General features: G+C 33.8%; 6 protein-coding genes across 6 annotated transcripts in view; 5 read left to right on the forward strand and 1 right to left on the reverse strand.

Annotated features, from left to right (window-relative positions):
* The window catches only part of LOC122603335 (cytochrome c6, chloroplastic), a 2,294-nt gene extending 950 nt beyond the window's left edge, over positions 1-1,344 (forward strand). Inside the window, exons 3-6 of the mRNA XM_043776010.1 lie at positions 304-401; positions 519-550; positions 692-755; positions 1,062-1,344. Of these exons, the coding sequence (XP_043631945.1) occupies positions 304-401; positions 519-550; positions 692-755; positions 1,062-1,202 (335 nt within the window). The 3' untranslated portion in view covers positions 1,203-1,344. The remainder of the gene's footprint in view (positions 1-303; positions 402-518; positions 551-691; positions 756-1,061) is intronic.
* A 21,939-nt stretch (positions 1,345-23,283) lies between these two features.
* On the forward strand, positions 23,284-25,872 carry LOC122602535 (wall-associated receptor kinase-like 1). Its single transcript, XM_043775138.1, has 3 exons — positions 23,284-24,184; positions 24,285-24,437; positions 24,552-25,872. The coding sequence occupies exons 1-3, from the start codon at positions 23,347-23,349 to the stop codon at positions 25,715-25,717; spliced, it is 2,157 nt and encodes a 718-aa protein (XP_043631073.1). The 5' UTR covers positions 23,284-23,346; the 3' UTR covers positions 25,718-25,872.
* Positions 25,873-33,901: 8,029 nt separating this feature from the next.
* LOC122602534 (wall-associated receptor kinase-like 1) lies at positions 33,902-36,706 on the reverse strand. The gene is made up of 3 exons (XM_043775137.1): positions 35,742-36,706; positions 35,500-35,652; positions 33,902-35,312 (listed from the first exon to the last, which is right to left on the reverse strand). Exons 1-3 carry the CDS (start codon positions 36,658-36,660, stop codon positions 34,063-34,065), a joined length of 2,322 nt encoding a protein of 773 aa, XP_043631072.1. The 5' UTR covers positions 36,661-36,706; the 3' UTR covers positions 33,902-34,062.
* Positions 36,707-40,843: 4,137 nt separating this feature from the next.
* Positions 40,844-43,392, forward strand: LOC122602537 (wall-associated receptor kinase-like 1). The gene is made up of 3 exons (XM_043775141.1): positions 40,844-41,696; positions 41,777-41,887; positions 42,116-43,392. Exons 1-3 carry the CDS (start codon positions 40,844-40,846, stop codon positions 43,279-43,281), a joined length of 2,130 nt encoding a protein of 709 aa, XP_043631076.1. The 3' UTR covers positions 43,282-43,392.
* A 2,595-nt stretch (positions 43,393-45,987) lies between these two features.
* Positions 45,988-47,944, forward strand: LOC122602540 (wall-associated receptor kinase-like 2). The gene is made up of 3 exons (XM_043775146.1): positions 45,988-46,168; positions 46,255-46,395; positions 46,707-47,944. Exons 1-3 carry the CDS (start codon positions 46,000-46,002, stop codon positions 47,873-47,875), a joined length of 1,479 nt encoding a protein of 492 aa, XP_043631081.1. The 5' UTR covers positions 45,988-45,999; the 3' UTR covers positions 47,876-47,944.
* Positions 47,945-55,381: 7,437 nt separating this feature from the next.
* LOC122602539 (protein GAMETE EXPRESSED 1-like) lies at positions 55,382-58,076 on the forward strand. Its single transcript, XM_043775145.1, has 6 exons — positions 55,382-55,866; positions 56,056-56,643; positions 56,998-57,124; positions 57,211-57,397; positions 57,475-57,619; positions 57,720-58,076. Exons 1-6 carry the CDS (start codon positions 55,382-55,384, stop codon positions 57,976-57,978), a joined length of 1,791 nt encoding a protein of 596 aa, XP_043631080.1. The 3' UTR covers positions 57,979-58,076.
* The last annotated feature ends 14,013 nt before the right edge of the window (positions 58,077-72,089 follow it).

Below are 72,089 nucleotides of genomic sequence, written 5' to 3' on the forward strand. Positions count from 1 at the left end.
TACATAGGCAATTGAACATTTTGTGTCTTGATGAATAATAGGGGTTTAAATTATGAAAACTAATTTCTGCGTGTACATTCATTTCATTGGTTCTAATATTCATGGAGAGGTTGCTAATTATGTGCCTTATATTTTACAGAGGAAAATTTAGTAGGGTTAGAAACTTAGAATAATCTTGAGGGTAAATCTGTTTCGTTTGGAAAAATTGTAAGGAAGAATCTACCATGGAGGAAAGTTCTTTAAACTGCTAATATATGTTGTGATAATCTTCTTTCATGACACTTATATTTCCATACTTCATAGTGTCGTATGGTCAAGCAATAGATGTACAACGAGGAGCTTCTTTGTTCGGCCGTGCTTGTATTGGATGTCATGATGCAGGTGGAAACATATTACAACCAGTGAGTTTCTGCAAACAATAGATAACATTTTGCCATCACTTCCAAATTAGCATGTTATCCATAAAAAGTTCCTCGACAATACCAATTCTCATACTCCCATTTTACGTTTTCTATCAGGGTGCAACTCTCTTTCTAAAAGATCTACAAAGGTAACAAAAGTCAACCAAAAATAGTTTTCTTTTTCTTTATCCTGTAACCAGTTAAGACTATATATTAGCAATTGATTCGTCTGTCCATAGGATATCCATGTTGGGAATTGTTCTATCTTGTAAATGGTTGTCCTTGTGCAGGAATGGGATTGACACTGAAGAGGAAATATACCGTATAACATATTATGGGAAAGGAAGAATGCCAGTAAGTTTCATATAAGGGGAATTGCCAAGAAAAGTAACATATATTACATTATTACCATTTTTGACTGCATGGGGTATGTAAGATTGCAATTTCTGGTTAATGTTCCCCTCAATATGAGAAATTTGATTTAGCGTGTTACGTTCCTCAAGGTGCCAATATTAGTTAAACGAACTATGTTACCATTTTTGCAATCTTTTCTTTTCATATATCTCAAAAAGAGGACATTGTTGTTTACCCTGCATAGAAGTGGACATTGGGGAACATACTTACTTACACATTGTGCTCATGATCACATGGGGTGTGCAGGGGTTTGGAGAGATGTGTACACCGAGGGGTCAATGTACATTTGGTGCTCGTCTACAAGAAGATGAAATAAAACTGCTGGCTGATTTTGTGAAGGCACAAGCAGATCAAGGATGGCCAAACATAGGAATAAGTGGAGATTAGTCTATCCTGTAGTTAGATGTCACTATGTCAGGATAGTGTTTTAAATCAGAAGTCTCAAAATCTTGTCAGGTAATGTAGTAATTTGTACAATATAACAATATATAGTTATATACTATCTAGTTCCAACTATCCTTTAAGATTCTGCTATTTGTTTTTTTCTTTTATGGATAGTCGGATAGAGCTTGACTGTAATCAAACATAAATTGTTCCTGCCAATGGGGTTGGTGGCCCATTGGTAAGGTCTTTGACCTTGGGGGGATCCACTTGGGTTCGAGTCCCACTTCTCACATTTGTGGGGGTGGATTAGTAGGGATTTTTCAAGGGGGTTTCATCCCAGGCATGTGTAATTTAGGAGTAGGAGTAGATTAGAATGCCATTCTAAAAAAAAACATAAATTGTTCCTAAAAAGTTGTTCTCTACTTCTCTGTTCTTATTAATATTATAAGTTAGATGAAAGAAAGGAAAAGGCGAGTAGAAACAAATATAGCAAAGGGACATAATCTTACCTCTTTTACAATATTCAAGCCGTTACCTTTTAAGTTGGTAGCTACTTACGGAAGATTTTAAATTTTACTTTTAGGTGCAAATGGGATAGTCATAGTAGGTCAAAGAGTTATACGATTGGTGGCCCATATCCTGTTTTGCAAATCTTAGTGTGCTCCAGAACTAATCAATCGTTTGCAAATACTTGGTGTATCTGAGTATGTCCAGGAGTAAGACTGGAAGAGGTTATTTTGTTAGTCAAAACAGAATAACCTAAGCACTTTAACATGTTCTCCTCCATTAAGACGAGGATATGTGACAACGGCTCTGTGAATGCTTCTAAAGGGTATACATTATCAAATGCTTTTGATCCTGTATCAAATGCTTATCCCTTTCAGAAGGTACTCGGTAAAGGCATTGATTGTTTGTTCCATATTGTAGTCAACCTTGAGAATAAAGCAAGGCTAACTGGATGGGGCAAAGATTAATCGAGTTAATTAATTGGGAAACCCACATTAAGAGAACAGTTCACAATGTTAATTGTAGTATGCCCAAAATAGGCGGGTTTGAAATAAACTGAACGGTAATATATTTGTTGGTTTTCTAGGCGCTATTGTCTGTACATAACAGACTCTTCCTATATCCAATATCAGAAATTAGGTGATAATAGAGAGAACAAATTCTCCACATTCTTGTAATATGCTGAGCTGGCAACTCTTCAGAAGGAGACCTGTATTGTTTGTTCTCTTTTAGTGCAACATATATGATTTTAATGCATATGCAAAGTGTCACACCCCGTTGTAGCGGAAGTACAGGTTAACAAACTAATTGAGTACTAACCATAGGCTAATAGAAATTACATCCATTTAATACCAAATACAAATCTAATACAAGTACAATCGTTCAAATGTGGACCCCAGAATACGGATACAAGTCATCCATATATGGAATTGGGCTCACTTAATACAAGATAAATATTTGGACCGTCTAGTACAATTAGAACTAAGAACATAATAGTCCTCCAATGTCTTACGCTAATTATACGTCCAAAGTCAAAAGAATGGCCCTATAATGCCAAGATGATCCAAGACTTATTGTTGGTTACCTGAAAAGCATGAAATTTGAGAGGATCAACTATCGAAATAGTTGGTGAGTTTACCATGTGTTTGACCAAAGTTTAGTCATCATTGAGAATACACAATGACATGTAGTTATTTAAGACAAGACAGCTGGGAGCAAAATCCGACAATATATAATGACAGTCTAGACCTAAGTCCGACAATATGACTAATATGCCTCGCACAGGATTTCCCGTCTAAAGTGGGGTGCGGACCAGAACCATGATAGTCAGTAACAAAATCTGACAAGACAACCATTAGGATCTCATAATGGTAATAACTACATAAGGGGAACATTTTAGTCTGTCAAACACATAAACATTTAGTCAACCGACAACATGGCAAGTCTAAGTCACATAGAACAAAATTTCATAAGACATGTATACACATTTTTAGACAGCCGTCAACATGGCAAACATAAGGCAAATGATTTAAGTAGCCAAATCACATGACATAGACAAAGACAAATCATTTATAAAGTAGTCGTGTATACAACAGTACATGCTTTTCAGGCCCAAAGTAAAAAGGAAAAAGGGCGCCATAAACTCACCTTAGAGATTGACGAGTTAAAAGGATGAGCAGACTTGTGAATGAGCAGTTTAGTCTCCACGTCTATCCAAACCTAGGATATAAGTACCAACGGTGAGGATCAAATCTCACGACGACAAGTATGACAAGTATCATACATACAACTACTTAGCTATCATTCCTAGAATGCTACGACCAAGTATGTGATTAAATGTCCATTTTATTTGACTATCAATGTTACTGACATTGTCATTACAATGTAGTCTCAAGTACTAATCCTTATAAACAAAGTCCAAGTGTTAATGTTATCAAAATATGAAAATGTGAAACTGTATAGAACCTCGCGGCGCGACCTGGACCCCTCCCGGCGCGAGTTTCGGTTCAAAAAGCAGATTTCTATTCGTAAAATACACACATTGCGGCGCGAGAAAGGCTACCCGCGGTGCGAAAGACGAAACGGACGACTAAAAATCTAGTTTTCAACCATTTTCCGCACTTCAAATCGTGTTATAACCAAACCTTTTTTTTGTTTTTTATCCACATATGAATCCAAACACTTTTGATTTCCAAGACTTACTTCTAACAAAATCCATCTAAACAACTTATACAAAAACCATTTTCATATTCAAGACTAACCACCTTATTCAATAAAAATGGAATTAACCCATAAGATTTAATTTAGAAGAATTAAAGTTTAAAGAAAAGGAAATATCCTTACCCAAATAAGTGATCTTGAAGTGGGATAAAGAAGACGAAGATGATGATGATGATGCCCTTGAATGTTCTTTCTAGATGATTATTATTATTACCATTTAAAGCATTTCCTTTGATTTCTCCTGGATGAAACCGTTTGAGGGGTAGAGAATGGGGTGGTTTTGGGTAGAGGTGCACAAAAAAACCGGTTAACCGAACCGATTCGAAAGTTAACCTATAATCGTAACCGGTTAGTAACCGATACAGTACAAACCGATTATAGGTTAGGAAAAACCGCCGGTTAGTAATCGATTTGCACTTTCAAAACCAAAAATTCCTAATCGGTTAACCGATAATCACTTTTTATTTTTAGTTTTAACCGGTTAATCGATTAATTATATATAATTTGGATTGTTTTTTATTTTATACTTACCACTCACCACTTACTGGGTGATATATATATATATTCATCAAGATATAAAAAAAATGAAGTCACATACATCTGGAAAGAAAGAAAAAAACATCGGAGACCAGAGAAAGAACCAACTGATCACCTCTTCAAGATCATCAAAAATATTACGTATTGTGTGGCTGTGTGTCTGTGTGTGTATGTGTGTTCCATTAACCGCCCAGTCATATATATATATACATCGATATATGTGGCGGCAATGAGAGGTAGATGATGATGAAGAGAAGTGGTGTTATCAGTGGTGTTTGTGGGTAGATCCGGACAGAACAACTTGTTTTATGTTGAAAAAGAAAACTCCTTTTGGCTTATATATTATTGATAGTGGGCGGTTAAAAAAATAACCTATTAGGTTAACCGGTATCGGTTAACCGGTTATTATTAACCCGAACCGATTACACCGGTTATAGTTTTTTAAAACCCAAACCGGTTATTAACCGGTACCGGTTAACCGTAACCGTTTTTTTTTTTTTAAATAACCGGAATCGGTCACTAAAAAAAATAACCGGAACCGGTTAACTGGTATTTGCACCTCTAGTTTTGGGTGAGAAAATTTGTTTTTGGTAACTAAGAGTGCTGCTATGTATGTGTGTGTTCGATGAGTATCAACAAAAAAAAAGGGGGGGGGGACTTTTGTGGTCTATTTCCCTCCACACAATTAGTAAATTGGCCCATGTGGCCATTTTTTTGTGACATTTTTATCCCTTAATTTGGTAAAATGTTTACGATTAAATACCGTATGATTAAAAAGTTATAATTTAAAGTAAAGGTATTTTTTCTCGTATTATTTAATTTAAGACGAGTCAATAAAATTTTGTCAAAGTGAACTTTAAAAACATTAAGTCTAGACAGTCTATTTATTTTGTACAAGACATAACCTTTAAATATTCATTTAAAGTTATTTTTAAGACTGGACATTCATCTAGATAGCTAATAGTTTACATCATCAGGATACGTCTAACTGGACTGAGTCAAAAGTCCAAATGTCTAAAAATTTCCAAGCCTATGACCGTCTAATTTAGACGAGGTTATGATAATGACTAAGCTTAAACGAGATTAAGACTAACCCGATGTTAATAAATTACGAGTTGTCACACAAAGATTCCATGTGGGCCAGCAGTGGAAGCAACATCCTTAGTTGTTAATCGTGTGGGTAAGACATATATGTAGTGTTTCCATTTGTAACGCTTAACTACAATGAAATGTATGTACTCTTCTATTAACGTATACCCTAAAAGTCAACTAGTAAGGTTCACCAGATGCCATACATAAGTTACGCACGTAAACTCTGAAATGTAGATTCTGCTTTGTATAATTGAGCTGTTCTGATCAATGTTTTGAAAACCGGACCGGACACTGAACCGGTCTCATGAAATTTTACTGGTTGAATCGGTCGGATCGGTTAGACCGGAGTTAAACCGGGTTTTTACATATATATATATAATGCATCAATGTTATTAAAACATTTTTGATCTTCAATGTGAGTGCTATACAACCTTATAGACACTAATAAAATATTAGTATTTTAATAGAGTGGATAAAACAAAAAGTTTATTGAAATTACGTGCATCCTTCTCATTTTATGTGTACAATCACTCACTCTTTTTTTATTTCACTTCTACCTACTTTTTTTTTCTTCCCTTCCTTTCCTGATGCATCTTAGTATCTCAAAAAGTAGCTACCATTAGATCATCAATCCATTATCAGATTTCCATATACATAAAAAACAAAACTAGAGGAACAATGATAAATTTTCAAAAAGTAGTAGCAGTAGCGATAAATTTAAAAGAAAAATAAAGTGTAGGTAGGTGGTCGGCGGCTGAGCTATAGTGGTGGTGGTTGGCGCTGGGAAAAGTGGAGAAGAAAGGTCGGAGCTGCAGTAGTGGTGGTTGTCGCCAAGCTGCAGTGGTGGTGGGATGGTGGCTGATGGTTTGAGGGGATGAATAATTTGGGATTTAGGGTATGTGAGAAAAAAATAAGAAAGTGAAGTGAATATGAGGATCTGGTTGTTTGTCCCTTTTTTGTAAAAAAAAAAAGTAGAAGAAAAACAACATAAAAAGGCGTTGACTTCCTTTGACTCGGTTCACAGCGGTTTGAGAGCGGTCCGGTTCGCACGGTTCATCCCGGTTCACAGCGGTTCAGTTCGGTTCACTTTCCGCCATTGGACCGGTGTCAATCCGACCGGAGCTCTTCAAAAATCTGGTTAGACCGCGGTCAGATCGGTCCGACCGACCAACTTAAAAACATTGGTTCTGATTTGTGATAATCTCCATTCCTTCCTTTGAATAGTCATCACCTGTTGAGAAATGATCAGAAGACATTCGGTTAGTTTGTTCCTTTGTTATGATGTTGGGTTTTGCTAAAGAATGTAGTGATGAGGCCATCAATTTCTTCTACCAACAAAATTTATCCATATCTATGTTATCTTCACTAATACATAATATTACTAATAGAAATATTTAAAATCATGCTATATTATGTATCTTTATCTTTATATTAAATAAGAGAGGATTGTTGTGACATCATCATTCCATAAATATTGCTAATTTGTCAAATCCAAATTATTTCTTAATATTAAGTTTGTGTTTTTTTTAATTTACTTATGATGTCATAAACACTCTTATTCTTAAAATTTATTGCATTTTTGTTTTTGTTATTTTATAAAAAAAATTTTAGAGATATATATTTTTTAATTTTTTAAGAAAAAAACTCTAATACATTATACATTGCCTTATAAGTTTCATCGTCTAAATAATTTTATCATAATATTTCTTTAATTGTTCAAATATTATACGAGTTAATAAATTAATTATAACTTGTAAGATATACTATTTTGAGAAGACGAGTGTTCTTAGACTATCGCAACTTCGGTGACGAAAATGTGATTTTATAAAACTTTGATTGATATGCCCGGGTTAAACCCAGGTTAATTAGCTAATTATAAATTCAATTTGTATCTTTTATGATTTTAAACTTGATGTAGAGATACGTTTACAACTTTTGATAACACTAAACATTTTTTTTAAGTTACAATGACATCAAAAGTAAAGTTATATAATTTAAAAAAGATACTAAGCTATGATAAAATTAATTAATTATAAGGGTTTTGTTTTTTAGTTTCTATTTCTCCTAAATAATTAAGTAAAATAAAAATTTTCCATATATATCTACTAAAATTATGTTAAAATCATTATATCTTGAAATAAGTTTGAAATTGTTTTGTTTTGTATATTTTTTTTGTATGATGTCATAAAAAATTTAAGATAATATATTAACATGTTATGGAAAATTCTTTTAAAAGAGCATGACTTCATCACAATTTTCTTTTATTAATATAAGAGATTTTTATAAATAAATTATCAAAAGAAACAAAAATAGAATTACTTTTGGATGCTTTAATTAGTCAAGTTTATCCAAAAAAGCAAAATGATTTTGAGTAAATATTCATATATTTTAAATGATACTCATCAGTAATATGTCAAGAAATATACTATAGAATAAAGTTTTTCTAAAAAATAAAATTATGAATTTTCTCTCATTTATTTTATTATAAAAATATATAAATAAATAGACTCATCCTAATTTAAAATTTGTAAAAATGTTCTTTTTATTTTAAAACCCGCTTGAAATTAGTCCATAACGTTAGCTTCACATTGACGCTTGTTATCAACCGACTTCAACTTCATATATATATATATACATCATTACATACAGATACAAGATTTCCTTTTTTGTATCTGGTTTTTCGATATTCAACTTCGTTTTCATTCTTTGCAATTAGGGTTTTTTTTTCCTAAAAAATCGCATTTAGGGTTTTTATTCTAAGTATTGGTTTCTTTAAAAACTTTATGTAAAGTTTTCATTAATTAGGGCTTTTTTTTTGTTCAGACTGTCGTCGTCGTTCAGTCTTCACTATATATATATATATATGTTATTTATATATATAAATCGTCACCAATGTGAAGCAGCGTTACAGAAGTTTTCAAATATCGATATGGAGGTATCTTTCTTTCTTTATCTTTACTTAAAAGTGTCTAATCATCGACAATGTGTGTTCAATTTCTGATGGAATTTTTGTCAGAATTCTTTTTTGATGGTATTTATGAACCCTTTCCATCAGTAAGTTTTCGGGTGTAAATTACGGACCCTTTCAGTCTGTATGTTTTCCAACGTAACTGTGGATCTTTTCCATTGTATGCTTTTCGATGTAACTATGGACCCTTTTGTCGGTATGCATTACGATGTAAATATGGACCCTTTTTGTCGGTATGCTTTACAGTGTAACTATGGGCCTTTTCGGTCGGTATGCTTTCTGATGTGACTGACACTTCTTGTCGGTGTGCATTACGATGTAACTATGGACCCTTCCTGTCGGTATGCTTTACGATGTAGCTATGGACCCTTATTGTCGGTATGCTTTACGATGTAGCTATGGACCCTTCCTGTCGGTATGCTTTACGATGTATCTATGGACCCTTCATGTCGGTATGCTTTACGATGTAACTATGGACCCTTGTTGATTATGATGTTACTATGGACAATTCCTGTCGGTATCACGTGATGCTTTTGGATTTTACTATGGACCCTTCCTGTCGGTATGCTTCTCGATGTAACTATGGAACCTTTTTGTCAGTATGCTTTACGATGTAGATATGGACCCTTACTGCCGGGTATGCTTTTTGAAAAGGTTCCAATGATGTAGCATATGCTTCATGAAGCTACAAAGGTAATATGTCTTTTAGAATATTTAAGTCGCCACAGCAGAGACTCTTTCCTATTAATTGATCAGCTTCTTAGGTAATCTCTTTATTTTCATAGCAAATTTTGTTAGAAAGTTGGTTTGTGAAGTTCTGTATGGTTTTACCACACAATGCAATGTATGAATTTTCTTATGTGATCTTTTGTGAAGTACTTGAAGATAGTTTACTTAAGAACTTAACCTGATCGTAGTAGTCTTATATGTGCGCATTATTATAAAAATCCCCAAAGCCCTAATCATATGGTCAGGCTAGATAATCAACTCTCTTTCCTTGATGTTGGCTAGATAATCAACTCTCTTTCCTTGATGTTGTCTACAACGTAAGCTAGGTATTTCGTTAATGAACTATTATTTTATTTTCAAACGATGGTATGTTATCTGCGTTCAAATTCTGTTAAATTTGGCGTTGAATCCTTTTATCAGTATGTTCTTCATTGTATCTAGATGAGTATGCTTTTTGATGGAATTTATGGACCCTTTCCATCGGTAAGCTTTAAAGTGTAGATCACGGGACCTTTTCAGTCGGTATGCTTTATGAGGTAAAAATGGATCCTCCTGTCACGATGTAACTATGGACCCTTCTTGTCGTATGCTTTACAATGCAACTATGTAGCCTTCCTTATCGATATGCTTTATACGATGTAACTATGGACCCTTCATGTCGGTATGCTTCTCGATGTAATTATGGACCCTTCCTGTCGGTATGCTTTACAATATAAATATGGACCCTTCCCGTTGGTATGCTTTTTGAAAATACTATGTTTTTCAGAATAATTGAGTCGCCATAGCTAAGACTCTTTCCTCTAAAAGTATTAGCTTCCTAGATAATATCTCTATTTTTGCAGAAAATTTTGGGAGAAAGTTGGTTTGCCAAGTTCTATATGATTTTCCACACAATGCAATGTATGAATTTCTTATGTGAAGTACTCGAAGACGGGTACTTAGAAACTTGACCTGATCGAAGTAGTAGTGTTATGCGTACATAATTATAAAATTTGCTCCTGGTTACTTAGAAACTTAAGCAGATCGAAGAACTTATCATAGGGTTTGCACAGTTGCTTTTGGTTCCTTATCCGTAGATAGTTTAAGGGGTCTGATATTAAGCATCTTAAAGAACCTGAACCGAATCCTTTACCGCTGCTTTTGGTGAGCCATCTGTTTCTGGATTCCTATTTTATTTTCTTTTTGTTTTTTATTGGCCCTTTTTTAGCATCCTGTATATGCTTTGATGTAAAATAATCGACCCTCCGACCCTATTTCCTTGATGTTGTTTACACTGTGAGCTAGTTATCACGTTGATGAACTATTATTTTATTTTGAGCCGATTGTATGTTATCTGTGTTCACATTCTCTTATATCACTTTTGTAAGTATGCAGTCCACTACAGTATAAAACCCCTTTAAATTAGTATGCTTCTTGATGGAACTTATGGACCCTTTCCATCAGTGAGCTAAAGGTGGAAATCACAGACCCTTTCAGTCGGTATACTTTCCAAAGTAACTATGGACCCTTTCCGTTGTAGGCTACCCAAAGTAACTATGGACCCTTTCTCTTATATTATGGATGCTTTCTGTTGTATGCTTTTCGAGGTAATTACTATGGACCTTTTCTGCGGGTATGCTTTCTGTTGTATGCTTTTCGAGGTAATTACTATGGACCTTTTCTGCGGGTATGCTTTCCGATGTATCTATGGGCCCTTTCTGTTGGTATGCTTTCCGATGTATCTATGGGCCTTTTCTGTTGGTATGCTTTCCTATGTAACTATGGGCCCTTTCTATTGGTATGCTCTCCTATGTAAATATGGCCCTTTCTATTGGTATGCTTTCCGATGTGACTATGGACCGTTCCTGTCAGAATGTTTTACTATGTAACAATGAACCCTTCTTGGGGTATGCTTGAACCTTCCTGTCGGAATGCTTTTTTTCTGTCAAGTATGCTTTACGTAGCTTCTGAAAGGCGAAGCATAACTGTTATGGATCAGATTCTATACGGACAGGAGACCTGACTTTGTAAAGTTATAGTGTATTAAGAAGCATTACTTTTGTTTGGTTTAAAAGTATCCGCAATGCTAGCATTATGGCAAGTTGGGAGAGGCAGCCTAGCTTCTGACCCGTGACGAGACATGTCAGACCACATACACTTGTTTTTTAACCTATCCAGTTTAGTCCCAAAATGATAAGTCGTTATTTTGTTTGGTTTAAAGGTATTCACAATGCTAGCATGTGTCGACCCGATTTTAGTTGGTCTAGTAACAGGTTGGTCGTTCTTGTGGGATATCGAGAAGTCTTGAATAACATGACCAGTTATGAAACAAGTTAGCATGTGTGGTTGACTTATTTATGAACCTAACTCGTTTAGTCAATTGGTTTAAAGACATCTCAGACTGTTTTTTGATCCTATCCAGTTTAGTCCCAAAATGAGAAGTTTTTTATTTGTTTGGTTTAAAAGTTCCCAATGCTAGCATTTTCAGCTGATTGTGGTTCTGTAGTTTGGAAAAGTGACATAACTGACCTGTTTATGGTGTTCACCCCTTGTTTAGGGTCCTAAATGATTTGGTCAATGGGTTGACGAATATTGTGGGTTGTGATGGTTGAACTAGCCAAACCTGGTAGCATGTGTCCGACCCGATTTTGGTCATAGTCTAGTAACTGGTTTGTGGTTCTAGTGGGCTATTGAGAAATCTGAAATAACATGAGCTGGTTATAAAACAAGTTAGCATGTGTTGCTGATTTGTGTATGAGCCTTAACCCATTTAGTCAATGGGTTGATGGCCAGTTGGGAAAGGCAGCCCAACTTCTGACCCGTGAAGAGATGTGTTAGACTGTTCGGACTCGTTTTTGACGCTATCTAGTTTTGTCCCAAAACGGCAAGTCGTTTATATGTTTGGTTTAAAAGTATCCACTACTAGCATATACTAGTAGCAAGTCAGGAAAGGCAGCCTAATTTCTGACCCGTTATGAGCCATGTCGGACCATTTGGACTTGTATTTGACCTTATCCAGTTTAGTCCCAAAATGATAATTCTTTTAATATTAATATAATAATATGTCGTTTATTTATTTGGTTTAACAGTATCCGTATGCTATCATTTTTTAATGGCAAGTTGGGAGAGGCAGTTTAACTTCTGACTGGTTACGAGGCATGTTGGGCCGTTTGGGCTAGTTTTAACGACATCCCGTTTAGTCCTAAAACGACAAGTCATTTATTTGGTTGGTTTAAAAGAATCTAGCATTCACTAATGGCAAGTCAGGCAGCCTATTACGAGTCATGTCTGATCGTTGGACCCAGTTTTGACGCTATCCAACTTCGTCCCAGATATGATAAGTCCTTTATTTGTTTTGTTTAAAAGTATCCACAATGCTAGCATTTACTAATTTGTAAGTTGGGTGAGGCAGCCCAAACACAGACCTGTTACCAGACATGTCAGATCGTTTGGAACCATTTTCCCCTTATCGAATTTAGTTTTGAAACGATTAGTCGTATATCTGGTTGGTTTAAAAGTATCCGCAATGATAGCATTACTAATGTCAAGTTGGGAATTCTGACCCGTTACAAGACATCTCACCGACTATTTTTTGAATCTATTCAGTTTAGCCCCAAAACGAGAAGTTGTTTATTTGTTTGGTTTAAAAGTATCCGGAATGCTAGCATTTTCAGCTGATTGTGTGGTTCTGGAGTTTAAATTAGCAATATAACCTGACCCGTTTATGGTTTGCGCCCCTTGTTTAGGGTCCTAAATGGTTTGGTCAAATGGTCAGTGGGTTGACGAAATTTGTGGGGAGTAAAGGTCGACCTAGCCAACCTGGTAGCACGTTGTGACCTGATTTTGATCACAGTGTAGTAACTGGTTTGTGGTTCTAGTTGGCTATTAGAAATCTGAAATAACATGACTGTTTGGTTGCAAATTGAGAAATTTGAAACCCCATTTGATAAACGGGTTGATTGCTAACTGGGAAAGGCAACATAACTTCTGACCCGTTAGGAGACATGTTAGACCGTTTGGACTCATTTTTGACCCTATCCAGACCCAGAATAGTAAGTCGTTCATTTGTTTGGTTTAATAGTATCTGCAATACTAGCATTTGCTAATGGCTAGTCAAGAGAGGGAGCCTAACTTCTGACTATCCAGTTTATTCCCAAAACTACAAGTCATTTATTTGATTGGTCTAAAGGTATCCACAATGCTAGCATTGACTAATGCCAACTCTGGAGAGCAGCCTTAATTCTGATCCGTTACGAAACATATCCCCGTCTGGACTCGTTTTTGGCCCTATCCAGGTTAGTCCCAAAATGGTAAGTCATTTATTATTAATAAGTAGTTTATTTCTTTGGTTTAAATGTATCTTCAATGCTATCATTTACTAATGGCAATTTGGGATTGGCAGCCTAACTTCTGTCCTGTTACGAGACATTTCGGGCCGTTTGGACCCTGTCCAATTTAGTCCCAAAACGGTAAGTTGTATATTTGGTTGGTTTCAAGTTATCCACAATGCTAGCACTTACTAATGTCAAGTTGGGAGAAGCAGCCTAATTCTGAGCCGTTACGAGACATGTCTCAGAACGTTTGGATGCATTGTTGACCATATCCAGTTTAGTCTTCAAAAAAATAAGTTGTTTATTTGTTTGGTTAAAAAGTATTCGCAACGCTAGCATTTTCAGCTGGTAGTGGTTCTAGAGTTTGAAAAAGTGATGCAACCTAACCCATTATATGTTGTCCCCTTACTGGTTTGGTCAATGGGTAGTGGATATTGTGGGTTGTGAAGCTCGACCTAGCCAAACCTGGTAGCATGTGTCGACGCGGTATTGGTCATTGTCTAGTAACTAGTTTGTGGCTCTAGTTGCTATTGAGAAATCTGAAATAACATGACCCTTATGAAACAAGTTAGCATGTGTTGTTGACTTATTAATGTCCTAACCCGTTTAATCAACGGTTGAGAAAGGCATCCTAAATTCTAACCAGTTATGAGACATGTTGGACCGACCGTCTGGACTTGTTTTTGACAATATGCAGTTTAGTCCCAAGACTATAGGTCGTTTTTTTGTTTGGTTTACAAGTATCCGCAATGCTAGCATTTACTGATGGCAACATTGGCAAGTCACGAGAGGCAACCTAACTTTTAACCTATCATGAGACATGTTGGACCGTTTGGTCTCATTTTTGATCCCATCCAGTTTAGTTCCAAAATGAAAGTCTTTCAGTATTAATATGTCGTTTATCTGTTTGGTTTATGAGTATCCGTAATGCTAGCATTTGCTAATGGCAAGTTGGGGGAGGCAGTTTAATTTCTTACCCGTTGCGAGGCATGTCAGACCGTTTGGACTAGTTTTAACCCTATCCTTTTTAGTCCCAAAATGATAAGTTGTTGTTTGTTTGGTTTAAAAGTATCTATCACTTATTAATGGCAAGTCAGGGGATGTAGCTTAAATTTTGACCCGTTATCGTTTGGACCCTTTTTTGACCCTATCGAGCTTCATCCAGAATATGATAAGTCGTTTAGTTGTTTCGGTTGAAAGTAATAAAGTATATGCAATGCTAACATTTACTAATGACAAGTTGGGAAAGGTAGCCTAACTACTGACCTGGTATGGGACATGTCGGATTGTTTGGACCCACTTTTGACCTATCGAGTTTAGCTCTTAAATGATAAGTTGTATATTCGGTTGGTTTAAAAGTATCCACTATGCTAGCATTTACTAATGGCAAGTTGGGTATTCTGACTTGTTACAAGACATCTTTGACTGTTTTTGACCCTATCCAGTTTAGTTTCAAAAGGAGAAATCGTTTATTTGTTTACTCTAAAAGTATCCACAATGCTAGCATTTCAGCTGGTTGTGGTTCTAGAGTTTGGAAAAGTGACATAACCTGACCCGTTGATGGTGCTAGTCAAATCTGGTAGCTAGTGTCTGTTTGGCTTTGTCTTAGTCTAATAACTCCTTTGTGGTACTCGTTGACTATTGAGAAAATTGAAATAACATGACCTGGTTTTGAAACAAGTTGGCATGTGTAGTTGACTTGTTTGTGAGTCTAACCTGTTTAGTCAACGGGTAGATTGCCATTTTGGAAAAGCAGCCTAACTTCTGTACCGTTACGAGACATGTTGGACAGTTTGGACTCATTTTTGACCCTATCCAGTTTAGACCTAAAACAGTAAGTCGTTCATTTGTTTGGTTTAAAAGTATTCGCAATAATAGCATTTACTAATAGCAAGTTAGGAGAGGCAAACTAATTTCTTACTATCCAGTTTAGTCCCAAAAAGTCAAGTTGTTTATTTGGTTGGTTTAGAAGTATCTACAATGCTAGCATATAGTAAGGCTAACCCTGTAAAGCAGCCTTAATTCTGACCTATTACGAAATGTATCAGACTGTTTGAACTTGTTTTTGGCCCTATCTAGCTTAGTCCCAAAATGACAAGTCATTTATTTGTTTGGTTTCTATGTATCCGCAATGCTAACATTTACTAATGGCAAGTTGGGAGTGGTAGTGTAACTTTTGATCTGTTACGAGACATGTCGGACTGTTCGGACCCAGGTTTGACCCTGTCCTGTTTAGCCCCAAAACGATAAGTCGTATATTTGGTTGGTTTAAACTTATCCGCGATGCTAGCATTTACTAATGTCAAGTTGGGAGAGACAGCCTAATTCTGACACATTAGGAGACATGTCTCGTACCGTTTGGATGTGTTTCTGACATAACCTAACTCATCTTTATACTGGCCCCTTGTTTTTGGTCCTAACTGTTTTGGTCAATGGTTTAAGAGAGATTGTGGGTTGTGAAGGTTGACCTAGCCAAACTTGGTAGATGTGTCGACGCGGTATTGGTTAGAGTTTAGTAACTGGTTTGTGGTTCTAGTTGGCTATTGAGATCTGAAATAACATGACCCTTCTGAAACAAGTTAGCATGTGTTGTTGACTTATTTATGACCTAAGCAGTTAATCAACGGTTGGGAAAGACAACCTAACTTCTAAGCGTTATGAGACATGTTGGACCATTTGGACTCGGTTTTGACCTTATGCAGTTTCGTCCCAAAACGATAGGTCATTTATTTGTTTGGTTAAAAGTATCCGCAATGCTAGTATTTACTAATGGCAAGTAAGGAAAGGCAACCAAACTTTTGTCCTATTACGTGACATGTCTGACCTTTTGGACCTGTTTTTGACCCTATTCAGTTAAGTCCCAAAATGATAAGTTCTTTATTTATTCGTCTTAAAAAATGCTAGTATTTACTAAGGGTAAGTTGGGGGAGGCAGCCTAACCTGACCAGTTACGAGACACGTCGGACTGTTTCAACCCATTTTTGACCCTACCTATTTTAGTCCTAAAATGATAAGTCGTATATTTAGCTGGTTTAAAAGTATCCGCAATGCAGCATTTTACTAAAGGGGAGTTGGGAAAGGCAGCTTAACTTCTGACCCGTTATAAGACATATCTCATACAGTCTCAACTCGTTTTTGACCTTATCCAGTTTAGTCAATAAGTCGTTTATGTGTTTGGTTTAGATGTACCCGCAGATAAAATTTTATGTAAGATATTTACATCAAACTTTCATATATATTTTTAAATATAATCCGGTCCAGTTGAACCTTCTCCTTAGACCGGTTCAATTCCGTTTCTGAATTCATTGTTGTGAAGTACTCGAATACTGATTACTTAGAAACTTAACCTGATAGAAGAAGTAGTCTTATATGTGTACATTATTATAAGAATTCCAAATGCTCTAATCATATGGTCTGCCAGAAGTAATCAAGCTGCTTTTCGTTCCTTATTCGTTGATAATTTATGAAGTTTGATTGTTGATGTTTTTGTGCAATGGAATGAAACCCTTTAGCCCTGCTTTTGGTGAGCCATCTGTTTGTGGATTCCTCTTTTCTAATTTTAATGTATATTTCATCTGTCTCTTTTTTGCAGTCCATATATGCTTTGATGTAAAGTGATCGATCCTTTTTCATTGATGTTGTCCACATGTGAGCTGGTTACCACGCTGATGTACTATTATTTTATTTTCAATCGACGGTATGTTATATGTGTTCAATATATGTTATATTTGGCGTTAGACCCTTTCGTCAGCATCTATACCCCTTTATAAAAGAAACTGATCCCCTTCCCGTTGCAGAATTCAGATTTTGATAAGACTGAAATACCCCTACTTCTATTTCTATCTTTATAATGCACCCACTAAAATACCTACATTACCCTTAGTATAACAATCTGTTTTCTGTACGTGTTTTTCCCCTTCCCCTATCAAAACAAAACCAGGATGTGAAAAGGGGGTAATCACCGGGTATGTAATGCTATATTAATTTTGGAGAACATTTTAATTGATTATTTTATTTTGGTAAAGCATGAATTGTGGTAAGCATGTATATGTAATGCTATTATGTTTGCTTGAGTAATATTTTGATCATCTAGAGCAGCCCTATTTATTTTCTAGGTCATTTGCTTTATTTTTTTGTTACAGAATGTCTGGATTTGCGTTTTAACTGATTAATGAATGTGTGTGATCAATGATCAGTTTTTCTTTGTTTGGATTATCGAATTTGTCTCAAAGTAGGTCTCTACATTCCCTCTTCTACATATATGTGTTGATGTCCTTTTTTTTTTCAGATTAAATGTCCGTATTGCATCAAGGTAAGGTTTTTTTAATGTATGCTTTTGATTCCTTTTGGTACAGTGAATAATATAAACAGATTGAATACATCAGATTGTTTTTAGTTTTTAATTTTTATAGTTCTCATTGGATTGATATATATATATATATATATATGATTAACATGAATACATCATATTGAACCCGAGTTGGCATATTTCTGCAGACATGAGTTAACATGATTGATGGTAATATTAGCCATTTGATTTTGTGTTTCTAATCAGGTGTCAATGGCATAACGCAGCTTCTGTAGAGACCACTAGAACATCTTATACAACATCATTTTCTGGTTAGGAAGCTAGCTGATATGAGCCAGATTGATGCAATACGAGGAACACATTAGTAAACATATCCCAAAATATCACCAGCCCAAACCCAGTAAGTAAGGAGTTCCTTCTATTATTTTGTTATCAATAAATTGTGATTGATTCGTTGCATTATGAAAAAAGAAGCCCTTATGAAAAGTTGGTGATTCAATCGCGGCATGTTGTTAATTACTAGTTATATGAACCTTAGGATCAATTTTAATTGTTAACTTGTTTGCATGTTATTAGCTAAATCTGCGGCTATAACTGTCCCATTGAAGTTAATATCAAGAGCGAAAACTATTTAGCAAAAATGCCCGTGCTTTAGAAGTGGTACAACTATATTTCTTATCTTAAAATTAAGACCCATTGTGCTTAGAAGTGGACAAGTAACATGGGAAACCATGGTCGTTAATGCTTCTTTTAATTGCCCATAAATTATCCTTTTTACTATTTAGTTTTTCATTCTATTCAGGTTCCTTAGGTTTACATGCACTTGGTTCATCAAAATTAATCTTTCGCATTGATAATAAAGCTTATGGAGTTATGGCTTAATGTTTGCATGTGAAAGTGTTGCATGATTGCTACTATCAGTTCTAGAGATATTAAAATGGATGGGTTTCTTTTTCTAGGTATGCATGAAAGCTGTAGATATATGTCAGGTGTACATTTTTGTACCATTTGTCAATGAGTCTGGATAACTTGATAGAATTTAGCTAAAAGGTCAATACGTCAAATGGGTAAAAAGTTACAAGTCGACCAACATGTGATTTATGCCCTTATGACGTCTTAGGTTTCTGTTTATTTGTTTTTTCTTATTGTGGAAATCATATAGTTTGTGTGATCATAATTATTTTAAATTACTTAAATTTGTTGGGCACATATATCTTTTTAAGTTTAGACTTTAGAGATTTGGAAGATAGTGTTCTAAGTTGTTATGCGTTTACTATGGTTTTGTTTCTTTGATTAAACTGCATGATGCGTTGACTATGGTTTCTGAAGTCCTAGCTAGTAGTGAGATGTATTTTTTAATAAATTATTGTAGATAGGAATGAATTGCATTTCTTTCTTTTAGTGGGTTTTAATCTAATTTCATTCTCCTAAAGTTGTAACTTCTATATCTCCAGTCTATACATATAGAACATGGTGTTTTACTATTTAAGGCATGTAGTTTTGGATGTTTGGGATTCCCTACTTCAACAACTGTAAGCCTCAAGAACACGCAATTGATTCTTAGAATGATCTAAACCCCGTGACCTCATATATACTTCTTTTTTTTCACTATTGAAGAAGTAATTTACAATAATTTTGTACTTTACTAGCACGGTACCCGCGCAATGCGGCGGTGATGGTTACGGTGGTCTGGTGGTGTCGGCAACAGGTGGTGATGGCGCGACTATTGGTGGTGGTGGTGGTGGCGCTGTCGAGTGGTGTAGGTTAATGTAAATGTAATTGATGTAGAGGTAATTGATCTAAAGGGATAGTGGGATATTTTAAAAGATAAGGGACCAATGGTGTAAGTTAAATTCATTAAGGGTATAATGGTCATTTTGCATCTCTCCTTTTTCTAACTTTTCAACAAAAGTGTATAATTTTTATATAGTAGTATAGATAGATAACTAGCTCATTAATTATGTCTTTCTTTGTTTTGTTAAGGATTTATTGTTTTTGAGAGGAAAGTCTTTTACACTATTTCCATTGAAATATCATTTTCTGGGTCATAATGAGAGTTTGCCAAGCCTCCCTTTGTTAATCTAAACCTGAATTTAATATTGGTGCATTGAGATTGAATCTGGGATAAATATGTTGCATTCTTTTGAGTTTCAGCTCTGCAAAAGACGATGGTGATGATGATACTGCTGAATTTTATGAATGTGTTTGCGTGTTCGCTAAAAAAGTTGGTCTTTTGGCTAAGCATTGAGCTGAGTGAATCGAAAGGTAAGGTACAACAAAGGCTGGGGCATCCCTCAAACAACATACAAATGGGCTGCATGAAACGAAAGAGTTAGTCACCATTTTGTACTTGAAGCATCAATCTAAAAAACAGCTTTTTTATTATGTTTGAACAATAGGTTTTGTGAGTTGTGACGTCTAGATTGATTGCTTTTTATTTTGATGATGAGATTCCTTGCTGTCCCACTAATCACTTCATACTAGCTGCAACGTTACCAACTTATCCGTTAAACATAATTTTTGAAATCTTTCCAAGAAGAGGTCCTTCACTGGACACTGGTCATTTTAGGTATGAGTTTCATTAATTGGAATTGCTTTTCAAAACACTCAAACTACCGAATCAAAAATAACAATGTATTATACTCACAATATAGCAATGTATTATAGTCACGTTGTAAGTTATCGTCGTCACGACACCTTGCATGTTGTCTATTGACACCACTGCATTGCACGGGCACCCAACTAGTGTTGTCCAATCTAGTCTATGGACCCCTTAAATTAGTATGCTTTATGATGAAATATGTGAACCCTTTCCATCAGTAAGCTTTCATGTGTAACTTTCAGTCCGTATGCTTTCCAAGGTCACGGCAAAGAAAGGCGTCTCGCGGTCCTTCATGACACCAGAGTCTTGGATTAGACTCGACCCTTTCCGTTGGATGCTTTACAATGCAACTATGGACCCTTACTGTTTGTATGCTTTTCGATGTAACTACGGGTCCTTTTGGTCGTATGCTTTCCGGTGTATCTATTGGCCCTTTTTGTCGGTATGCTTCTCGATGTAACTACTATATGTACCCTTCCTGTCGGTATGCTTTATGATGCTACTATGAACCCTTCCTGTCGGTATGCGTTACAATGTAACTATGGACCCATCCTGTCGGTGTGCTTCTCCTTGTAAATTTGGCATTGGCCCTTTTTGTTGGTATGCTTCTCGATGTAACTACTGTATGTACCCTTCCTGTCGGTATACTTTATGATGCTACTATGAACCCTTCCTGTCGGTATGCGTTACAATGTAACTATGGACCCTTCCTGTTGGTGTGCTTCTACTTGTAAATTTGGACCCTTCCTGTCGGTATGCTTTACGATGTGTTATGGACCCTTCCGTGTCGGTATGCTTTATGATGTAAATATGGAACCAACCTTCATGCCAGTATGCTTCTACATGTAACTATGGGCCTTTCCTGTTTGTATCCTTTACGATGTACTATGGACCCTTCTGTGTCGGTATGCTTCTCGATGTAATTTTGGACCCTTCCTATAGGTCTGCTTTTTGAAGAGGTGCCAATGATGTATCGTATGCTTCATGAAGCTACAAAGATAATGTCTTTCAGAAAAATTGAATCACCGCAAGTGAGACTCTTTCATATTATCTGATTAGCTTCCTAGATAATCTCTTTATTTTCACATAATTAGAAAGTTGGTTTGCTGAATTCTATATGGTTTGGCCACACAATGCAATGTATGATTTTCTTTTGTGATACTTCTGAAGTACACGAAGACATGTTTTATGGCGGCTGAACCAAACCCTTAAGCCCTACTTTTGGCCACTCATTTTATTGTGGATTGCTGTCAGTGAAACTGGTTTCTTTTGGTTCAGTTCGTGGTTAAGGGCAGAATCCTTGCTGGTTAACGGGGCCTGGGAAAGTTAACAAGTGGTCTTCAGGGTGGAGTTCACTTTGTCAGCATTGATCAGGTTCAAGATATAACCTGGTTCGTGACTGATGATTCATTATTTTCACTACCATGTTGATATGACATAACTAAAGTTGGAAAATAAACATATTGAGTTTTTACGTTCCCCTAGAACTTGGATATTTTATCATATTTCTTTTGTAGATGTTACTGGAAAATTTGTATCATAAATATTTATTATATTTTGGGCAGCAAAAGGCTTGTATTGAATACAAAATTTTGTTTTATTGATGGGTTGATTGATAATCCTTTTCCTTTATATTTTGTTGGTCATGTGAGGAAGATGCTTTGGCAGACTTTTGCGAAAAAGGCAAAGTTGTCATTAAGGTTGACTTTTATGTTTCTTATTGATCTCAACTTTTGTACCATTGGAATCCTTTTTTTCTTTGAGGTTATCTTTGCATGTGCTCTCAGTGCTCTTTTATCTACGTCTAGGATCTACTGGCTTTGTTATATACCCATGTGATGTTGCGAGATCCCTATAAAAAAATGTAAGTTGTCTATCGTTTACCATCTTTAAGTAATTTTTTGTAGCAATCAGATCTCCCTTGTCATTTCTTTTTAGCAATTGATTATGCTATCTACTTCTTGTGGTGAAGTTTTTTCTCTGTGAGACTTGGGCATCCATGTAACCTTTGTAGTATTAGATTTTGCATCTTTAATTAGAATGAATTAATCAAAGACTTATGAGTGCAATGTCAAATACTATCAAATTCATTGTCTTTGTAAATAAAGAAAAAAGGCAAGGGGTGAAACTGAAATTCAATCCTCTGACATATAAACTAGAATCACATGACTAGTCAATTTCTTCAACCAAACTACAACATGACCCACTTCCTCGACATCCGTTCACCGTAAAAGAAAACATTCGTATTTATGTCTTGGCTAAGAAAGAAAGAATAGAAACTTGACTTTAAAATCATAATATTACTAATAGAAATAGTTAAAATCATAAATTCGTATCATAATTTGTGTTGGGTTTCAAATTCTTTTATCACTAAGAGTATGGTTCTTTTAGGAGAAGTATTTTGATGGCCCATGGTCTACAAGAAGTATGGATATGTTACATGTAGCTAAAATACATGATGAAGCTAAACACTTCATCGAAACTATTGACTTCCAATGTGGAAGCATGAACTACTGACTTCCAATGTAAAAGCATGAACCTCCAATGTAATTCTTGAAGTTTTATGACAACTTTTATAAGCTTTTGCAAACTAAAAGGACCACATGCATAAATCAGAGAAAATGCATTAAACTTTGGTGTCCATTTGCCATTGAAAGTAAGATAGAATATGTCAGAGTGTACACAACAGTGTGTGTTTTTGAGCCACTTATTTTGGATGACAAAAAGGGGCAAAAACTAGACTTCGGTTGACTTTGATTAAAAAGATCCATGAAATAATTGAATTATGTGTCACATTTGACTAGATGATCAAATAATCATTTGGTTATACTTTTATATATCTTTTACTTTCTCAGATTATTATTGTCAACAAAATGAAACAATTTCAAGTTTACCAATTGCTTATAATGATTTTGTTAACAATAAAGTCAACTGTAGCTCTTAAGTTGACAAAGAAAGGTTGCGAAGAAAAGTGTGGGGAGGTTGGGATTCCATTTCCTTTCGGAATTGGAGTCAGTTGTTCTTTGGACAAACGGTACAATGTAGATTGCAACTCATCGAAACCATATCTGTCTGCATTCGACAACGTAGAAGTACTGAATATAAGCTTACAACAACAGACGATCACGGTTAATGTCTCAATGACTTTTGACTGCCAGAATCGAGTTTTGAATAGTAGTCAGATCTTAATTAGCACCATCAACCCTGGCAGCAGTGTGAGTAGTCCCTTCTTATTTTCGAGTTTGCATAATATATTTGTCGTTGAGGGGTGTGGCAATGCTGTCATCACGGAATTTGGGAAAACTGTCACAGGATGCTCAACAACTTGCCACAACGACACGTTTATTGACAGGAACAACTGCTATGGCATGGGTTGTTGCCAAGCAACGGTTCCTTATTATCTTGATCAGTTCACCTTGAATCTAACAAGCCTGGAAAGGAGCAGTGCAGACGGAACCTGTGGGTCTGCCTTTTTGGTGGATAAGGATTTGTTTTCTAATGGAAACTTTTATCGCCATTCTATTGATGGGAACCTCTATTTTGTTCCGATATCACTTTTCTGGCCCATAACAATGGATGACATTCCATCTTATGAGCGTCAGGAGTGTGGACAGATCTCGTATCATGATAATTCGTTAGAGGATTCATATATTAGATGCCAGTGTGATGTAACACATGAAGGAAACCCATATCTACCAAATGGGTGCAAAAGTAAGCGATTCTGTATTCTTTTTACGATTTATACATTTTTTATGTTCGTGTCTTGATGATATTATTTATGATACACATTCTTATGTTTATGTGGTTCTAGAAAATGAGGAATGTAAAAATTGTGAGCGCAACGGGCATGTTTGTGGAAGCAGGCCAAGCATATCCTCTGATGAGGAAACCATGGAATTGCCCGTAGTACTGTATTGTGACGTTGACCGTTCCTCTACCCACATACCATTAGGTGGTATTCTAGGTAAGCTTCTATACTTACTTGATATGTACATAGGAACTACACCTTAACAGTAACTTGTAGAACCTTTTTAGGATTCCTGTTTCAATTTTTTGAATTGTGTTCATCTACTTCTAGGTGTTAGCGCAAGCATTGGGTTGTTTATCCTAGTGGTGTTTATCTGTTCATTGAACAACATAATCAAGAAAACAATTGACAAGAGGCGGAGAAAGAAGTTTTTTAAACGCAATGGTGGGCTACTTCTTAAACAACAAGAGACGACAGATACTGGCTTAGTTGATAGAACCATACTTTTCACATCCAAAGAGTTGGACAAAGCCACTGACCATTTTAGTGAGAACAGAATTCTTGGATGTGGAGGTCAAGGTACAGTATACAAAGGCATGCTAACAGATGGGAGAATTATTGCAATCAAGAAATCAAAGGGGGTCGATGAAAGCCAAATAGAGCAGTTCATCAATGAGGTTGTCATACTTTCTCAAGTTAATCATAGGAATGTGGTCAAACTATTGGGATGTTGTCTAGAGACAGAGGTCCCACTGCTCGTCTCTGAGTTCATTTCAAATGGCACCTTGTATGACCTTATTCAAGATGAGAGTGGCGAGTTCCCAATGTCTTTGAACACGAGAATACAAATCGCTGCAGAGGTTGCAGGAGCACTTGCTTACTTGCATTCAGCAACCTCCATTCCAATATATCACAGGGACATCAAGACAACGAATATACTTATGGACGAAAAGTACAGAGCCAAAGTTTCTGACTTCGGAACTTCAAGGTTTGTATCAATAGATCAAACTCACTTAACTACCCTAGTAAAAGGGACATTTGGTTACTTGGATCCAGAGTACTTTCAGTCTAGTCAGTTCACTGAAAAGAGTGATGTCTATAGTTTCGGAGTGGTTTTACTTGAACTCTTAACAAGAGAAAAGCCAATTTCATTGTCTAGATTTGGTGAACATAGAAATTTAGCTACATATTTTATTTCTGGCATGGAAGAAGGTCATGTGATGTCTATATTTGACCCTATGGTTGTTAACGAGGGTTCAAGTGACGAGCTTTTGGCAATAGCTAATTTGGCAGTTCGATGTTTGAATCCCAACGGAAAAAATAGGCCAACAATGAAAGAAGTAGCCTCAGAGTTAGAAGGCATGAGAATACGGCGTATGCCTTTACCTGTTCAAGCGAGTATTGAACACACAAATTACAGCGAGGAGCTACCGCTATCTGCATATGATACGTCGACATCAACAACGATGAGTTTCAAAGACAGCATTACTGAATGATTCATATTATAAGTTAATGATTGTCATACATATTATATGTTTGAACTATAAGTTAATATTTGATTAAGTCTTGATTTCTCACATTGTACTGTTCTATTAAGCCAACATGCTACATGTCCATGATTGATTACAATTTAAAGATGTGCCTTTATCCAGATCCTTTGCAAAGTCAGCATCTGCACACCTATGTATTCTACACCCACCATGTTTAGACTTCCCATATACGAAACCGTAGTCTATAGTACCTTTAAGATACCTAAATATCCACTTAACTGCATCCCAATGTGTTCTTCCATGATTAGATACAGACCTATGACAAAAGCAATGTCGGGCCTAGTATAAACCATCAGATACATAAGACTTCCCACCACATTAGCATAAGAAATGTTAGAGATATACTCAACATCTTCTTTAGTAATTGGAGAATCTGTGATTGAAAGCTTAAATTGTGGACCTATAGGAGTTTTCACGGCTTTACTAGCTTTACTTTGTAACCCGTTTGAGTCAGCTCAACCTTTTTAACTCTCTATTTTTGGTGATTTCCATTCCTAAAATTTTGTTTGCATACCCAAACCTTTCATATCAAACTCCACCTTAAGAAGTTTTTTAGTAGCCTTGATCTCATCCTTCTCTTTATATGTTGTAAGGATATCGTCAACATACAATAACAGATACACAAACTGCTTTTCTCTATACTCTTTGAAGCACACAACTATCATAACTACTTTTAAACCCATGATCAAGGGATAGTGGTATACGAATGTAACTACCTATGACAAAATGGTTATGTAATGTAGTGACCTACTCGGGTGGCTATGTGATGTAAAATCCTTCATTTTTCGGGTTATGTGATGTATGGTGTTACCTGTTGTAAAAGTTACTGGTCACCATACTACATTACAAAACCATTTTGTCATAAGTAATTACATTTGTATGCCATTATCCCATAGATATAATCATATGCGTTGACTTGCACATGTGGAGGCTAACTGTTTGAGTATCTATATAAAAAACCCTAAAAAACTCACATATACATATATATATATATATACAGAAAAGACGGTTTCAACAGTATACACTAGCCGGAAAACTTCGCCGGAAAACTAAAATTCACGATTTCTTATACATTACTTCGAATTAGAACTTGCATCCGGTGCTAGTCGACTCAAAAATGACTTCCGCACAACCCCTAGCCAAAAAATAACCGTCAAACACTTTGCATGAAAATATGGCAACTCGCCGGAAATGGTGTTCCCGGAGATTGTGTCACCGGGAAAATGGTATAATGGTAATTGTGACTGGTTGACATAGGACCTATTTTAATCCATAAAAGGACCTATTTAAGAACACTTTATCTTCTTCTCCTTTGTTTATCAAATTTGGTAGTTGACATATATATTTTCTCTTCTAATTCCCCTTGTAAGAAAGCGGTTTCTACATCTAGTGGATCTAACTCGAAATGAAGATACGCAGTTAATACCTTATAAATCCATTTACATCCCGATCATTTTTTGACCCATTGGCTTATCCCACGAGACTCCAAGTGTCATCCACTTGTTTCTTTCAGTGACCTAATGGCTTCTTGGTATGTTAAAGGTTACTGGGCATCTTCTTGCTCTCCAACAGCAAACACACCACTATTAGACATACACACCACTATTAGACATACACACCACTATTAGACATAGGTTAGTTTCTATATATTAGGTTTCCATAATATTAGTTTCCATGTATTAAGTTAGGGTACTCTATAAATATAGCCTCTTGTAATCCCTTCAATAACACAACAATAATAATACAATTATAATAATCTACAAGGTTTATCATGGTATCAGAGCTGGCCAGTTGCAAAAAAAAAAAAGAAAAAAAAAATGGAAACAGACTAAATCTGGTCGAGTGCAATTAACTCTCTATATCTTCGATTTAAACTACACTTCCACCACCATTAGCTTAAGAATCAAATTACGAAAAACATTTAAAATTTTTGTTGCTGCAGGCGATCAGACGCGCCGCTACGCGTCACCTGACAGAGTTGCCAGAAATTACAAATTCCGGCCCAGATCTGCACTTTTCCAGCGAGTGAAGATTCACCGCCGCCACCATCTTACTCCTTGACGAATTACGATGAAAACCCTACTTTTAGTTTTTCCTTCCGTCGACATCCTTAGTCGTCCGCCAGAAACTCTAATTTTCGAATTTTTTATTCTTATTATTATTATTATTTTTTCTTTCTTTCAGAATTCACTTAGAAAAGGTATAGATATCGTTCCGATTAACGGCGGTCCTATACAAACATGGTTTAGAGATCGTACCGACAAACGACAGTCCTATCCACTTCGCAGAACAATCTGCATATGAAATACTTGTTTAGTGATCGTACCGACAACGACGATCCTATACAACAACGGTTAGAAGATCTTTCTGACTAACGACGGTTCTAGCCACTTCTATTCACAAATTTCCACCATACAAAGGCGACATTACTCACAATAGCGGTTTACTTCTTTTTCCGGCAAAAATACAAGCCGGAGGCGGAAACGGGGGAGAAAAGGAGTTTGAAGAGAAGAAGTTGAAGATGAGGACATTGCTTTTAGAAGTTGCTTTTAGATTTAAGTTTTTTATGTTTCTTTCTTATTTATTTTTCAAGCTAGAATCGCTCCGCGCTTAGCTTGCGGGGGAGTATTAGACATAGGTTAGTTTCTATATATTAGGTTTCCATAATATTAGTTTCCATGTATTAAGTTAGGATACTCTATAAATATAGCCTCTTGTAATCCCTACAGTAACACAACAATAATAATACAATTACAATAACCTACAAGGTTTATCAACCACTAATGATATATCATCATCTTGAGCCTCAAAGGAGTAATAATTTGTCTTCTTGGTCTATCTCTAGCCAATAGATAACTACTCCTTAATTGAGATGATTCTGCTTGTGGCTCAATATGAGCTGGTTGCTCAAGTTTATCACCCTCTAACCTGTGCCGGCTTAACAATTCTGGTAGCTCTAAGAAAGATGACTTGTAATTGTTTGTTCATACTTCCTCTTACAAATTTAGATGCAATTTATGTAGCATGATTCGTACAACCAAGGTATAATTTCTTTAGTTTGTTTTCCATACGACACATGTAAAATAACCAATATCCAAATCTGCTCAAGTGATAAACTTGAAATTAAGCTATTTTACAACTACAATCGATGTTGCTTTTCAGTCTTATTAGAAACACTTAGCCAAACAATAACTTATGACTAGATATCAACCTCTGATATTACTTAAGATACTGAAATTTATGTGCCTGTAGTTGGAATTTAATAAATAGAGCAACAATCAACGGCATAGAAAAATAGGATAAAGAATCAGGCCCGATACTTGAAAGGGATAAGTATTTTAGAATGTAACAAACTTTGGATGAATGTCTATAGTGCTCAAGTTGTGTTCATTGTATGTAATCATCTTTAAATTATGTCTATTGTATGTAAGAAAAGGTATTTGACCAATCAAAACCTAACAAGTGGCAACTATATATGGTGGCCACATATGCCTTTTTACATACAATAGACATAATATAAAGATAATTACATACAATGAACACAACTTGAACCTATCTATTAAAAGTTTGTTACATTACAGGATACTAATCTCTACTTGAAAAACATTTGTTGGGTTTTAGTAACTTTTTAGTTTTTATTATGTTTATATTAAGCCTATCTATTAAAATTTGTGTAACATTTATGAACTTTTGTTTTTAAAAAAAAGCCCAATATAACATATAGTTTAAGTTTAATAGCATTATAATTTGGGGGCCATAGGCACTTGCCTAGCCCTAGTATACTATTGAGCCGGCCATGCCTCTAACTCCACCTCAATTCGATATCTATCATGACTCACACTAAAAGTTCCCAATGTATCTTTATACATCTGTAACACCCCAACAAGGCGGAAACATGGGACATTAATAGAAAAGCTCAACACGACATGGAAATTAAGTAGAGATACTAAATGCATTCAAGGATTTGAGAAATCCATACATAATTCAAATACTCATACAAGTGACGGATCAATAACTGCACAAGGAGCACAACACCATCAATAGTTCACAAAAGAATAAGACAAATGATGGCTAACGATCCTAGGCATAACCCTCGGTCGGTTGCAATGAATCACGGAACCACAAAAGTCCACGCTTAATCGTGTCACATGCAATGCAATCATCCATCACGTCTTTGATTCACTTGATTACCTGAAAAGTATACTAAAATGTGTCAACATAAAGTTGGTGAGTTCGTAGGTTTTTACTATAAGAAACAAGTTTCGGGATAACAAGCATTTAACCTTGATACGAACATAATTAGATCATTAAATGATCATATAACCTTGAATTGGATCGGTAAACGATCCCACAACCTTGAAACCTTGATTGAGTCATTAAATAATCTCATAATTAGGATCGTTAAACGATCACCAAGCCTTGAAACCTTGATTGGATCATTTAATGAACCTCATAACCGTGATACGAACGCATAACAACCATACAACCTTGATTTATAATTCAATCGAACACATAACCTTGATGACATAGCCAAACAATCATACAACCTTGATTTACAAAGCAAATGAACACATAACCTTGATAACATAGCCAAACAATCAAACAACGTTGATTCACAAAGCAAACGAAACTCATAACCTTGATAAACTAGCCAATCAATCATACAACCTTGATTCACAAAGCAAACAACACATAATGATCAACAAACCAAGAAAGCACGTTGTACACTTTTCACCCCAAAATCACATAAAGTAAAAGGGGCTACGAACTCACCTGGGCCTTAGAATTTGTTAGAATGAGCTTAAGCGGGGGAGCACAACGATCACAAACCTATTACATCAATATTAAATCATCATGCTATAGTCTACATCACGTTACAAGTCATCCTAGGCCAAACCAAGTCACCCACGGTCAAATAAACGAGCAAATGATTGGAAAATAAGGAATCCCAGAAAATTTGGGATAGATTCACCACAAATGGATGATACTATAAGAAGGTAGACTCTCATACGATTCCAATGATAGCTTACACGCCTAAAACGGACACACGGTTTAAAAGTTGTGGCCCTTTCAACATTGACTCATTCTGCCTCACGAACTCGACAAGCCCAACATTGGGATCGACGAGCCCAGCACTAAAAGTTGCATTTTACATTCTGAAATTCAATCCCGAAAAGTCCAAGATTGGGCTCGACAAGACCATGCTCAGATCAGCTCAAAAACGGGTTTTACATCAAAAATAGACCCCAAACTCATTTTCAAGCTTGAATAGATGAATTTAAACATAAACAAACATAACCCACTATATAAATTCGATTCATAACATCATTTCTTGTCCAAAATTGTTCATGACCCATTTCACACAACCAAGAACCCTAATTTGACCTAGGAATGCATTAAACCCGAAATTGACCAATAACTTGAAGAGTTTGATTCAAAACAAGTTTAATAATCATTAAACTATGAGTTTGGGATGCATTTACTTACCAAAATCTTCCACCAAAGTGCTAAACCCGAAATTGACCCAATTAGAAGTTTCCTTGCACTTAGAAAGCCTAAATTTTTGATATGTTGTTGCATTGATTATGAAGAAAAAAACCCCTAACATAATCTTGCTTCAAGTATTTATTATGGTGAATTTAATCTAGAGAGAGAGAGTGGAAAGAAAATGTAAGAGTTCTTGCATTTAAGAAGAGAGAGAGAGGGGGGGGGGATATGGTAAATGAGTGAATGGGGGGATAGGTAGGGTGTAAGGGATAAGGTTGGGTTTAGAATATGGGTATGGGTTGACCCGTGGATAATTCTTACACAACTAACTAAATTTCATGATAAATAACCTTGGACATCTCATTAGCCAATCAACTAACCAAATAAACAACATTGACTAGTCCACGAACATAATTTATTCATACTATCATTAATTCACATAAACACCTTGAACACAATTATATCACAAGCAATTCGATCATATAAGACTTACTCCTTGTAATTACTATCGTTAATAACCACGTCTCTTCTTGTAATTACTCCTTGCTTTACTCCATCACACTTCCACATCCTACACCTTTTTAGCACCACCTAAATATCCCAAAGAAAAAAAACATTTTTGAGCTCTTGGTTCCAATTTGTTCCCTTCGTAAAGACTTTAGGACCAACAAAATAGATCTTTGGTATTTAGATTACTTGTGATAGAGATGCCACGAAGTTACATATGTCACGGGAGCAACAGCGACACGTGGTTCTTTGTAATAACCAAAGTGCTATTCATCTTGCTAAGAATTCTATGTTTCATAAGCGAACAAAGCATATTGATTTGAGGTATCATTGGATTAGAGATTGTCTTGAAGATGGTTTGTTTGAAAGCTAGGTTTGTTGCTCGATTGTCGGGATGGGAAACTCTTCCTCATAATCAGAAAAAGGGGGAGACTTGTTGGGTTTAAGTTGGTTTCCTTGGTCTGTGAGGAAAAGCCCACCATATAAGCCCAAACTTAAAGTCAATGGTATTTGTTGGCTTTGGATGAGAGAGCATCAGTTGATAAGGTTTTGGTGTAGCCACTATCACACTTAGATTAGATAATAGAAAGAGAGAAAAAGAAAAAAGGAAGAGTCCATGAGATTAGTTTTTACCCAGCCCAGAAAACCTTCTATCCTCAGAGATTGAACCGTTGGATCGTCTTGGTTTTTGGTTACTATCTTTCTTACATCTGGTCCAACATTTGGACGGTTGAATTTGTTTCAGAGGTATAAAACTCAAGATACAATGGCTGGAACAGACAATAAATTTTTGTATGTTTTCCTTCTTTTGTCTTTAGTTTGTTTCCATACATCTTGATGTTTTATACCATGTGTATGATAGTTATTGTATGCCTCTAGCACAATTAGGGAATGTCTGATTGCATTGCTCTATTATTAAGGGTATCGTGGTTTACTCTCACTATGAGAGGTTTTCCATGCTAAAAGCTCTTGTGTTCGTGTGTGAATTTGTTTGTTGATTTTACGATTATTAGGGGTGGTTTTTGTTTGCATTTAGTGTATTCTATCTCATAGGTTCATATGGGTTGGAAAAGTGTTGTCAAACGAGGGGGATATTATGCCTTTATGTGCACCTTTATTATTTCCCATCTTTTAACTTTGCCAAATGAACTATTTCGCATACATGTATGCTAGCCTAAACCATCTCGATAATTCTTTGCTATGTCGTTCACACAATCATACCACTTACAATATACCTAAATCCCATTAATCGGTGTCCAACATCACATATTTCAACACTAAAACAAGCTACTTTGGCTTGTTATGGATAATCCAATTTGTGTACTTATGTGTACTAGACATATTATGGATCATATGACACACAAATGGAACTTAGATAAGAGGATTAGCCTAGGACCCAATTTCTGCATAGGCCCAAAAAAATTAGGTTTTCGGAGACATGCTTGCCATTAATCCTCTAATCTAAGTTTCATTTGTGTCATATGATCCATAATATGTATAGTACACATTTTGTTTATCGTAACAAGCCAAAGTAGCTTGTTTTAGTGTTGAAATTTATGATGTTGGACATTTGAACGTAATTAAATTAACTTGTTTGACTAATAGGGTCATAACAAGACATCATATAAGATTGAAAGTGCAGAGTGAACGCCTATCTGAATTTACAGAGGTCCGAGGGCAACGCCTCTATAAGCGGGGTCTAACGTCAGCTTGGAAAATTTTTATTTCCGTTAAACTGCTTTGGTAAAAATCATCTGAATTTTTTTTCGGAAATAAAAGGACTATATTGGCAATTTATGAAACCTTGGAAATATCTGTTAATTTGATAATGGGCTTAATAAACACAAAAACTCATCCCGTAATCATTCTGTTTCAGGTTCTATTTTCTCTCCAACAATAAACACACAAAAAATTCTTAATCTCTTATTGTATCCGATTTAATAGTTTGAGTGATCTGCCGAATTGATCTAATGTGAAAGCGATCACATGCCTTCCAGAGGTTGTATGATATGATATTCAGTTATTTGTTCGTTATTTACTGAATTCCCCAACATGTGACAGATACTTATAGATATAAGAGTTGGATTCACGATTCATAACACATATATTTAATCTTCTCTATATACAAGGCAATAATGAAATTCTTAAGAAAAGCTATATTAATTGGACTTTGAAAAACAAATAATATGTATGAGAATTTGCTTTTCGAATTTACAATGGGGTGTTACTTTATTACAAGAGAACAATGGGAGAACTCAAGACTTCATCAAGCATTACCTTATAGTTTGAATATTCATTCAGATTTCAGTAATGCTATCTTTGAAACTCGTTGATGTCGACTTATCATATGTAAATAGTGGTAGCTCCTCACTGTAATTTGTGTGTTCAGAACTATTTTGAACTGTAAAAGTTGTACGCCGCAGTCTCATGCCTTCTAACTTTGAGGTAAGCTCCTCGTTGTAATTTGAGTGTTCAATACTCATTTGAACAGTTAAAGGCATACGCCGCATTCTCATGCCTTCCAGATCTGAGGCTACTTCGTTCATTGTTGGCCTATTTTTTCCATTGGGATTCAAACATTGACTAGCCAAGTTAGCTATTGCCAAAAGCTCGTCGCTTGAACCCTCATTGACAACCATTGGGTCAAATAAAGACATCACACGACCTTCTTCCATAGCAAAAATAAAATGTGTAGCTAAATTTCTAAATTCACCAAATCTAGCCAATGAAATTGGCTTTTCTCTTGTTAAGAGTTCAAGTAAAACAACCCCGAAACTATAGACATCACTCTTTTCAGTGAACTGACTAGACTGAAAGTACTCTGGATCCAAGTAACCAAATGTCCCTTTTACTTTGGTAGTCAAGTGAGTTTGATCTATTGATACGAACCTTGAAGTTCCAAAGTCAGAAACCTTGGCCCTGTACTTTTCGTCCATGAGTATATTCGTTGTCTTGATGTCCCTGTGATATATTGGAGTGGAGGTTGCCGAATGCAAGTAAGCAAGTGCTCCTGCAACCTCTGCGGCAATTTGTATTCTCGTGTTCAAAGACATTGGGAACTCACCGCTCTCATCTTGAATAAGGTCATACAAGGTGCCATTTGAAATGAACTCAGAGACGAGCAGCGGGACCTCTGTCTCTAGACAGCATCCCAATAGTTTAACCACATTCCTATGAATAACTTGAGAAAGTATGACAATCTCATTGATGAACTGCTCTATTTGGCTTTCGTCAACCGCCTTTGATTTCTTGATTGCAACAATTCTTCCATCTGTTAACATGCCTTTGTATACTGTGCCTTGACCTCCACGGCCAAGAATTCTGTTCTCATTAAAATGGTCAGTGGCTCTGTCCAACTCTTTGGATGTGAAAAGTATGGTTTTATCAACTAAGCCAGTATATGTTGCTTGTTGCTGTTTAAGAAGTAGCCCACCATTGCGTTTAAAAAACTTCTTTTTCCGCCTCTTGTCTATTGTTTTCTTGATTATGTTGTGCAGTGAATAACTAAACACAGCCAGGATAAGCAACCCAATGATTACTCCAACACCTAAAAGCAAGATAATTAAATACACCGCAATAGATTATAATAGGAATCTTAAAAGATCCTACAATTCAGACATCATTCAATGAGTAAAAGAAGACTCAGAAGATACTATAGTTAGGTGTAGTAGAAAAGTTTGAAAAACTTTAGCCTAATCCTAGCTCAATTTGTTTTTTGGTCAATTTTAGCATACCTATAATACCGCCTAATGATACTCCGCCGCCATAGGAGACCACAATGCCATCACATTTTGGTACCACGAGCAAGGTACCGTCTTCATTATAGCCTACTACCTCGCTTCGACAAACAGCCCCCCAGCCCTCACATTGTTTACAGTCTTCACTTTCTATAACCACATAAACATTAGAATATATCATCAAGACACGAAAAAAAAACAAACATGAATAGTATATAGATTAGAGATTTGTTGCGTACTTTTGCACCCATTTGATAGATATGGATTTCCTTGAGCTGATACATTACACTGGCATTTAATATGATCCTCAAATGAACCATCATTTAGACGAACCTTAAGCCGTCTACACTCCTGACGCTCATGAACTGGAATGTCATCGATTGTTAGGGGCCAGAAAAGTGATATCGGAACAGAGTAATGGTCCCTATCAATAGACTGGGGCCGATTGACGCTGCTTCTATTAACAAACAAATCCTTATCCACCAAAAAGGCAGGCCCACAAGTTCCATCATCCAGGCCTGTTAGATTCAAGGTGAACTGTTTGAGATAATAGGGAATTGTTGATTGACAACAACCCATTCCATAGCACTTCTTTCTGTCAACAAACGTGTCGTTGTGGCAAGTCGTTGAGCATCCTGCGACAGTTTTCCCATGGTCCGTGATGACAGCGTTGCCACACCCCTCGACGACAAATATATTATGCAATCTAGAAAATAAAAAGGGACTTATTACATTGCTGCCAGGGTTAATAGTACTAATTAAAATTTGACTACCATCCAAAACTTGACTTTGGCAGTCAAAAGTCATTAAGACCTTAACCGTGATCGTCTGTTGTTGTAAACTTATATTCAATACCTCTACATTTTCAAATGCAGACAGATATGGTTTTGATGAGTTCATACAATCCACATTGTACCGTTTGTCCAACGAACAACTGACGCCAATTCCGAAAGGAAATGGAATACCGACTTTCCCACATTTTTCTTCGCAACCTTTTTTTGCTAACTTAAGAGGTTCAGTTGAATTTGTTGTTCCGCAAGGATCTGGAAACTGACACTTTTTCTCGCGATCGTTCTTTGCCAACTGATCAGAAGCTGCGGCTGAATGTGTTAACGAAATCAAGATAAGTAAATGGTAAACTACTTGATATCGCTTCATAATTTTGTTGACAACAAAAACTGGAGAAAAGATAAGATAAATATGATTATGTGGTCATATGTGACAGACACCTTGATTTGATTATTTATTTAATGGGACTTTTTTTAATTAAAGTCAACTGAAGTCAACTTTTTTGCAAGTTTTGATCTTCAAAAACAAGAAAAGTATGTGTACACTTTGACATAGTCTCTCTTCTTTTTGAATGGCGAAAATATAGACACGACACTCACAAGCTGAGGATTTTAGATCAGGGGACCCAATTCTTAAATCCAACACATACACACACACACCCCATTAAATTCATCTTGTGAATTCGTGATATTCATCTAATTATGCAAAAACGCGTTTCTCCAATGCCTCAATCTCTCGAGTTGCATAGATTGACCTCTATAAAATTACTTAAATTATCTTTGTGAATCTAACTATCTATTTACGCAAAGTTCTTTGTCCAAAAAAAAAAAAAAATTACACAAAGCTCTTATATCTTCTCTCTTTATTCTTTATCATATATTCACGCTACATTTTAAATGTTTTATTTTTCAACTTTTAAAGTCTTTATCTTTGATAATATTTAAATTTATAACGAAAACAATAGTTAAAACCAAACTTGCATTAATTTCTTTTTCGTCATCTACGTTGGTGGTAGACTGATAGCTAAAGCCGTCCTGGAAAATTTTAACAAACGTCGACGGCAGTAACAGATAAAGACATCGGGAGAAAGATGGCAGTGATAGTCCATTTTATATCAACAAAAGAAAGAAAAAGAAGGACACATGTCATATCGTGAATTGTCAAATTATATCTAGAGTTTTAATACTATACTTCAAGGTTTATTTGTCTAAATTGAGAATATTTCAAAAAATAATTCAATTCATGAACTAGTCCTCTCTGTTTGGACATCCAAGTAAATTTTCCTTCTAAAAATAAAGTGTGAAATAATTATTATAAAAGTGTATAGATATAGATATAGGTGTATAGAGAAGAAAAAATGAAACATAGATAAATAAACTATTTAATTTTCTCAATCAATTTCTTTTTATATTTTATTTTTTATATCATTTTATATTTTTATAAACTTTTTTTATATTTAAAAACATACAACTTTCATGTTATGCCCATTATTTTTCCCGATAACAATATATAAACATATTACTTTAGTGCTAATTTAAATTGTCAATTTTAACTTTAATATTTTGTTTTTTTTTTCAACATTAACCTTAGATATTGTTATTTATTTTATATGATGTAAAATATTTTGAATGAACTAATTGATATAATTTTTTTTTCATCAAATATAATATTATACAAACGAAAATATATAACATCAAATATGAACAAATAAACCTTAAGAAAATCAAAATGTACATTTATATGTTACAAAATTACTAACAAAAATCATTTATAACAATAAAAAAAATTTATATATAGATTTCAGAAAATAAAAATATTCAATGGTTTTCCAGTAAAAATTATCAAAGGGAGAATCATTAAACCCAAAAAAACCAAAATCAACCATTTCCAAAAGGTTTCAAGCTTTTTCAAAAAGACTTGAACAAATAATGCTGATTTCAGCCATTCCAACTTGCAAAAGCAGCTTCATTTCCACTGCTTATGTTCAGGTTTGTCTCATATCTCTTCATGGTTTAAAAAAGGTCTTAACTTTTTATAATAGTCTCACCAACTTTTAGGTGAACAGGAGAATGGAAATCTGGAAAATGAAACACAATGTGTCAAAGTATGTCAAAGTGTTGACATACTTCATGAGGTTGTGTGTATTCTAAGTATGACTTTTAATGTTGTTGACTCATGATTGCATGGACCAAATGCTTGATTGTACATGATGCCAAGCATTGTTATGTCAAGTATTGTTATACTTGATGGATGTGGGGCAATGTTCTTCCAAGTGTTTATATACTTGATGTTTTGAGACGCCACCATGGTCATTGTAATGACATCGAGAGTATCATTGCATTCGTAATGTTATGGGACATGTTTGGCACATTCTTTTATGTTGTTATGATTTGTGCTTAATTATTGCGCGTATTCTAACTATCTCGTGAAATCACTGAGTGAATACTTGTGTGACAAGGTTGTGCTATAAGCAAACCTAAATTGCGTGCCATGTGTTGTATAAAGGCTTATTGTAAGTTTATTACTTGCCTTATCTTTGTTCATATTGTTAATAGTTGACAATGGTTCCTTGTGATCCATTCATACGAACTCACCAACCCATGCAGCGTTGATCTTGTTTAGGTAATCATGTGAATCCGAGACGTGACAATTGGTTGTTGTATTTGTTGGGGTTTGGACTTGGACATCCGTGATTCATTTCCTTATGATGGGTATGCTTAGGACCATTGACCATCTTTTGATATTATTTTGTAAACTTTTGATGGTTGTATGCTCCTTATGCATTCTTTTGTGGATACTTTGCTTACTCGATGTTGGATTCACTGAATCCTTTTATTTCATATAGTTTTCGTTCTACATTAATCTCATTGTGTGTTATACTTTTTTCGTGTATTCTATGCCTACCTTGGGGTGTTACAACTCGCTATGGTAAATTATTGCTCAAGTTTTCCTCTTTATGGTAAATATGGCCCGATCCTCTCTCTAAAAAAAATCCACAAACAGCCCACGTAGAATGTGGAGTTGGTTATTTAAGTATTAATATTGACATGTATATATACAAATTTACATATGAGGTACATAAAGCTTGAAAAGCTCGATAAGTATTCGAGCCGAATTATTTAAAGCTCGAGCTCGACTCGAGAAATTCGAGCTCAAGCTTGAATTCGATGATAATAGAATCTCGAATCAGATGCACCTATGTGAAACTCATGATGAGGCCAAACTAACATCATACTGACATCATCTAAACTATTGACTTCTAACGTAAAAGCAAAATAAGTAGTTAAGGACCGAAGTACTTCCCGTTATAGCTTATTGGTTGAGCACCAGCTTTATATGCTGGAGGTCTCGAACTAGGAAGGACATTTGAAGAAGTTTTACAATAAAGTCTTCCAGTGAAGCAGGTTTGAGTCATGTAGAGGAGGCAGGATTTATCCCAATTAAATGTCATGCCTTCGGGCGTTTTAGTTGGGAGGTTCCCTTCTACTAGGTACTTAGGGTGAGGGCTCTCTAACGCGGACCCGATTAAGACAGCGTAAGTTACATCCACTGATGCAAGCAAATGATTCATACCTTTAAAAACAAAATGTTAAGGACTGAAATTTTGATATTTCGGTCAAGGACCGAAGATTGAAATTTTCAAATTTCGGTAATTTATTCTTATGCAATATCCATAAATAGTTATTGATTATTACTTGATATTTAATCTAAATATCAAAAGTCAAGCTTAAAGTGTCAATAATTGATGCAAAAATTAGTAATATTCATATTGTTTTAAGTTTAGACAAGAAAAAATTAAATAAAAAATAAAAAAAATCGTGGTGAAAAATTAGTTTAGACCGAAGTTTGAACCAAAATTTAACCAATTTCAGTGAGATTTCGATAAATTTCACTAAAAATCATGATATCGAAATTTGGAGAGAAATCTGATCTGTTATCGATAAAGGACGAAAACCGAAATATCACTGGCACCAACATATTACAAAATTGACTACATAGAAATTAAGAACCTCCAATGTAATTGTTGATGTTTTAAGACAATTTGTATAAGTTCTTACTTTGTACAAGCTTAAATGGACGAGATGCATAGTTGTTGACTCGTTGTTTTTGACTCGATTCAACATCTATGTTTTTAGGTCGTGACTCGAATCATAAAAATCATGATGTTAGATAATATAAAAGAATGATCTTCCAAAAAAATCTACGAATGCATCGAGTCATCTCGTTATTGCTTTAATTTGCGGAGGAAAAAGTCGAGCTATCCATCGAGTCGTCTCGTTATTGCTTTAATTTGTTCGACTCGTGACACATTTGAAAACTATCACCACATGTATGGTAATCCATATATTTTCCATTGAAAAGAAGACTGTCAAAGTGAACACTGTAGTTCTCTTTTTCTCAGCCACTTGTTTTGGAAGAGAAAAGGGTGCAAAGAGTTGACTTTGTTTGACTTTGACTAAAAAAATTAAAGCTCCATTGAATAAACATAATGATGATCACAAAATCATTTGGTTACATTTATCTAATCTTTTCTTCAGTTTTTGTTAACAAAATGAAGCGATTTCAAGTTTACCAATTACTTATCTTGATTTTGTTAGCCACAAATTCAACCGAAGCTTTTAAGTTTGCAAATGAAGGTTGCAAAGAAAAGTGTGGGGAGGTCGAGATTCCATTTCCTTTCGGAGTTGGAGGCAGTTGTTCTTTGAACAAATGGTACCAAGTAGATTGTAGTAACTCATCAAAACCATATCTGTCTGCATTCGAAAATGCAGAGGTGTTGAATATAAGTTTAAAACATCAGACAATCACAGTTAATGTCTCATTGACTTATGACTACTGCCAGGATCGAGTTTTGAATAGTAGTCAAATCTTAATTAATACCACCAAACCTGGCAGCAGTGTAAGTCCCTTCTTATTTTCAAGATCGCGTAATCAATTTGTCGTTGAGGGGTGTGGCAATGCTGTCATCACGGAATTTGGGAAAACTGTCACAGGATGCTCAACAACTTGCCACAACGACACGTTTATTGACAGAAACAACTGCTATGGCATGGGTTGTTGCCAAGCAACGGTTCCTTATTATCTTGATCAGTTCACCTTGAATCTAACTGGCCTGGAAAGGCGCGGCGCAGAAGGAACCACCTGTGGGTCTGCCTTTTTGGTGGATAAGGATTTTTATTTTAATAGAAGCATTTATCCTAATCAGTCCATTGATGATAGCAACCATTATTCTCTTCCCATATCACTTTTCTGGCCCCTATCAATCAATGACATTCCAGTTAATGAGCGTCCGCAGTGTAGTAAGCTATCATTTCAACTAAATGATGGTTTGTTGAAGGATTATATTAGATGCGAGTGTGATATAACACATGAAGGAAATCCATATCTACCAAATGGGTGCAATCGTATGCAATTCTACTGTAATCTTTATACTATTTATACTTTATTTATTTTTAGTGTTTTGATGAGATTATTTATGTACTAGGTAAGCCATGTAGGATATGTGAACCGTCTTGTGAACTCGGTCCAGACACGGACTACGTACCGTATTGTGACAGCTTCTCTAGCCACAAAACATCATCTGATGTTATTACAGGTAAGCTGCTATATCTAGTTAATTGATATAAATATGAAAAACAACAATAATTGCGCGCCCACAAAACATGTTAGACTTAGAATTAATTAGGCTAATTAAACTTTTTGAAACACCACCAAATCAGTAACTAATGATTATATATGTACATGGGAACCACCCCTCAGCAGTAAAATGTAGAATCTTTTAAGATTCCTATTTTAATCTCTTGCATTGATTACCTCCTTTTAGGTGTTAGCCTAGCCATTGGGTTGCTTATCCTATCGGTGTTTATCTATTCAGTGGACAACTTAGTAGAAAATCCAATTGCCAAGAGGCGGAAAAAAAAGTATTTTAAACGCAACGGTGGGCTACTCCTTAAACAACAAGAGTCGACAGATACCGGCTCAGTTGATAAAACCATACTTTTTACATCCAACGAGTTGGACAAAGCCACTGACCATTTTCATGAGAACAGAATTCTTGGCCGTGGAGGTCAAGGTACAGTATACAAAGGCATGTTAACCGATGGGAGAATTGTTGCAATCAAGAAATCAAAGGTGGTTGATGAAAGCCAAATAGAGCAGTTCATCAATGAGGTTGTCATACTTTCTCAAGTTAGTCATAGGAATGTGGTAAAACTATTGGGATGCTGTCTAGAGACAAAGGTCCCGCTACTCGTCTCTGAGTTCATTTTAAATGGCACCTTGTATGACCTTATTCAAGATGAGAGCGGTGAATTCCCAATGTCTTTGAACATGAGAATACAAATTGCAGCAGAGGTTGGAGGAGCACTTGCTTACTTGCATTCCGCAGCCTCCATTCCAATATATCATAGGGACATCAAGACAACGAATATACTGATGGACGAAAAGTATAGAGCCAAAGTTTCTGATTTTGGAATTTCAAGGTTTGTTTCAATAGATCAAACTCACTTAACTACCTTAGTAAAAGGGACATTTGGTTACTTGGATCCAGAGTACTTTCAGTCTAGTTTGTATACTGAAAAGAGTGATGTCTATAGTTTTGGAGTTGTTTTACTTGAACTGTTAACAAGAGAAAAGCCAATTTCATTGGCTAGATCTGGTGAACATAGAAATTTAGCTACATATTTTATTACTGCCATGGAAGAAGGTCGTGTGATGTCTATATTTGATCCTATGGTTGTTAATGAGGGTTCAAGTGACGAGCTTTTAGCAATAGCTAATTTGGCAATTCGATGTTTGAATCCCAGTGGAAAAAATAGGCCAACAATGAAAGACGTGACCTCAGAGTTAGAAGGCATGAGGATACGATGTATGCCTTCTACAGTTGAAATTAGTGTTGAAGATACAAATTACAGTGAAGAGCTACCTCTATTTACATATGATACATCAACATCAACATCAACATCAATGAGTTTCAAAGACACTATTTGATTTCTCCCATTATCTAGTTTTATCATATTGTCAAACATATTTTTTTTTTTAGGTATTTTTGCAATGCCAAATTATTAGTTTTTATAAAGAATTCATTATTATTGCCTTGTATTTAAAGAAGATTAAATATATTCGTTATGTGAAATTCAACTCTTATTTATCTAGTGCTCGCAAGTCCAGCAAGCAAAACCATCCAATAAAAACGCACCACATATATACTCTAAAATTTGCCAAAACTTGCCAAAAACCGGGGTGTGGTGCCAAAACTTGCCTTGACCGGAAAATAAAAACACTACTGGACTCTGTAAAAGTGATAAGAAAATATAAACATAAAATATATTTATATAAACAAATTTGGGCTCAAAATATGGGGGTTGGGAATTTGAAAGTCGAAGACGTCATGGCTGCCAACCCAAAGGTTTACCCCACCCATTCAACGTAAAACCGGCAACCTAACATGTTCAATGATATCATCACCTCCAGTAACATTATGTTTTCCGGCCACTGTTGCTTTATATGGAACAAAAACGGCAACACTACAACGGAATAAAGATTTTGACATTTCGAAAATTTAGCGTATAATTTCTCCCGCCGAAGAGTTCTAAGAACTTCACGAAGATGTTTTTCATGTTTGGACTGACACTTTGAAGAAATCATGATGTCATCAATGAAAACTATAACAAATTTATTAAGGAAAGGATGACAAACACGGTTCATGAGATCCATGAAAGCCGCAGGAGCATTTGTCAAACCAAAAGGCATGACTAAGAATTCATAATGCCATAACGGGTCCTAAAAGCAGTTTTCGGAATATCTTCTTCACAAGTATTAAGTTGATGATAGCCCGAACGAGGATCGGTCTTTGAAAAATAAGATGCTCCTTAAAGTTGATTGAAAAGATCATGAATGTGTGGTAACGGATATTTGTTTAACATATATGAAGTGTGATATGAGTCAGATTCATCAGATGTGAGCTATGTCAGTTTAGTCTGACCCAGATCGGAGTGTTTTGATGGGAAATAAACACCACATCGGTAAACACAAATGCGGAAATATCCCTTTCATTTGGCAACCTTTTCACAACCAGTGTGAACCTACGAGGAAACTAACAAATAGAAAACCCTAAATCCAATCAAAATCAGCCCTTAATGGTAATAAGATCAGCAAACAATATCACACACAAACATAAGAACTTTTAGCGTGAAAAACTTCTCAAAGTGAGAGTAAAAACCACGGGACGCTTAGGCTGCTTAAAGTCCACTACTACCAATAATAGAGCAATACAATCTGACCTTCTCTAGATATACTAGAGGCATATAACAATCATCATACACTTGGAATAAAGTATCAAGATTTATGGAAACAAAAAAAAAAAACAAAAGAAGAATAATATCACCAGTTTTTCTGCCCTCTGTTCCAGCCACTACAACTCGAGCTTCAGACCTCTTGAGACGAATTCAATGGTCCAAAATGTTGGCCCAGATTCTGTGAAGCTGTTGTACAAAAATGGGAACCATCCAACGGTTTAATCTCTCGGAATCTTCAGTCTTCTGGGCTGTTGTAGGGAAGAACGGGAATGAAGGGTTTTCTCTCATCTCACACATTCTTTTATTATTGGTCTAATTAAGAAGTGGTTGCACCAAAAACTTCTTAAACACATAACTCTTTCATCCAAAGTCAACAATACCATTGACTTTAGGTTTGGGCTTATCAAGTGTGTCTTTCCACATGGGCTAAGGAAAACCAACATAAACCTAACATGTTTATCTATTAGATTTATCACCAAAAATCATACAATACATTATGACCTCAACATCTTTGAAAACTAAAAGGTCGTGTATAGAAACTAAGGAATATTTTTCAAATCCCGAACTTGGTCTTGGTACCAAAGTACGGTGGGATTGGAACTGGCATTCACTTTTGGTGTATTTTGGGATTTTGGTGTAATAGTTTGTGAGATTTTTCGAACCTGGAACGGTACAATGTTTTTGGCGATTTTTAAAACCGATACGGTACGATGTCGGTGGCGCATCACTAGTCTATATTTGGGATTAGAACGGAGACGGTACCAGGATAATCCCATAGTTAAATTTGGTAGCTTGTGGGGTTTTTCGGACCCAGAACGGTACAATGTTTTGGTGATTTTTAATACCGGTACGTTGTCGGTGGCGCATCATTAGTCTATATTTGCCGTTGAAAACAAAGAGAGACCATGTCAAAGTGTACACGTTAGCTTTTGTTTTTTTTTCCCCCAGCCACTTGTTTTGGAGGATAAAAAGGTGGAAAAACTTGACTTAGGTTGACTTTGATAAAAAAATATTCCTGTTAAATAATCAAATCAGTTGTCAAGTTAGACGATATGACCACAGAATCGTTTGGTTATATATCTCTTATTTTTTCTTTAATTATTGTTAACAAAATGAAGCAATTTAAAGTTTATTACCAATTGCTTATCTTGATTTTGTTAACCACAAAATCAACTGAAGCTCTTAAGTTGGCAAAGGAAGGTTGCGAAGAAAGGTGTGGGGAGGTCGAGATTCCATTTCCTTTCGGAATTGGACAAACGCGTTGTTTTTTGAACAAATATTACCAAATAGATTGTATCAACTCATCAAAACCATATATGTCAGTCATTCGAAAATGTAGAGGTATTGAATATAAGTTTGCAACAACAGACGATCACGGTTATGGTCTCAATGACTTTTCTGGCCCCTAACAATGGAGAATCGTCTAATTACTACGGATGATAGGCCTCCCGAGTGTAAAGAGGTCTACGGGTTTTTAAAAGAAAAAGATGACAGCGAGGAACCGCGAGACACTCGTTATCTATGCTTGTGTAATACAACAGATGAAGGAAATCCATATCTACCAGCAAATGGGTGCAAAAGTACGCAATTCTGTATTCTTGTCACCATTTATACTTTATTTTTTGTGTCTTGATGATATTCTGTTTAATTATATATGTGGTTATAGAAAGTGAAGAATGTAAACAATGTGAGCACAGCGGGGGTCTTTGTGGAAGCCGGTTAGGCTCCTATGATGACGATAGCTCGGAATCGTCCATGAAACTATATTGTGACTACAGCCACAAAGCATCATTAGGTGTTATTCTAGGTAAAGCTTCTACAGCTAGCTACTTGATATCAATATGAAACACAACAAAAATTGACCACAAAACATGTTAGACTTAGAATTAATTAGGCTAATTGATTATGTTTTCGTAGAGACAAAACGCAAATTTGGGAAAACAAGCTAGTTGGGACATGTTTTTTCGAACACAACTTTTACACGTAAAATCTATTTTACAAACGCAATTACATTAAGTGATGATTATATGTACATGGGAATTGAACCACTACCAGTAAATTGTAGAATCTTTTAAGATTTTATTTTAATCTCTTGCAATTGTATTTATCTCCTTTTAGGTGTTAGCCTAAGCATTGGGTTGCTTATCCTGGTTGTGTTTAGTTATTCACTGAACAACATAATCAGGAAAACAATAGACAAGAGGCGCAAAAAGAAGTTTTTTAAACGCAATGGTGGGCTACTTCTCAAACATCAACAAGCAACAGATAATGGCTTAGTTGATAAAACCATACTTTTCACATCCAAAGAGTTGGACAGAGCCACTGACCATTTTAACGAGAACAGAATTCTTGGTCGTGGAGGTCAAGGCACAGTATACAAAGGCATGTTAACAGATGGAAGAATTGTTGCAATCAAGAAATCAAAGGCGGTTGACGAAAGCCAAATAGAGCAGTTCATCAATGAGATTGTCATACTTTCTCAAGTTAACCACAGGAATGTGGTTAAACTATTGGGATGTTGTTTAGAGACAGAGGTCCCACTGCTCGTTTCTGAGTTCATTTCGAATGACACCTTGTATGAACTTATTCAAGATGAGAGCTGTGAGTTCCCAATGTCTTTGAACAAAAGAATACAAATCGCGGCTGAGGTTGCTGGAGCACTTGCTTACTTGCACTCGGCAACTTCGGTTCCAATATATCATAGGGACATCAAGACAACGAATATACTTATGGACAAAAAGTACAGAGCCAAAGTTTCTGACTTTGGAACTTCAAGGGTCGTATCAATAGATCAAACTCACTTAACTACCAAAGTAAAAGGGACATTTGGTTACTTGGATCCAGAGTACTTTCAGTCTAGTCAGTTCACCGAAAAGAGTGATGTCTATAGTTTCGGGGTTGTTTTACTTGAACTCTTAACAAAAGAAAAGCCAATTTCATTGGCTAGATTTGGTGAATTTAGAAATTTAGCTACGCATTTCATTTTTGCTATGGAAGAAGGTCGTGTGATGTCTTTATTTGACCCAGTGGTTGTCAACGAGGGTTCAAGCGACGAGCTTTTGGCAATAGCTAACTTGGTAGTTCGATGTTTGAATCCTAATGGAAAAAATAGGCCAACAATGAAAGAAGTAGCCTCGGAGTTAGAAAGCATGAGAATGCGGTGGTGTATGGCGTCTACAGTTCAAACTAGTATTGAACTCACAGATTACAGTGAGGAGCTACCGCTATTTACATATGATAAGTCGGCATCAACAATGAGTTTCAAAGACAGCATTACTGAAATCTGAATGATTGTTCGAACTATAAGGTAATGTTTGACCAAGCCTTGATTTCTTCCATTGTTCTGTTTTAATAAAGTAACATCTCAATCTAAATTCGAAACTCAAATTGTCATACATATTCTATGTTTTTCATGTATGTTTGCTATATCCAATTATTAATATAGATTTTTTTAAGAACTTTATTATTGTCTTGTATATAGAGAAGATTAAATATATCCGTTATGGATTGTGAATCCAACTCTTCTTTCTATATCTGTCATATGGTATCAAATATTTGAACACTATAACAAGCTGCTACGAATTGTTATCGATAAGGAAAATGTATAGTAGACGTATTATGGATCACATAGCACACGAATGGAAACTAGATTCATGGAGGATTAATGCAGGGCCGAAAACTTAATTTTTTGGGCCCCTACAGAAATTGGGCCCTTGGGTTGTCGGCTCCTTGCACCACCTCCCCCTTATTAATGGGATTTAGGTATACCACAAAGATTGATTTTTTTACCACAATATAATTTTTATAACACACTGTACAAGTCAGTAATATATATGTGTGGTAATAAATCAACTATTGTGGTCATTTCCTATTATCAAAAGTGGTGTGATTGTGTGAACGACATGGCAATGGATTTTCGGGATTGGCTTAGGCTAGCATACATATATGTGAAACAGTTCAGTTGGCCAAGATAAAAATGAGATAAGTTAAAGAGTCAATGGTATCGAATGGGTGGTTTTATTCCAATAGAGTTATCTGCCATCAACGCCAGCATAAACACGAATAGATAATGAACACGAAGGCTCTTGTTCGATTACTCTTGCTCGTTTTGATAATATTCAAATAACCAGGTGTTAGTTAAGTTAATTAACAAAGGAAAATGATTAATCAACCTAACTCATATACCTAAAGATATGCCTAAAACGTTAAGAATTTGACATGTGAATTCCACTAATTCTCTTTCCTAATCTTGCCTCCTGATTTTTCTACATGTCATCATCTTACTATTAGGCATATCTTTAGGCACACCAATTAGGTTGATTTATCACTATCCATTAACAAAATGTCGTTGTAAAACGTGTTTATATAAAAACTTATACAACAATGTTTTATATTTATTTTTAATTAATACAAACCTATTTGTACTTTGTCAATCTTACTAGCTAATGAGTCTGAGTTCAACCCGGGTATTTTAATAAAACTTTTGATAATATTTATTTGATTTGTGTGTAACTGCCATAGAAGTAAGAATGATTAATGGGTTACCGTTGTTACCTTTATGAAAACTATCTTTTCTATATATATATATATATATATATAAAGAAAAGTTATTTTTAGTACAAGGATTTGAAAGAGTACAAAAAGTACAAGGTATTTCCTCCTTCTTCCTTCCATCTCCGACCACCACCATGATCCTCCGGCGACGGCGACCATCTCCAGCGAAGAGGAAAGTTATTTTTAGTACAAGGGTTTAAAAAAGTACAAGGTATTTCCTCCTTCTTCTTCCTTCTTCCTTCCATCTCCGACCACCACCATGATCCTCCGGCGACGGCAACCACCACCATGATCCTCCGGCGACTGCGACCATCTCCGGCGAAAAGGAAAGTTATTTTTAGTACAAGGGTTTGAAAAAGTACAAAAAGTACAAGGTATTTCCTCCTTCTTCTTCCTTCTTCCTTCCATCTCCGACCACCACCATGATCCTCCGGCGACGGCGACCACCACCATGATCCTCCGACGACGGCGACCATCTCCGGCGAGACTTACACATGTGTAAGTACAACTTTTTTAGCATTTTAAGGTTTAAATTTTCTAGGTTTTTTCCTTCGCGAGACAACCACCACCAGCCACCATCATCTCCGACCACCCTAACCACGGCACCGGGGTCGGCATCAAGGGATTTGCCCGTACCGTAGCAAACCGTCACCATCTCTTGGATCGCCGCCCATCAAATCCATACGATTCCCATATGCATCCCTTGACGGTCAGCTTTGAACGGATGAGGGCCTCTGGCCCGTACCGTATCCACCCGAAAACGAACCTGATTATCGTTGGAAAGTTAACTTATACATGTGTAAGTCTCGCCGGAGATGGTCGCTGTCACCGGAGGATCATGATGGTGGTGGTGTGTAACACCCCAACAAGGCGGAAACTTGAGGCATTAGTAGAAAAGCTCAGCGTGACATGGAAATTAAGTAGAGGTGCTAAATGCATTCAAGGATTGAGTAATTCATACATAATTTAAGTACAATTACAAGTTACAGATCAAATAATGCACAAGGAGCACAACACCATCAATAGTTTACAAAAGAGATAGTCCAAATGATGGCTAACGATCCTAGGCATAACCCATAAACGGGTGCAATGAATCACGGATCCACAAAGTCCAAGCTCAATCCTATCACATGCAATTCAATCATCCATCACGTCTTTGATTCACTTGATTACCTGAAAAGCGTACTAAAAAGCGTCAACATAAAGTTGGTGAGTTCGTAGGTTTTGACTATAAGAAACAAGTGTCGGGATAATAACCGTTTAACCTTGATATGAACATAATTATATCATTAAATGATCATAAAACCTTGAAACCTTGATTTGGATCGATAAACGATCACACAACCTTGAAACCTTAATTGGGTCATCAAATGATCTCATGATTGGGATCGTTAAACGATCACCAAGCCTTGAAACCTTGATTGGATCATTTAATGAACCCCATAACCTTGATACAAACATATACAATCACACAACCTTGATTCACAATTCAAACGAACACATAACCTTGATACACTAGCCAAACAATCATATAACCTTGATTCATGATTCAAACGAGCATATAACCTTGATAAACTAGCCAAACAACCACACAACCTTGATGACATACATAAAGGAACATATAACGATCAAACTAAACTATGAACACGATGTACACTTTTCACCCCAAAATCATGTAAAGAAAGGGGCTATGAACTCACCTTGGTTTCCAAGCAACAATAACGAGTTAACAAAGGGTTATTAACGCTCACCGACCACTACGAGTCCACAACCTATGAATGTATATCATAATATCATCAAAGTCAACTCTATAACCCTAAACAAGTTGATTTAGTAAGTTTAAACCGAGTCACAAACCCACAAACGCTTAAACAACTTTTCCGAGTAAGAACAAGACACTTTGACAAGACATTTTTAGAAATGGAAATGGATTTACTTCAAAAGGATTATACCATGAGAAAGTAGACTCTCCCACGATTTCAACGATAGGTCATACGTCCAAAACGGACTTACGGATCAAAAGATATATGTATATATATGTATATAGTTTGAGTTAAAATCTCAAATTTTGGTTCCAAAACTGACTCACGACTTTGAACGAATGGTTTGTCTTGTGTAGAGCACCAATAAGGTCATAAGAGGACATTTCGGAAAGGTCGGGACGATCCTAGGTTAACTAAAGTCGAGCTAGGAAATGTTTCAATAAATAAAGGCACCAACTGCGCCGCAGTAACAGACTGCGCAGCAGTGTTTCTTCACTGCGCAGCAGTGTTTCTTCACTGCGCCGCAGTCAAGGATCCTGCCCAGCCACTGCGCCGCAGCCTGGAATTACTGCCCAAAAAGCCCAGGTCTGCACCTGGTCGACCAGCAGCCCCCAAATGAGCCAAACACTACCCCAAGACCTTCAAAACCGACCCATGAACCCCCAAAACTAACACTCAACCTCAAATTCGACTTTGTGAAGCTCAAACACACATAAATGGACGTGGGTAAACAATTCCCAACCCACAATTTCATTCCATAACATCAATTAGATGTTGATTTTCGGCCAAGACTTCACCAAGAACACCAAAACCCTAAATCGACCTAAACCAATTTTTGAAGGGAAAAAGACTCACTTAAGGTATACACAAATATTCTTAGACATGGTTGGGCATAACCCACTTCATCATTTCGACCCATTATCAAATTAACAAGAAAAAATTGTTTTTGACCCATTTATCAACAAGAACCCTAATTCGACTTTTGGCTCAATTCGTGACCCAGAAACACTTGAATATGATTAGAAACATAATTATAAACATGTAATGGTGAATATGAGATAGTTTTAACTTACCAAATCTTCTACCAAAGTGTCAAACCCGAAAATGACCCGAATTGGATGATTTCTTGCATTTATAAACCCAAATTTTGATATGTTGATAAGATGATGATATAGATGAATAACCCTAACAAAATCTTGTTTGAAACATTTAAGTTGATGTATTAATTTTAGAGAGAAGGAGGAGAGTGCAAGAGAGTTAAATGCTCTTGCATTTAATAGAGAGAAAGAGATAAGAAAAATGAATGAATGAGAGGGAGAGAGGTGTAAGACTTTGGTTGGGTCATGAGTATGGGTCTAGGATATGGGTTGACCCATGGATAGTTCATTTACTTAATCAATCTAGTTACACCACAAGTTAGCAATCGACCGTTACATTAACGACCATTTCGATCTCATAAAACACCTTGAATATTATGTAAACACAACTTGATTAAAAATGATCATTATATATATATAAAATGTATATTCACCTTGAACACAATTAAATCATAGCCAAACTCGATCATATATAGAGTAAATGATCATTATTAATCAAATGTACACAAAACTAACGGGTCAACAAAAGTCAAATTTCTCGAATGTTACATGGTGGTGGTCGGAGATGGAAGAAACAAGCATGTGTAAGTTAACTTACACATGTACTTTTTGTACTTTTTAAATGTTTGTACTATAAATAACTCACCCATATATATATATATATATATATATATACATTAGAAAGATAAATCTTCAAATCTAGCAAGTGACATAAGAAAAGATAAACTTTTAAATCTAGTAATTTAATGTTAGAATCATTAAATTAGATTATAATAAAAACCATGATGTAAAAAGTACTCAGATTAAAAGATTTATAGTCAGTAATAACATATTGGTTTTCATACTATTCATAATAACGAACCGAATCTGTATTTAAATGAAATCTATTATAAATAAGAATGAAGGCAACATGATAACATATTGGTTTTCTAACTATTCATAATAATGAACCTAGTCTGAAATCTATTATAAATAAAAATAAAGGCAACATGAATAAAAATTATATAAAAGAACCTTACTGTCGCTTAATCAATAAGTTTTCACGCAATGAAATTATAAAGATAAAGAAGTCTAAGGTTAAAAAAGAAATAGAAAAATAAGAAAATGAAATATTAAAAAAAAGAAAATTAGAAAACATCCCATGATGTCATGATTTTGTAAAAGAAAATTAGAAATAAATATTTAATTGACACATTGGTTTATTTCTAAAAATAACTTATATAAATAATCTTGTTTTATTAATATAAAAGATTTATATTTGATTTTCATATCTTAATCATAATATTAGTTTTAATCTTAATCTTAATCTTATTTTATCTTAATATATACTAAACGACAACCGATCTAATCTCAATTGACTAATCACAGTCCTCAGTTTCTTCAAATTAATTAAATCGTCTAAATTATTTTACACTTTTTGGTTTTTATCACCAACTTACACTTTAACCCAATTAAAAAATAATTAATATTTTATTACATATGTCTATCGAATAACAAGCTATACCTAAAATCAAACTTACACTTTAACCAACATTTAGATAAATATGAATTAATATTAATATTAATATTTTATTTTATAATCAAACTAATTGTAGTATTGCTGTATTGGTAATTTTAATTAGACTATTATTAGGATAATCATTTTTGTTTTTAGTAGGTGGAATCAAATTATATTTAGAATACAAATTGTTTTTATATAAAATGTTCCCAATAAATAAAATCACAATACACGAAATCATTGGAATCCCACGAACAAGCTTCTTTTAATCTTCTTAACAACCATGACTAAATCCCATGAAAATAAATTATTTTTTTGCAAGACATCAATGTAAATTTAGTCAATTGTATAATTAAAGTTAAGATATTGGTACTCTGGAAGAGTTTATATAAAGGAAATTCTGCTATACCATCCAACCTTGATTTGATTTAACATTCAATATTAAGATGTGAATATCTTAATCCTTTTTAAGTATATTTTTATATTTAATGTATAAATACTTTTTTTAATATGCTAATTCTTATAGTGATAATATTATAAAACTCATGTATTTGACACTGGTCTAAAATCCAAGTACTAAAAAATACAACTTCTATCGATAATTTAAGTTAGTAATTAAATAATGTAATTATAGAATCGAAGAAGTTAACTACAAAGGTGTAGAATATAATTTTTTTTTTTTTTTAACTAACTCCAACGTGGTTTAGTAATAACATAAAAAACTTTTTACAAGAGGTTCTCATTGTCCGATTTTATAAATAAAAAAAAAAAAATTCACCTATGACCGATGAAATCTTGTTTGGAAAATAAAAACGAAAAAGAAAATGATGGAACCTCAACCGTCACAACCCCATTTGAAAGAATTGTTTCCCACTAATTTGCAACTTACTTTATTTATATATATATAAAAAAAAAATACTGTATTTATTTTCAACACAGGCTTTTCTCGTTGTTTCAATCAAACAAGAACAATTCTCTTTGGAATTTGTTTTGTTTATTTAAACGGTATGTAAGCACAAAATTTTATATACAAACTTATATTACATATATGTAAGTTATATATATTGTTAATAAACTATACAATTAATTGATACGATTAGTATATTTTGTCATCTTCGTACTAGTAAATCTTTAAATTTGTTGTACTTTGTATATTTTTCATTGAAAAATACCCATATATAACAGAAACAATGATGTGTAATGAATCCGTCTTTGAAATTTCTAGAACAATAATCAGATTTTTCCTATTCAGGTTACTTGTTTGAGATTATATATATGTTAATAATAACTTTGTCATATGAGGATATTTGTTGCTTAATAAGTCAAAGTTATATCTTTAATTTCCATTTGAGTGAACAAAATTTTGAAATTTATGTTGAAGTGATATAAGATGTGGTTACAAGAATGTTAAAAAAAAGTTCAAGTACCCTTTGTAGCATATTTCGCCAAGGCTGTTGAAATCGTGAAAATTCATAAGCCATTATTTTAGTGCTAGTATACGTTGTTGTTTTATCTTGGGTTCGTTGTACATAATTATCTGTCTGCTGTCAGTTGAATTGTGTTGCCACAAGTTGATTGGTAAGACAAGTTATGTCCGTTTGCTTTACGCACAACTGCACTAGCAATGTAGATCTTAACATAGGACCACAATCTTTGCCTGCTAGTCGTTCGTTTTATACTGGCATTTTTTTTTTCTGTCTTAGTTTTTTTTGATATATTTACTGCTTTGCTGATATATGCTCATCTGTAGTCAAAGTCTTTAAGGTTCAAGAATCTTTCCATACAAGTTCTGCAGTACTCTTTTTACAAACTACTTCCTACCCTAATCGAAATTTTTTGATATTTTATAAACAGGCATATCATTGTTGCTTATTGGATCCAATGAGTCATACAAAGAATTATATTCTTTGTATCTTATGGGTACTTGTGTTGCTGTCACAAAACATCGAGTCACACGGTTGGTTATTCTCCAGACAAAAGGCTGATTCTAGTGAAAAGCCTTCTGAAAATCCTGAAACTTTGAATAATGTTGTTGCTGAATTCTCCATGGAGCTATTTACTAGTAAGAAGGGAATGTTGCTGGTTGAAAAGGCAAAGAAAAAGGTTGCTCTGTCTAATACTTGTTGGCAAAATGCATATCAGAAATTGTTTGCAGGGTGCTCGGAAATTTTAGCAGGTGAAGAACAGCGGTCTAGGTTTGCTTGGCATCTTACTGATTGCTTTCAGAAGGACACTGGGAGGTCCCCGTTTCCTTTTTGTGATGTAAAATCTCGCATGGTCGATTGTCTCAAAAGGCTGGACCAGGAGGTCCATGGCATCTATCTGGAGTTCTATCTGGAGACCAACACTATCTGCCATCAATTACAGTGAGACCCTTATGCCCTCTCTCAAAAACACACATGCACTAGCACACTTACACTATATTTTTATCTTATAGATCATAGAAAAAAATCCATCTAAAGGCATCCATATACATGTTTTTATTTTTAACAAACAAGGTATACTTGCTCCATATTAAGATAGAACTCCAATGAGTAGTCGAACTCTACTTGCAGGACTGATGCATTCAAGCGACAAACAGAAAGATTGGTGAATGAACTCAAGAGATCTGCTGAAACCGCAGAGGAAAAGCTAGATAACATAGGAGAGCAAGCAGAGCGCTTGTTGCATAGTTCAGATCATATTCATAAATCTTTAACTTCTATTGATGATCAAACCCAACAACTGGCTCAAACATCAAAAGATGTTGAAGAACGTGTTAATGTTGTGTTAGAGCATTCACAATCGGTGTATCAGCAATCCCTTGAAATAGCAGATAATCAGTTGGAACTGCGTAACCGACAAATAAATATGAATGAGAAGCTCGATGAAGGGATGATAATGCTCAATGAGTCTACTAGTAAGTTGGGTGAAGAAATGAACAATTTAAGGAACGAAGCTGTTAAAATCGAAAAAGAAATTGACAAACTTGGAGATGCAATGTTTATGAAAATGGATACTTTGCAAACCAAAGCTAATGATATCGAGAACATAGCAGAAGTCTCTTTAGACAAGCAAAAACAACTCGTTGAACACCAGATGGCTGCTCTTGAGGCTCTTCAGACTGTCAATAGCTTTCAATCCCAAGCAATGGAAGAAAGCAGGTAAATTTGTTTTTGGCTAAATAGGCGGGTTAGGTAACACCGTAACACTTTGAAATGGGCTCAACTCATAACCCGTTAGTTATTAGTATGGGTAAAGTTTTCCAGCCCGGGTTTACTTAACAAATAAACAGTTTTTGGTTCTACTGTTAGTGAATATTTTCTAAATAGTAAGTGTAAGAGGTTTGCATGTATTAAAAATACACATTGGGCGACTTTGACCCATTTCACTCGTTTATAGCTATTAAAAGGCGGTATTAAGGTTTCCATTTTAGTGTGAAGGATAAAACATAACCCGAATCAACCCATACACAATACGCATATATATACTAATTGAGTTTTTGAAACTGATTGAAGGGAAACTGTGCAACGGATAGTAGAGTTACGTCTTAGTCAACAAAATGAATTTATACAAATGCAAGATCAACTTAAGCAGAATAATCACAAGCTACTAGAGAATTCAAAAGCTGTATTGGCCGCCCAGGTTGACCTTTTTAGTTTCATTTCTGCAATGGTTATTCAATTGAATGCGTGTTGTCTCATTCTTATTAATCCTTTTATGTTTGATAGGAAAATTTCGAATCAAAACAAGCAAACATGTTTCTTGCCATCAACAATCTTTTCACTCTGCATAATGCAATTTTGTTGGAATCACGGGTCATTAAAGCTTTCATGATATATTCTGTATTCATTTACATTCTATACATGTTTACAAATACAAAGCAAACCTACAATGTGAGATGCAGGTTATATACAGGTAAGTTAGCAAGATGTTACTTTAAATCGTTTAAACATTTTTCTTTTTTTTGTCCTTACATTTATCTTTTCGTGCAGGGTTATGTGTGACATTCTTTATCGAATTTCTGGTGTTTCGATATGGGTTTGATATTGAAAAACAAGCTTGGATTATCAACATTGTTAGGTTAATATTTGCAGTTCTTGCATCATGCCAACTTGTTTATGCCATTTACATATACAGGTAAGAAAAAATCTACATTTGTATACATCTCAACATTATATTAGCCGCTGCCTGCATTCTAAAATATCATTTATTGTATCTTGTATTCAAATTCGAGCAGAGACTACGAGACATTAAACCATGTGATGCTGCAATCACTAATGGAGAAGATTAATGGCATTTTAGGAAAAAAGCAGTTGTTATGTGACGATGATGATACTGATGTGAACTGGTCTTCGTGGGTTGACACCGATATATCTGAAGATGAATTGGAAGACCTTAACAAAGACCCCGACTTCATACTCCCGGAAGAAGTCAAAGAGAATCTAATCACTACTTCAGTTTCAAGAGGATATAATCTGCGTCGTAAAGGTAGATAGCTTTAAAGTTCTTATGTAATCGGGTTTAAGAAATTTGTAGTTTTAGACTTACTGTACAAAGTACTAACCCATATGAGGTTTAGATATTAAAAATTAAAACATCATTATTCATTCATATTTCATAGCCATAACTAGAGCTTTTCGGCCCAATATTCAGATGGAAGATCTGCTTGAAACATAAGGGTCTGTTGAGATATCTTGTTTGGCTGGGAGGTCTTAGTGCAAAAGAACTAAATGCGATGCTATTTTGTGCAAACAAGTCATGAAACAAAGTATTTCCGGGCATTTTCTCTCCATGGTCTTAGTAAAATGATTAAATTTTCTGATAGAATTGACTGCAAATAGAACGAAAACGTGAAAACTCAAGAAACTCTATAAATCGTCTTACATATATATGACAGAAATCTTGTGGTACAATTTATTTGAAGTAATTCATTTGATGGTAAAAGCTTTTGATAATTCAAGATGGTTGCAATTTGGTAAGGAAATTTAAGATGATTACAATATTTGAATTGTCTAGTGTTTTACTGTTTTATTGTTTGACTTTATTAAAGTCAAAGGAAGAATAATTAATAGATAGTTTCTCATTATGAGTGGGGTTTCCAAAGAGTAACCCTTCTTTTTCTTGGAGTGGAGCTTTTTTTTGGAAAGCTCCCTATTTTTTATTATTACTTTTTTGTTTTAAATTACTAAATTATACAAAAAAAAACACAATTTTATTAATTTTTTCATACATCACACAACATAACTAAACAATTATTTCAAGCATCACACAATACAACTAACACAACTAAACAATTAATTTTTTCTAAACTTCAGATTGCTTCGTAGCAATTCTCACTCCTCCACGTGATGAAAACTGTTTCGAAATACCGCATTGTACTCGGCCAAAGTCCTTGCAACTATTGCACCATGTTCATCGGCGCGACATTAGTTCACACGGTAGAACATCATATTGAATTCGTGAATGTCTCTGCGCATGTGGTGCCATTTAGCGGTCACCCCATCTGAATCTCGATATGTTGATGGTTGGTTTTCATAAGCAAGGAAAAGATGGGTCACTTTCGGCCAGAACGTACGTTCCTTTTAATAATTCCTGCACAACGGGTCGTCTAACACCTTGACCCTCTTATTTCTTCAGACCGAGTCCAAGCCATTTGATTATAGAGAGGTAAAATGAGTTAATTTGAAAAATATAGAGAGAAAAATGGAAGATAGATTTATAAAAATGAGGAGTATGTATGGAGTATTTATAAAAATTTAATTAAAAAATTAAAAACAAAAAACAAAAGCCTCAAAAGGCTAACGGATCAAATTTTTGAAAACTGCGTGACTACAAGGCGATGAGTATTGATTGGAATTCAAATTTTTGGACATTTGCCGCCCCTCGGAGAGGTGTAGCGGACGGCGGCGGGCCATTTGCCCCCCACCCCACTCCATACAATCTAAAACAAATCATTCCTATGTCTTTTTAATTTTTCAACCATTAAAATATCTAAACTATTCTTTTTTCTATTTACAAATGTAATTATCTCCGTTTAATTTTTAATATACATATAGTAACTTTAATGAAATTTATAATATACACCCCTCAATCTTTAAAACAACTACACTACTCCCTTTACATTAATTACCTTTACATTAATGACCACGTTGTTATTGACGCCACCAATACCATCATCGCCGCCACGCAGGTACCCTTTAAGTTTACCTAAAAGGGCTAACATTTATCTAGAACCCATCGCTTCCACCAATTTTAGATGGGAACTAGAAAAATTAGAACTTAATCTTATGATTTGTATGTATTCATTATATTTGTTTATTTTTTTTCCTTTTTTAAAGGTGAAATTATAAACATATTATTATAGAAGGAAAAAAAAAACTTATATTGTACCAAAATTGAAAAAGCAATGCCCTCAAGGCTTAAGTTGGCTCTGTTACTTTCTACCTTCCCATATTAATAAGTCCGCTATTGTCTACCTTCCGATTTTTAATAAGTGATTTGCGTCTTGGAAGAGAAAAAAAAAAACAAAAGAGTGAATGGTGAAGTATGGCTTCATAATCCCGTAGGCCGCAACGACAGTTAGGGGCGATTAAAATATGGGCCAATCCGTCAAACCCGTTTAACCGGGCCGGAAAAAACCGAACCCGGCCCAAACCCGTTAAGTATATGGTCCAGTCCACGGGCCAATATTTTATGACATCTCGGGTTGCAGGTCGGGCCGGGCTAACCCGGGGAAAAACCCGAGAACCCGCCAACTCGGCCAACATTGATATTTCATTGTTATATGATTCATTTAGGCTCACGTAAATATATATTATATATTATAAAAATACTTTTACTAGTATTTTTATATATTTATATATGTATTTCAGTATTTAATTTGGTTTTCAATTTCATCCAACAAAGTTTTTCTAATGTAAAATCATGTTAATAATGTAATTAGGAATTCTCACATATATTTTTAATGTTGTTGTTGATAGTTAAAGCACATCCAAAACGAGAACCATAATGAGATATTGTATTATAGCCAAACCATTATTACGAAAATCATAACAACACTTAAATAACCATGAAATATATTGTTGTTATCCGGGTTACGGGTTGGCCCGCAAAAAACCCGAGCCCGCATGCTAACCCGGGATCGGACCGACCCAATGAAACATGGGCCGGTCCTCGGTCCACATATTTTCGTATTTTTTGGGTCATTGAACGGGCCGGGTTAAGGCTGGGTCGGGCCGGGTTGTGCCTATGATCACCCCTAACGACAGTGTAGCCGCTAAATTAGGGCTTACCCGCTCCTCAACCCGTACCCGCACCCACCTTTGTACACCACGTACTACTGGTATGGCATAAAATAAGGAAAATGCTTTCAAAAGTTCCTCGTAAAATATGGAAAATGCTTTCAAAAATTCCTGATTAATTGGAGCAATTTAGAATGAAAAATTGAAAAGTAGAGTTCAAACTATAAAAAATTAAACAATTAATAAACACATTTACTAAATGCTTGGGCTTCAGTATGTTAGGCTTGAATGACCAAAATAATTCACTTTGCATCATTATGGCTTTATGGGCCAGGTCTCGAGACTCAACCTAATTTAGCAGATTCTTGTTGGCCTGCTGTAACGTTTAGGGTCCAAAATTATTTTTGGATTAATAGGCTTTTAAAAAAATGAATAATATTTTTTTTAAAAACAATAATTGTATAATATTTTAATTTTTGGTTAAAATGATGATTAAATTAGAAAAATTATTTATCTTTCAATTCCTTTGATCGATTAAACTAAATTATATACACGGCAATATTTGCCATCGATGTAAAAAGTAAAAGTCGGTTAGGCTAAAAGTTACAAAAATATATTAGGAAGTTCTTATGACTAACCCAACTGTTGGTTACACCAAACAAGTCGGTGGGTACTATTCAACCTACATCTACATGCATTAAGCAATAAGCATTTTACTTTTTCTACTATTTCGATTTTTGATTGGTTTTATATATAATTAAAATTAAAATTTATCTAATAAGAAAATTTTATGTTCATATTATAATTATAAAATTAATTATCTACTTTGTTAAATATGTTTGATGAATATAAAATACTTATTAATCTAATTAACTTATGATAGATAACTTAATTTTTCTAAATAAAAAAGTATCTCTATTTTTTTTAATTATTTTTTAATATAAAAAAGTTAATTATAAAACATTATTATTTATTAAAAGAATAGTTTCGTTGGGTTGTGGATAAGAACATGAAATATAAGTTTAATTGAGTTAGGTAGATTTAAAAGAGAGAAATTCATTTTTTAATGAATGGTATCGTTTAGTTTAGTTAGATTGTAAATAAGGATGGTCTAAGGGCAATAAAAATTGACCCTCAATCGAAGAATTTCAATTAAATTATTTTGTCCATGACATTTAGTGTCGTTGACCTTAAACGCTTTTTAGTGGAATGTTTTAATTTCCAACAAGATGAACACCTATAGTGGCATTTTAATAATTAAATTGTAATTATTATACATATTTATACTATATTATAAAGCAAATAGTCTATGTTCAACATTTAAAGTTTCAATATTTATTTTTCAAAATGCACCTCCTATCTATTCTATATTTATTTAAAATAACTATAATACATTTTCTCCCTCTTATAATCTCAACCACTCATCTTTTTTCTCTCATCCATAAATCATTTTATTACTCTGATTCATTCAAAATCTTTTATTTCAATAACCGTACATCGATAAATTATAAAAATTATATGGGTGTTCTTAAATTTCATAATCTTTTATTAAAGAGGTCATTCGATATATACTTTTGATAAATTTTTAAATTCGAGGGTGGAGCCCGTACGGCTAAGGGTGGAGTCTGTACGGCTAAGGGCAGAGCCCGTCAGGTAGATCACCTTATCATCGTCACCGCCATTACATCATCACCCTACCATCACCTCCATCATCGCCGCAACGCATAGTACTTTTCTCTCATATATTTTCTTAAAGGTATATTGGGTACTAAATAAACTCATGGATGATGGATAATTAATGTTCATGGATGATGGATAATTAATGTTCATTATATTTAAGTATTTCAAATGTTAAAAAATGGAAGGCGATGGTTTGTTTTATAAATGAATAAAGATATGTTTTATGTAAAGTTGGCGAACTCGTGACTCAGACTCGACTCGGCGAGGGGGAGAGTTAGGAGTTTTTGGAAACTCGGACTCAACTCAGGAAGAACTCGGATTGAATTGAAAATTTATATATAAACATACGTATTTTTTAAATTATATGTACTAGAACTTTAAAAATATATTTCAAACTTCAAATATAAACATAATTGTTTTAAAACATTAACATAATAATTCAAACTTGAAAATTAAACGTTAGATTAGTTGATAGAATTCACGCATAATCATCATTTGTCCGGATCAAGGTTTCAGAACTCGTGAGTAGGAGTCGACTCGGCAAGGTGGGGAGTCAGAAGTTTATTTTGAGTACCCGGCTGACTTTAGGGAGTTTTACAACCATCGAAAAGATTGGAGAAGATTTTAATTTTTTTCATATCTCTCTATATAACTAAGAGAGGATATTTTTTTGATTAAATTGACATTTATTATAGATTGTCATGTAGGATTTTTCATTATTTGTCATACTTACATTAACTTCCTAATTTTAAGCATTCCTTCAAATATTATTTTTTATCCAAATCATCATTAAGTAATAATAAAAAAATCAAAAAGTAAAAAAAAAAAAACATAAATGATAATAAGTCGGCTCAAGATCATCAAATTGGATGGCATATCTATTTTCATATTTTTAATAGTTTTTTTCAATTTATTTTTTTTAAATGTACAATAGTCTTCTTATTTTATATCATAAATATTATTATAATTACATAACATTTTATGACCATTGCTTAAACTACTATTTCTTATAGATAATTTATTGTTGAAATTTTATAAGGTAATCAACTTTTATAATCATATTAATCTTTTTTCACCTCAGACATGTATTATTATTAATTATTATTTTAACTAAGTGAAGATAAAGATAAGACTAATATAGTTAAAGTCTTTGATATCAACTAAATTTGCTTATTTGTCATTTTCTTTTTCTTTTTTTTTTTAGCATTTTATGATAGTATTTAAGAGAAATACTTAATAAAAGTCTATTATTTAAGGATTATATAATGAATAAAAACTTTCGGGATTTTAAACTTTGTCACGTATCTATATTTAGAGTAAGAATTACATAACGATTATATCGAATTGATTTAGTATTAATTAAATACAATATAGTGATTTTTTTTTCTCTTCATCCCTATGCATTAAAATTGAATATATGTTGATGGCTTATTTGTATAATATGTTTTAAATATCCTATTTTTTTATTTCATTATTATTACACAGTTGCATAATTTAAATATTATTAGATAGATAAGTCCATTTAGGATTAAAATATATTTATTTATTATGTAACCGTCTTTAATAAATAAGTTTAAATTTAAATACATTATTACAGTATTATACTCTTATACTTCAAATTGGAAGATGTATTATTTATTTTTATCGGAATTTTATGACAACAATTATTCATCATGCAACGCATGAGTTTAATCTATCTAATAATATTTAAATTATTCAACTGTGTAATAGTCAATATTCAATAATGCTTAATAAAGGAATAATTGCATATTTGTTTAATTTTTATATGTGAAATATACTTAATCAAAGAATGCAATAATAAATGAACGCGGTGCACTAAAGTAGTTTTGCATTGATATATTTCACATATATCAGATAAACTGATTAAATAATACACAAGAATGGGAAAAAAAAGTTATAAACATATTAATGTATTTGAAAGTTTAAATAGATATCATCCAATTAACTTTTCCTTTGCTCAACACCTTCAAACTCAAGAAATAATAAAAAAATTTATGAAAATTATTACAATACTGTTTAAGAAGAAAAATCATTATCAAAGATAAAAATCTTATAAAATACATGTGAATTCATAATTATATTCCTTTAGTTAAGCTACAATTAAAAAATAATAATAATTAAGCTACAAATTAAAATAAACTATAACTTTGTATTACTAATAATAATATTAGCATAATGATAATAGTTAATAACTATAAGGGAAAATCTTGGCATGAAATTTGTCATACGAAGATTTCGTTTCCAAATTAAATCAAATTTTACAAAAATCTAAAGAAAAGAAATATCAAAATGATTTATGATGTCATAATTTTTTAAAACCCTTGTAAGAAATAGTATTAACTTGATACATAAGATTTTTGTTCAAAAAAACTTTTAGAAACAATCCTCTTTTATTTATACTAGTACGTTACCCGCGCAATGCGGCGGTAGTCGTGGCGGCGACGACGTGGTGGTAGATGCGACTATTTGTGGTAGATGAGACGTTGATTGATGTAGATTATTAATGGGGATATTTTAAAAAATAAAGGATTGATAGTATAACTTAATCATTAATGTTAAAGGGTAGTGTAAGTAAAAATATTTTAGTGCTAAGTAAAAATATTACATATCTTAAGGGTGGTAGATGAAAATATTACATAGAAGGACATTTTAGATATTTCCCCCCATGTAACTTTCAACATGGGGGTATTTTCTTTAATAAGTAGTATAGATTAATGTTAAGGGGTAGTGTAAGTAAAAATATTTTAGTGCTAAGTAAAAATATTACATATCTTAAAGGTGGTAGATGAAAATATTACATGAAAGGGCATTATAGACATTTCCCCCTATGTAACTTTCAACATGGGAGGTATTTTCTTTAATAAGTAGTATAGAAGTATAGATAAGAGATTGTTACAATATATCACAACGTACACGAACACAAATAAGATTTAAACATTTAATTCTGATGTTACGTTTGCATTACGGACTTTTGAATCAAATTAAGACATGTAAACAATCAAAATTTTCAATAAAAATGTCTGTCATTAAAATGAACCCTACTACTTCAAATTGATCCAAATATTTTTCTTTCGGCCAAATGCATAGTACAATTAAGGATAAATACATCTGCAATATCTGTCCAAACACATGGAAATCGTCGCAGGCGGGCAGAAGCCCAAACAATCCGGAATCCTTCTTGTACAATAACGATAAAAACGCCTTTGGATGGAAGCATCAGCCGGTGGTGTAGCCAAATTTTCGACATTGGTAACTTTAGCTGATTCGCCAACTTCAGTTCCTAATACTGCAAAAATACAAAAATTACGTTATTATCCAAAAAAAAAATATTATATGTTACAAAATACAAATGAAGAACGCACAAAAAAGTCCCAAATAGCATAAGAGAAAAAATTATAACCGCAAGTAGTGAGCACCAATGTGGCAAGAAAAACAACCGAGAACAAAGACTTTGCCATATCTTGAGACGAGTTGGTGATGTATGTGAACTCGAGAGACCCATCTACAATGAATTTATAGTCATCAAATGAAATTTATGAGCACAAGAATTAATTGTTTTTAACCAATATTTTGACTTTAATAGTACTCGTGTTCACATTAGTTTAATTAGATATCTTTATTTACCAATATATATATAACAAGGTCCTAAATTATTTTATAGATGTGATGTGTTTAAACTTTTAATTCCAACCTCTAAATCAAAATAATTAGATCATACCAAAATTATTATTAAGTTTACACAACATTAGTCCTTCTATTTTATATAACTAGTCAAATATAATAATAAATTTAGAAATAGTTTATCAAAAGATATGGTAGTTTAAAACAAAATTGCGTACGTTCGTATCATATTGCGGATATTTACAATTTATGGTTTTTTAATACTTACATGTTCACATCTAAGTTTTCATCATTTTTTAATAAAATTTTATGACAAGTTACACTTTTATTAATAATAATAATAATAATAATAATAATAATAATAATAATAATAATATATATTAAAAGAGAAACTTTAAATAGTAATATGAAGTAATCTCTACCCTTCATTAAATTTCCATCTTTAATCTCCACCATTAGATCAAGTTGCTTACATCATCTTTAACTAAACTTTTAAAGAAATATGATATTAGTCCTTCAACTTTAGATAATTTTCTTAAACTAAAAACAATATTAATTACACATATTTATCTATCTATCTTTTTATTTATCAAAATTTTTTAGAATAATAATATCCATCTTTTGTATTTTTAACAATTCGATAGATTGTTGTTTTTCTTATGCCTTTTTAATCATGAGCTCGTGTCACAAAAAAAATATATTCACATATGAGAATATTTATAATTAGTATATTGATATTCTAAAATATCATATTTTTGTGTATAATGATTTGGAAGTTGTTACTAGAATCGTGATCTCGTGCTATATACAATTTTCGTACATATGTTAATTGGTGTAATTTGCTCCGATGATTGGCTAATATATATTTACTTTCTAATACTAAAATACATGATATTTACAAAAAAAGTTTATAACTATGTTATATATACTTGAAAGTAATCAAAGAAAAAATAAAATGTCCGATTTGTAGTTCTTTCAAAGGAAATGAAGATGTAGAAAGGTATTTATGTTTTCATTATTAATTTGTGTAATTGTATTTATTTTATTTTTTATGCTTCCAACATTTTATACCTTAATGTTTTTTCCATTATATCATTATTTTTATATGTATAAATGTTTTTTTCATATGGTTCCCACGTATTTCACGTGGGTTATAATCTATAATATAAGAATAGAAATCTACAATATACAGTAAAGCTTAAAAATCAATTCAATCAATTATATAATATCTAACACTAACAAGTATATGATGAGAGTTCCTTGATGTCGTATACCAACTCGATGTTAGAATTTTTTTTTTCACGTTTTTTGTTCACATGTGAAGGTTTTGAAAAAAAAAATTCTTCTACAACATATGTTTTTATGACGTTTCACATGTGAATAAACAAAAAAAACATGTGATCCAATATAAAATTTAGGAATCTTACGGTTCTCACAAAAATATGGGTTCCTAAAATAAGGGTCCATATATATATATATATATATTTATATATATAGGGTTCTAAAATTATCCTTAAAAATATAAAGACTATTAGATATATTTTAATCAAAAATTTATAACCCTTAAATCACGTTAATTATATTAAACTATCTAACAAATAATCATTTTGTGACGAGTTATAAACCTTCGTCTAGAGTATTTTAAGAATTACATTACTTAAATAACTTTATATTGTTCTCAGAGGCCATTGTGACTTTCACATTTGGAACCATATATAATGAGCATTTAACTTTGGTAGCAACTAAATCACTCATAAAGTTGTAAGAGTAAAAAGTAAATACCTACATTATTTAAATATTTTAAAATGTAATGTTAGTGATTAAATGATAGAATTTTTTGCAAAAAATAAACATAAATAATTATCTTTGTCGCAATACCCAAGTGGTATTCTAAGTCCCCAAGTGAAGGTTTGGCCTACAAAAACTTTTGTTCAAACTTAAAAAGGAGAAGATTTTACCTTTATTTAGTTATCGTGATGTTTGACAGGCCATTAAGCATTTTAATCTTTTTCTATAACTAAATTAAAAAGGTATTTCGTATCATTATATTTCTTTATGAACTTCAGATTAGGAAGTGAATTTTATTGAAATTCACATAAGTTTATACATAATTATCATGAGATTTGAAAATCCAAAAATATCCAAACTCAAATGAATAATATATAATTATATAATTATAAAACAAACATTTAAAATGGATTTTAAAATATACATCAATTAACTTTAAGCCTTTTATAATAGATATACATAATATTTTTACTACTAAGCATTGTTCTTAAATTAAAAAAATACACACTCTAATCCCAAAGTTATCTTTACATTTTTAATTTAATTTATTTAAGTTTTTTTTTTCTTTTTGAAGAACAGAATGGATAAATAACTAACACCCTCAGTTTTGTTTGTGCTCACTTGATTATATTAACAATATTACCACATGTTCATTTGGTTAAACTATAATGACCCTGATACTTTTTCCAAACAAATATTTTTAAAAGTCTCTTTAAAATTTATTGATAAATTTATCAACTAATAAATATATATATTGTGATTATAAATTTCATCAATTGTGTCTAATTTTATTATTTTAAAATAGATGAGATAATATTTAATGATTTTGGTGTAGTTTTGTTATTGTAATATTATGTTTATTTATTGAATAAATATATATTGTAGTTTATATTAGTAATTTCATATTTGATCTTTTTTATAAAATACGAAGATAATGTCTTTTTGAGAATTGTATAATTAAAAATATCTTTTAAAATAATATATCGTTTCAATTAGTATATTGATATATAATCTACAATATATATAACAGAGTCCTAAATTCTTTTATAAGAAAGCAAGAACTGTTAGATGAATTCAAGCTTTTAGTTACAACCCTTATATCAAAATAATTGTATCATTACCAAGTTTATTATTTATTAACACATCATTAGTTTTTCAACTTTAGATAAAATATATCTCTTTTAAATTAAACATTAGTAATGAAAATTGTAAATTAGTGAGGAATAAACACAAAAGTATAAATTAATGATGAAAAACAAAAAAATGTAAATTGATACGAGAAAAACTTTTTCCATAATGATATTTTTAACACACTTTTACTATAACTATTACTATAATTAATAATTAAAATTATTTGATTGAACTTATTTTAAAAATAATATAACTTAGTCCCATGTTTAATAACTTAATTTAAAAAAATCGAGAGTTATAATTGGTAATTGAGGTTAACATGTCTTATAGAATATACTAACTTTATGTCTATGTCAAATACCCAAATTATTTATGACATATTTAACATAAGATGAATTGTTAAATATGTAAATTTAAATGTAAAAAATATAGTTAAAATTAAATTAAAAGAATATAACTTTATAGCACTGAACGCATATTTTATCTGGTATAATTTTTTTTTTTGTATACAATATTTGTTTATATTGTGTAATCTAACATGTGTTGTTTAAATTATGTTATGGAGATTCAAGAATCGTTAGATAAATTAATCATAAACCTTAGATTAAAATGATAGTGTTATTTCTAACTTTACTATTAAAAAAAATACAACGTGAATCTTTATACCTTGATAAATTAAATGAATTCATGATGTATCTTCTTACAAATACAACATTTTAAGTTATTTCCAATTTTAAATTGTACATTATTAACTTTGTTTCCATACGTGAAGTAATATCAAATAAATATTAATGTTTCTATCTATTTTATATGTAAAAGTTCAAGTTTATTAATAAAATAAAATAATAGAATATTCTATTTTTAAACACTTTACTTAATATAACTCTAAAACCCTTCAACTCCTATTTGCTCTAAAATTTAATTTTAATATAAAGTTATAAAGAATAGACTTAATAACGTTATGATCTGGTCTAAGTTTTAAAAACTTCATGAGCAAAATTTGTATTTATAATCATAATTTTTTAACATCTTTTATTTATATTTATCAAGTTATACATTTATAAAATGCTAACTTCTCACTTCTCATTAACTATATATTTTTCTCGCGTATTACGCGGGACAATAATCTAGTTTTGTTATACACGGTAGCTAAGTAAGACGGTATCGAGTTTTTTTTTTTGTAATATCTTTAAATCGTGACCATTGATTTTTGATCCAAACGTTAAAATTTATAAAACATGATTAGATAACTTGACGGAATCCTCTCTTATTTTTATACTGTAGTTATTTGTTCGGTAGTTATCTGTCACACCCAAAAATATTAAAGTAAATATATTAACTTTTTGTAGTTTTATAATTAAAATAATTTCCCCAGCGGCGTTGGGGTCTTCAGTTAGTGAGGCCAGCGGCGCTGTTTAGCTGACTAGTGGCGCTGGCAGCTCCTGCGTCTTCCAAATTTTCTTCGTTTGACTCCCGTTTTTGCCTCCTTGTGTCTTATAACTTCATTGGCTTTCATGTTGAGTTGATAGATGTCATTCACCCTCTTTCGCATCTTCCTTGAACATGCATTTATATAGAATACGTTAACAACTCACAAATATTAACTCATTTAGACAAAAAAAATGCGGCCTACTAATGGGGGAAATTATCACAAAATGAACGCTAATCACGAATCATGATATTGTGATACGTTGAAAGCTTGTTTTTATGCATTGCGGTTATTTTGTGTTGTTGTTCGTATCGCGAAGGAGATGAGTATTCTTGAATACCTTTGTATATACGTCGTTGGATCGATTACCATATGATAGTGGATTCCATGTGTGGTAATCAATTTGGCGTTGAACTTAAGTAGGGGCATTTGTTATTGTATTGTTGGTGATTATGATCATTTGCTTATATTGATCCATGTATGCAAGTATATTACTAATCATTCCTTTACGTTTTAGTTCTTTACCATTATATAGGTGGTCCCGGAAGAGGAAACTAGTTAGTTGTCGATTTGGAGTTGTTGATAAGAAATTGCTAGAAGAATTGAAGGTATCTGGCCATTCGCGAAAGATTGATATTGTATAAACCTAGTTCATCCCACCTCATATTGGCTCTTGGTACAAAGTTGGTATTTTGGAACTCGGTAAACATGTGTAATTTGTGTACATTTAGATTTTGTATCATGGTAATGCTAAATTTAACGTTAGAATGAAGGTTTGGGTTGTTTGGCAAAACGGGTAAATGACTTGTTACTTTGTGAAACGTATACTTTGATGAATTAAAAGCTTTTGAATGTTGTCAGTAATTGTCCAATTTGAATGTTTGGTAGATTGTTTTGAAGTATGGAAATCAAATGATGTGAGTTTGCATTACTATTGAAGTGTCACAGTGATGTTCTTTGTGGGTGTATATAGTGATCTTGATGAGATCAGTTATTTTTGTTCTTCACTCACTTTTGATCTCGATGAGGTCAATAATGACCCTGACGAGATCATATCTAAATGACTTCTTTGAATTCCTCAGTGATTGTTATTCTTGGCGAGATCAATGATGATCTCGACAAGATCAAAAATAATTTATTCTTTTATGGTGGAATCTTTTCATATATAAAAGGTCGAATGAAAGAAATAATGTTCATAAAATCGGTTCATAGCCGCTGTTTGATTGGGTTTTAGAATGGTGCTCTATTTATTAGGCATTGTTTTTTATTACCTATATCAACCGGCCGATTTTTAGGGGTTTATCCGATCAATTAATTCAGTTCATGTTGTTTTTTTTTTCTAAATAAATTTTCTAAGATTATTTTTTTTAGAGTTAATTACAAAAATCGTCCCTGTCGTGGTACCCAACTTGCAGGTTTCATCCCTAACTTTCAAAAATTATAGTTTTAGTCCAAAAAACTTTGCTCCGTCAACAGTTTTAGTCCTGGCCATAAACGTCCGTTTAAAATCAGGTCACGTAATGGGTAATATTGTAAATTGGCTTAATAATACCCAGAATTAATTACAGAAATCGTCCCTGTTATGGGCGGTCACTTGCAACTTTCATCCCTAACTTTAAAAAAATTACAGTTTTGGTCCAAAATCCAAAATAAAATTAAACACAAAATCATTTGGATTTCTAATGCATAACATATA

Source organism: Erigeron canadensis, chromosome 6 (assembly GCF_010389155.1).
Source record: "Erigeron canadensis isolate Cc75 chromosome 6, C_canadensis_v1, whole genome shotgun sequence".
In the NCBI taxonomy this organism is placed as follows: Eukaryota; Viridiplantae; Streptophyta; class Magnoliopsida; order Asterales; family Asteraceae; genus Erigeron; species Erigeron canadensis.

Coding starts and splice junctions, on each gene's coding strand:
- LOC122602535 (XM_043775138.1), top strand. CDS start 23,347: ATGAAACAATTTCAAGTTTACCAATTGCTTATAATGATTTTGTTAACA. Junction 24,185..24,284: donor TCTACCAAATGGGTGCAAAA/GTAAGCGATTCT, acceptor ATGTGGTTCTAG/AAAATGAGGAATGTAAAAAT. Junction 24,438..24,551: donor ACCATTAGGTGGTATTCTAG/GTAAGCTTCTAT, acceptor ATCTACTTCTAG/GTGTTAGCGCAAGCATTGGG.
- LOC122602534 (XM_043775137.1), bottom strand. CDS start 36,660: ATGAAGCGATATCAAGTAGTTTACCATTTACTTATCTTGATTTCGTTA. Junction 35,653..35,741: donor TCTATCAAATGGGTGCAAAA/GTACGCAACAAA, acceptor ATGTGGTTATAG/AAAGTGAAGACTGTAAACAA. Junction 35,313..35,499: donor ATCATTAGGCGGTATTATAG/GTATGCTAAAAT, acceptor TCTTGCTTTTAG/GTGTTGGAGTAATCATTGGG.
- LOC122602537 (XM_043775141.1), top strand. CDS start 40,844: ATGAAGCGATTTCAAGTTTACCAATTACTTATCTTGATTTTGTTAGCC. Junction 41,697..41,776: donor TCTACCAAATGGGTGCAATC/GTATGCAATTCT, acceptor TTTATGTACTAG/GTAAGCCATGTAGGATATGT. Junction 41,888..42,115: donor ATCATCTGATGTTATTACAG/GTAAGCTGCTAT, acceptor ACCTCCTTTTAG/GTGTTAGCCTAGCCATTGGG.
- LOC122602540 (XM_043775146.1), top strand. CDS start 46,000: ATGGAGAATCGTCTAATTACTACGGATGATAGGCCTCCCGAGTGTAAA. Junction 46,169..46,254: donor ACCAGCAAATGGGTGCAAAA/GTACGCAATTCT, acceptor ATGTGGTTATAG/AAAGTGAAGAATGTAAACAA. Junction 46,396..46,706: donor ATCATTAGGTGTTATTCTAG/GTAAAGCTTCTA, acceptor ATCTCCTTTTAG/GTGTTAGCCTAAGCATTGGG.
- LOC122602539 (XM_043775145.1), top strand. CDS start 55,382: ATGAGTCATACAAAGAATTATATTCTTTGTATCTTATGGGTACTTGTG. Junction 55,867..56,055: donor ACTATCTGCCATCAATTACA/GTGAGACCCTTA, acceptor CTCTACTTGCAG/GACTGATGCATTCAAGCGAC. Junction 57,125..57,210: donor AAGCTGTATTGGCCGCCCAG/GTTGACCTTTTT, acceptor TATGTTTGATAG/GAAAATTTCGAATCAAAACA.